This window comes from Macrotis lagotis, chromosome 1, assembly GCF_037893015.1.
Source record: "Macrotis lagotis isolate mMagLag1 chromosome 1, bilby.v1.9.chrom.fasta, whole genome shotgun sequence".
NCBI lineage: Eukaryota > Metazoa > Chordata > Mammalia > Peramelemorphia > Peramelidae > Macrotis > Macrotis lagotis.
Window position 1 is genome coordinate 643,241,481 of NC_133658.1, and position 72,089 is coordinate 643,313,569.

Consider the following 72,089-nt stretch of genomic DNA (forward strand, 5'->3'; position numbering starts at 1 on the left):
GAGTTGCTATGAATATTTTTGTACAAGTGATATTTTTTCATCATCTCTTCAGGGTAGTGGTATTGCTGGATCAAAGGGTATGAACATTTTTTGTTGCCCTTTGGGCGTAATTTCAAATTGATCTTCAGAAAGGTTGGATGAGTTCACAGCTCCACCAACAATGTAGTGTCCCAGATTTCCCACATCCCTTCCAACATTGATCATTGTCCTTTCTGGTCACATTGGCCAGTCTGAGAGGTATGAGGTGATACCTTAGAGATGATTTAATTTGTATTTCTCTAATAAGTAATATGAATTTTCTCTAATAAGTAATATGAATATTTCTTTTAACATTGATTAAGCATTATTTATGTGAATGTAATGTTCTGTGCATGGGGGAGGCAAATGCTGGATGACCAACAGGATTTCATTCCCCATGAGACTTTAGGTCTCAAGGACAGACCTCTTTGGAGTTTTTAGTATCCAAGGGCAAAATGGTCTGGGACCCAAGATCAAGGAGATTTGCTTCAAAGCAACATCAAAAGAACAAAGTTAAAGAGGCAGAGTTTTATTTTGTTACAAAGGTGGAAATCATGAGATACATAGGCATATTTCTCATGGTGAAGAAAAATGTGAATAGGATTAGAAGAAGCTGCTTGACTGCCTCATATCCATTCACATGTTGTTTTTCTCCAGATCAGCTAAGTCCTTCATATAATACATTGACTGACTAGACAACTTGGGAAAAGTTTTGTACCAGGAGAATATTGCATTTGATACCTAAGAACAAGTTATCACATCCAAAAATTGGAGTTCTTGACTTTAAAATTCTCATTACTTTTAGAAATGTTGAGAATATGTACTTGGATCTTAGATTCCAAATACGGCTGGGCAATAATCCACTGACTCATTTTAACAAATGTTGAGTTGGCTGCCACTACTAAGAGAAGGATAAGGTTGCTAACCAACTAAAAGTTTAGTGATTATTACTAGATAAAAATAGACAATTTTCATTACAAAAAGTAAAATTTTTTTCACAATCAAAAATCAACACAGCTAAAATTGGAGAAGCAAGAAATTGGGGGAAATTTTTTTCTGATAAAGGTCTTATTTCTAAGCTATATAGAGGCCTGAGTCAAATAAAAATAAAAGTCATTCCCCAATTGATAAATGGTCAAAGGATATAAACAGGCAGTTTTTGGAGAAAGAAATCTGAGCAATCTATAGGCATATGAAAAATGTTCTAAATCACTAATAGAGAAATTCAAATGTAAACATTTGAGGTTTTGCCTCATACCCAGAAGATTAGTGAAGTTGACAAAAATATATTTAAAAAAATTGGAGGGGCTGTGGGAAAATAGGTCCTTTAATGGACTGTTGATGGAGCTGTGAATTTGTTTAGTCATTCTAGAAAATAATTTGGAACTCTGCCCTGAACCATTAAACTGTGCATACCTTTGACCCAGTGATATTACTACAAGGTTTGTACCTCCAAAGAGTTCGAAGAATTGGGAAAAGGAAAATATTTAAAGCAATTATTATTGTGGTAGAAAATAATTAGAAACTGACAGGGTTCCTATCGATTGGAAAATGGCCAAACATGTTAAGTTATATGAGTGAGATGGAGCACATTTTGCTGTAAGAAACAATACAGGGGAGACTTTTAGAGAAACCTGGAAAGTGTTGCATGAACTGATGCAAATTGAAGTGAGCTGACCAGGAGAACAATTTAAAGAACAACAACAATGTTATAAAAACAAATAACTTTGAAAGATTTGAGAGCATAATGACCAACTACAATTCCAGAAGACTCATGCTAGAAAATGCTATCTACCTCCAGCTAGAGAGATAAGGGACCCAGAAGGCAGAAGGAGGTATTTGGAAGGGGGGGGGGGGAGGGTAACACTGTTGATGCAGAAACTTGTTTTGCTAGACTATACATGTTTGTGACAAATTTTTCTTGCTTTCTTAAGATGGGAAATGGAGAGGGAAACTCAGAACTGAAAATAGATTAAATTGAAAACAAACCCAGTATTGCCTGGTAAAGAAAACTAACTTGGATATATGGGGTTACATGTAGGTCTGGTGTATCAGAAACCTTAGTATTCCCCATGGAGAGCTAAAAGTGATCTCACACAAGAAAGTGAAGCCAAGACTCTGAGACATCATGGGATGTTATCAATGGACCTAATGTTATTAATGGATATAAATGTAGAAGGGGAACCATCTTTCTTGTTTCCATTCTCCATAGATAATTGATAATGAGAAAGTTAAAATATGAATATTTATGAGAAGTAAAGTTAAGAAAAAGTGATGTAGGAAAAAAAGCCAAGAAAAAGGAAAATGGTTGTGACTCTCAGGGACTTAACTTTACCTTCCCACAGACTACTTCGTTGTATAAAGTAGTACTGTTGAGATCAGGACTGGGCCTGTGTTTATGGTGGATGAGGAAACATTCTCTGCTAGTGAAGGCCACACTACCTTTTTTTTAAACCACTTTTAGTTACAAAGAGTTGCTTTGAGTATTGACTTGTGCATTGTCACACAGCTTGTAGGCATTATGAGTGGGATTTGAACTCGTGTCTTTCTGGTTCTGAGTCAGGTGCTATATCTGGTCTGCCATGTCTCCTTTTTAGGGGAGTACTGCATTCAACTAAAAATAATCCTAAACAAAAGATGAAAAAGTGATTGTTACAACTTGAGGCTCTCTGATCTAGGACTTTAAGAGTATTCCATGATGATCTTGGGCACTTTAGCCAAGAGAGAGCTCACAAAAAACAGATTCTACTGGGCAAGGATGGCAGACTATATTAAGACAATATGTATTAAAAAGTGTGAGACCTGTGCTTAATGTGTTCCTAGGAAAATTATATTAATTTAAAATGCTTATGTGGAATACACATATACTGGAACTGGTACACTTAAAACTTTTATCTCTGGAAGGAGCTGAGAAGACTAAAACGACTTTCTACAGGCTTCTGATCTTTTCATACAATTTCAAAGGTCCTGCTTCTCTTCCCCACAGGGATCATAAGGCTTCTATGAGTTTCCCTTGCAGATTTTTTTTTTTGATTAAATTAAGGAGTTTGAGAGCAAGTTACTCAAGGAGTGCTAGCCTTGGCAGGAATTGAAAAGTATAGAACTATACCATACCACAGGAAGAACCACAACCAGAGCATTTAAATTTTGCACTAAGAAGCAAAGTGGAGTTGCAAACTCTAAAACCTGAGCAACATGCTCAGTGGAGCCATCGTGTGATCATTCTGCTATATGGCTATGGAGGCACCAGGAAAGATGCATCATCTTAACTTGATATGTATCCATGCTTGGGTAAGAGGTATAGCTCTCTGTTGACTAGATGCTTTGGAATTTCAAAAAATGGAGACAACCAGAGACTCAGGGAAGAGAGCAACTGAAGGAGGACCAATCCTTATCAACTCAGAGGAGTTCAGGGAGAAGGAAGGAGTAGTGGGTTGCTCAAGTTTGATGTTAGGAATTCTTGCTAGAGATTGGTCTTGAGAGCACCGGGCTGGGAATCAGAAAGATTCATCTTGGTGACTTCAAATCTGGCCTTAGATACTTATTAGCTGTATGACCTTGGGTACATCACTTAACCCTTTTGCCTCAGTTTCTTCATTTGTAAAATGAGCTGGAAAAAGAAGTGGCAAATCACTCTAGTGTCTTTACCCATGATCCCAAATGGGGTCCTGAAGAGTCATGAAAATGACTGAACAACAACAACAAAGAAATAGTAATATCCAGGAAAATACTAGCTAGTGGCCTTCTGGCTGGTAACCCCCGTCAAGTAGCTGTGGTAAATGTCCACAATAGAAACATCATTCTTGAGAATGTTTGGGATCTGGTAAAAGTAGTTGTTATTGTTTGCACTTTGTGATGAAGAGGACTGATGATGTCATGGGGTGATATCTTGCCTGTGAATTGGATTCAAGTGAGGCAGAGCAGCACAAAGTTCTCTCTTCCAGAGCCATCTACAAGCTATGGCTTCATGGAGAGACAGGTGAGAGTGAGGTGGCTCAGGCGGAAAGCAGACCTGCAAAGGACTCACACCAAAGGAACTAGTCTTCCTTGAACACACCCCACACCTTTGTTGCTTATAAACATGCACATAGTTCATGTATCAATGATGAGAGGAATCATCTTTGCAAAAGTTTTTGTACTTTTTTGGTGTGTTTTCCCCCATTGGGTAGGATCCCTGCCTGCTGCCATGAACAAACCAGGGTTAGGTTAGGTGAAGCTGACAATTTTAGGGTACCTTTTTAAATGTCAGGTGAGCAGAGTGGTTCTTAAAAAAGATTGCTCAGGTATCTAGGGGGCTGTCAAATCCCACTGCTGCTTCAGTCTAGTGAGAAGGTGACCCTCTGACTTGGGCCTCCTTGTATGCAGGGTTATGACTACAGCTCCCAGTGTATTTGTGCCTGCTTCTTTTTCCCTTGCCTATTTCCATAGGACTTTGAGGTAAGTAAAAATGGTAAAATGATATGGGTGATGTTGTTTGACTAGTGCATAAATTGGTTTTAAGTCATTTAAGTCCAGTGGCAAGACAAAAGTCAAAATAACTGGAAATGGCCCAGGATGCAATAGATGACCTTGAAATCTTTGATGTCTAAGTACCAAGGTTTCCACAGTGCTTACTTTAGCTGCCATCATGGCCATTGGAACAAATTGTTCACAATATTCTGCTAGGGGCAGTCTTCTCATGTTTGGGGTAGACCCCTTCCTGACTCACTGATGGGTTTGAGGCTGTCAGTTAACTTCAACCTGGTTAGTCTCCTGAGATGGTTTTATTGGGGTATGGTTGATGGCTACCACTCCTTAAGAGTCTCAAGTGAGAGTTGGGTGGCAGGTGGCACCAAAGGTGGAAGGCAGCCCTGAAATCTCTCAGCAGCTGGAAGCAGAGGTACTGTTTTCCTTGGATACCCTGCACTCCCCCGACCCATAGGGGGTTTTTTAATAAATGCTTTGCTTTTTTGGGGGTGAATGAAAAAATGGAAGAAGGAAAACATTTTCCTGACTTCAACAGTGAAAAGCTAATGAAAGGATGTCAAATTGTTTATTTCTGTTCAGCTCAACAGCAATTTTTTTTCCTGTTTGAATTCCAATGCAAATGGAAAATATGTGATTTTTTTTAGCTGCCTTCCCATCTATGGTATAAGAAGAAAATCTTTAGTGCTTTGAAGTTTAGGAACTGGGATATGCTTAGGTTTGGCTAGGTTCAGTTATCATCTCAAGTGCACCTCAGAATGTTAGGTAATTAGGAAAAGTTCTTAAGAGTTCAAGGCCATGATCACTTTTTCCTATGAGGAAAAATCCCTGTTGTTTTTTCATGGGATGGGTGAGTATTGGCCCATTCTGTGCCTATCCTTTATGAATATTCCCCAAGGCTATGGTTCCTCTTTTCTGTCTCTACTTACTTTCAATGATCATCTCTACATGGATGATTATCAAACATACATATCTTGTTCACCTCTCTCTTATATTCCAGTTCCTCATTTCCAGCTGTCCCTTGGCTATCTCTAGATAATGGTAACTCAATCACCATTCCTAAACCTCTCCTCCAAACTTCCCTATTTCTTTTGAGAAGACCAACATCCTAGTAGTTGTCTGTTTTTCCAACGTTGAAGTAAACCTTTACTCTTTCCTCTTCATCACCTCTACAACCAAACCAGCTTTCAGGTCTAGCTACATGTATTTCAGCAGCCTCTCTTGTATTGCTTCCTTTCTTGACACTTCCATTACCACCACTCTAGTCCTAGCCTTCTGTTTCTCTCCTCTGACTTAGACTCCTTAACAACTAGCAAATGTCTTTCCTAAAACTCAGGTCTGACTTTTTAAACTCAAGTCCTCGATAGTCTTCAGAGGCTCTGTTAGGGACTGTTGTGTGTGGGAGCACTATAAATTATCTTCACCTGGTGTCCTTGAGCACCAGAGTTATCTTACTAAGTGCCATGGGAGTGGGAGTGGATTAGAGACTAGAAAGGTATTTAAGCACTGGTGTTTTGGTAAATAAACAGAACACTTGGAGATCTTGTATTGTCTTCCACCCCCTCCAATGTTTGCCTGGGGAAGATTGAGGGAGTCCAGAAGTGGGACTCAACAGGGCTCCTTCTTGAATTTAGGATAAACTATAACCTTTCTCAGTCTGGCATTTAAAGCTCTTCTAAAACACTTGATTTTCAAAATCACCTGAGGGAAGATGCTCTAATAATCAAATCAAATCTCTGTTTTAGAGTTGGCAAGTCCAGTCACTGTCTTGAGACTTGTATTTGAACTTATGTCTTTCTTCTAACTAAAAAAGTTAAAGACTAAAGTCCAACTACTTTTAGGTCATATGCTTCTATGTATTTTGTATCATTCCTTTAGGGACTCTGCTTGAGTCAAATAACCATACTGCTCTCTGAATCTGATTTTCCACTTTCTTCCATCTACATTTCTTCTTACAGACTTCCCCCTATATTCCTAGAACAAATTCCCCATTTCCTCTGCCTTAGAATTCTTAAATTTCTTCAAGATGTAGCCTTAGGTGCCCTTCTTATCCCTCCAGTTATTAGCATTCTTCACTTCTTCAGATGAACTCATACTCATGTTTTAATCCTCTTATCCCCAAGTAAAAAAGTTCTGTGAGAGCAAAGATATTTAGCATTTTTTTTATCTATAACATTTAGCCTTGTCCAGAGAACCTTAATAAAGAAATGGAGACAGCATAGTTGGGGTAGTGGTGGGGCAGTTTCAGGTAAGGGAATGCCATTCCCCTAAGACGACTCCTTTTTTGACTGATTGGTGTAGTATGGTACAAATGATGCCAGGGGAAGGATGGGTAACAGAGATGGAAGAAATCTTGAACCCAAATTTAATCTAAATTTGCAGTGACTTCAAGCAATGAAAGGTCTAGAGAGAGCAAATACTGGACTAAAAGGAAAAATATTCAAAATTACAGGATACAAAGATTTTTTAAAGAGGTCTTATTTTTAACAGGCAGGATATTACATAAAACTCCTGTGACTGCATGGGGTAAGATTTCTACTTTAACCAAACACAAAAATAAGTGTTTAATTATGTAATGAGGATGGTTTTACAGTCTTATGGGCATGTGATTCTTGGTTTAAATAAAATTACTGCTGTAATCAATGGGTGGTATTTAATGTAGGTTGTTTAGAAGGGGGAATGCAGCTGCTTATTAAAGAGGATTTAGTCATAGAACTTTGGATACTGAAAGAACTGAAGAACTCTAATCAAACCTCACCTCTTTTCAGGTGAGGAGATGGAGGGAGGTATCCCCACATACTGTCAAGAGAAGCAGAAGCTCCTGGGAAACGATTTCAGAGAAAGCCCTTCCCCATAATTGGAGCCAACAATAGGATGGGTGGCCTTAGGGAACCGATTCCTCCACCCTTCAAGTTTTTCAGTGGAAGCTGGATGACCAGCTGTTAGAAAGGAGGGGTTAGACTGGATTCCTCACTGTTGTTTTTGTTTGGTTGTTTCAGTCTTGTCTGAGTTTTTGTGATCTCATTTGGAGTTTTCTTGGCAAGGTTACTGGAGTGGTTTGACATTTCCTTCTCCAGCTCATTTTACAGATAAGGAAACTTGAGGCAAAGAGAAGTCACTTGCCCAGGGTCTAAGATAATGTCTAAGGCCAGATTTGAACTCATGATTGTCTTCCTGACTTTAGAGCTGGCACTCTATTCACTGTGCCATCTAGCTGCTCAATGTACATCAACAGGGACAGAATTACTGATGCTCAGAGTAGTGCTTCCTACCCCTATATGATACTGGTCACTGCCCATGGTTCAGTGGGTTAACAAGACTACTCTTGAGTATCAAATTGTAAGCAGCCCTGTCGAGACACATCCAGCCCCAACCCCAATCAACAGTTCATTCAAAGAAAGGTTGCCTTTTTTTCTCAAAGCTAAAATTTATTCTGTACAAGGTTCCACTGTACATTAGACATTCTCTTTTACTCTTGCTTACACAGTAAGCAAGTGTACACCCGCCCCTTGGCTCAGGTTTACAGGTCTCCCCTGCACAAGGGGGTCAGGCCAGCTAAACCTATGGGGTCTTCCCCTTCATGCATTAGAGTGCCTCAATCTGAGCAGCACAAGTTGATCCTGGGTCTGCTGTGGGGGAGGACCCAAAGAGTTCATTCCTTGGGGCTAATCTTCCTTTCCAGAGACCCAGCAGAGTTGTGTCCAACTACCTAAGGGCAGAACCAGGACTGCATTGGGGTGAAACACTAAGGGCTGAGGCAGCATGTCCCCAAAGTACTCATGGCTGTTAGCTGTTAAGATGTTACTAAAGATTAATGACAAAAGGAGCCAGAAGGGCAGCATGGGTGTCCCTGAGAAACTCAGTCCAAGGGGCCTATGTCTGAGAAGCTCTGAGGGAAGGAGGGAATGGCAGGGAAGGGAATAAATTAGAAGAAAAAACTGGGAATGGTGCCAGGGAAATGGTTTATACTGTCCTTTCTCAATGCCTAGGGAGTGGAACCAAAGATTGATTGGAGAAGTGGGTAGGGAGAATCAGACACCTTGTCATGAGATGTTCTCCTCCCCTACTTGCCTCTTCATCTCACTGCACTATGAAGTAAGTCAGTGGTGTAAGGACATAGCTTCTGTTCCCCCAGCAAATTTGAACAAAGCACTGAGGGAAGGGAAAACAAGGCAGAGGGCATTCCCCTAGTCCCCAAATGCTGTAAGGCACAATTCTCAGAGGCAACTAGAATCCATCCAAAAAGGTTTAAAAAAACCCAAAAAGCCCCCCAAAACTTGTTAGATGCCAGTTCTATAATGGCTGTGCCCAGGGCCCTGCTGACATACCTGCCTAGCACCACTGGGGGCTATTGTTAGAAAAAGTTGTGCTTGACAAGTTAAAAAATAAAACCAACACAACTCCCCAGCTGCAAAGAGGCATATGAGAGAACATCTCCAGTCTAAGAACTCTGCTTGTAGTTGTTTGAAAAACAAAAAGAAAAAAGAAAATTGGGCTTTTAAAAACAAAAACTGCTTGTTTCAAAAAATATCCCACAGTCAGTTCCTCTGGAGTTAGCAGCGTCAGGAGGCCTCTTGGCTCACATGTGACTTGGGTAGGCCAGCCGTGCGGGGATGGGCTCTCCTCTGTGCAGAGCCAGCAAGTCCAGGCAGCAGTCCTCCTAGTCAGGCTCCGGAGGGTGAGGTCTCCTCAGGAGGAGTTGGAGGCTGGAGACAGCAGCAAATGGATGAGGGCCTTCTCCCCACAAACTGCTGTTATTTATTACACACATGGAAAACACAAGTTTTAAAAAAAGAAAACACGAGAAGCTGAGGGAGCATCTTGCTGATTCAAGTCTCTGAGTCCTCCTGCGTCTTCCCAGCCAGGTGTGGGTGAATCTTGGAACACCTAGCTCCTCTCTCCCAGCTCCTGACCAGGCTGCATAAACTCCTGCTCCACAGCTTTATTTTAGTTTATTACTCTCTCTCTCTCTCTCTCTTTCGCTTTCATTTGCAGTTTCATTTTTTTTGTCTTTTTAAAAAACTTGGGATGTGGGGCTGCCACGGGGAGGGGGAGATGGGGGGGTGGCACCCCTGCCGCTACATACGGGAGGGTGGGCTGGCCAGTTCATAAAAGAGCAAATAGGCATCACTGCTTCGCACTTGGCTGGAGGACATGGGTGTGACGCTGTGGAAAAAGGAGGGACAATCAGTGTCATGGTCAGAGGCTGGTCAAGGGCCATCTCTGGACAACCAGCAGGATCATTAACATTTTCCTTTGCTACTACTATAACTTTTCAATAACCCTGAGCTCTTGGCTTGCTGAACATACAGAAACTCTGTTCTTCCTGCCTCAAACAGAGCTCCCCCCCCCCCCCCATTCCCAACTCCACTCACCTGGAGTCATTGAAGGTATGCCATTCTCCTGTCACTGGGCTCCGACAATAGGCAGTATAGTGGCCGCCCATGGTGGTTCCAGAGTGATTGGACACAGCATACAGGTTGTAAACAGCGTGGTCTAAATGAGGAAGTGGCGAGTCAAACTGCAGCAAGGGCTTCAAGGTTCCCTTATTCTCTCACTCCCATCCTAAAGGTGTGACACCTCCGCCTCCCCCTCCCCTTCGTCTCCGCCAAAATTCACTTAAGACACTCACTGGTGTTTTCTGAGGCAAATTCTCTCAAGTCCAGGTCTCTCAATGGGAAGTTCACAAATGTTGTGAGTTTGCTGGTTCGTATCCTGGATTCTGAGAATCGCTTTAAATCTGGAATTGGTTTGAGTTAAGAGTGGAGAGGGGAGTATTTGTTCTTCACACACATATTGTCTACTAAGTAAATGGCACCATGCTAAGTGCTGTCTAAGAACAAAGTCCAAAGAACAAATCCAAGTCCTAACTCAGCTTTCTGGTTTTTAAAATAACAGAAAATGAGGCACAAAAGCCAATAGAGTCCTTCCGACATTCCCATGGCTCTGTGCCTTCTCAGGTTCTCACTGCAGCCCTGGGAGGATAGGGTCTTATCATTCCCATTTATAGAGGAAAAAACACTAAGGCAGAAGTTAAGTGGCCAACTCCAGGCCTCTCCCTCCACTCTACCACCTCTCTGCCTCACCCAATCTTGCTTCCCAGTTCTGTCTGACCTTTACCCTCCCTCCCACAATTCAATCAGCCCCATTTCATTGCCCTTCACCTTCCCCTAAAATCAAGATGCCAAGGATACGGAGCACCAAGATCTTTGGGAACTTCTGGATGGAGAATTTCTTTATACACCTTTTTCTGGCTCGGCATCGACAGCATGTCTAAAAAACATAAGAAACACAATTGATGAGTTGTGGAGGGAATCACAGGACCTGATGGTAGTGAATCCTAGGCTTGACTTGATTAGCTGAATCTCAAGTAAACTAAAGTGTTAACAAAAAGTTATTTGCTGATCAGAAAGTATCACTTACTGGTTTCTCATCTCCATCTAGCACATCCTCTTTGGTGAAGAGCCTCATGCAGTCCATCAGGGTCACCTCAGGATAGCCCCGCTAGAAAAATACAGGGCTAAGGTAAGAGACCACAGAGAGGAAAAGCTGGGAAGGGGATTTTCAAAAAGTGGGCCTGTAGTCAGCATTACCTTTGCAATGGGGAGGGAAAGGTCCCAGAAGGGGTCAAAGACGGTAGAGCAATAACCACACTCAGTACATGTCAAAGAGCTCTTTAGCTGCCCCACAAAGAGATCTAGGGAAAAGATAGAAGTGAGACAGATAAGGAGGAGAAGGACATGCAGTAATACATTGCAGTAATTATATGATTTACTTATTTCTTTTCAGTATACTGATGGTGCTGCTACTGAGAACTAGATCCAGGAGGGACAGTGATCTTCAGATCTTATACTTGGGGATTCCTACATCTTTTCCCAATTGCTCAGGTTCAAAAGGACAATAAAACTTGATATCCACCTCATGTGATTTCCAATACTTACCCCCAATCCTACTGTCTTCTCGTTCCAGATATTTCCTCCACATTTGTCGCCCTTTCTCCTCATCACTGTGGTACCCAGAAAGAGAAAGATGAAAAAATAACTGACTTAAGGCACAAATTATGATGAAGTTACAAGTGTAACAAAAACAATGACCCAAATTGGTTCTCAGATCTAATGTAGGGATCTACTCTACTTTGGTTTCCTTGGTCATTTCCTTGGAATCCTTTGCTTTTGTGGGGAAAGGTAGAGCACCACATTTTTTTCCTTTTTCTTTTTGTTCATTCTTTTCTCCTATCACTTACGGAAGGTGATCGAGGTTCTCAGGATTAGACTTAGGCCGTACTGTGACCCGGTTCACCTCATTATGGAGTCCATCCAGTAGAAAGCGAAGGAACTCTTGAGCATCCTGCTGACTGAACAATGAGAACAGAAACCAATGAGTAGAGGAAAGGGCAAGAAGTTCATACACATCTCCCCAGAAGTTCTCAACTATCCCCTTCACCCACCCTGGGAAGAGACATCTCTCTGCAGAAGCCTTACTTATAGCCAACGAATCGGGGTGCAAATCTCTGGATCTGGGTCTTGAACTCTGATGGGCTCACCACATCATTAGGTGACGAAGTCCATATAGTCTGGATCAGTTTTGCAAATTCTATTAGAAAGAAAACATGTCTGAAAACGCCAGGGCACAGAACAGTCCATTAAGGGTCTCTGAAACTGGGACCCTAACCAAGGTAGGCATGTACCAAAACAAAGTAAAATGGCAAGAAACCATGACCAGAGACACACCAAAGGAGGCCAGAGAATAGCGGAAGCATGCATGGGTTACAAAGACAACTACCCAAAGATTCCTCACCCTCCATAAGTGCTGTATGTGCATGGCTGCTGCTATTGAGGTCACGAAGGTAGAGCCTCTGGAGACAATAATCTCTTAGCTCCCGGGTGTTGCTCAGGCACTGCAGGATTGAGTTCATGAAGCACTGAAAGAGATAACAGGAGGCATTGCTGGGCTAAGCAGAGAGATGAGCTATCTATACACCATAAGCAAGGCTTGAGAATTACATTCTCCCCCCCCCCCCAGCTTTTGTTCAAAGAATTCATGCTCAATTTATCAAGGAATAAAAATATCAATGTGCCAGGAAGAATGGAATATTTAGGCATTAAAAAACCAGATATTTATAAACAATATTCAAATGCTTCCCTTATAAGACTCCAACCCCTTCCCAGTATTGAATCCTAGGTGGCTGCCTACCTGAGCTATCCCTAGTCTCAGCTCAGTCTGGAGGAGAGATGTGTGGCCCCAATATAGAATTCTAGCTTCATATCTGGTTTACCCCAGATATGAATCCTCCCACAACCTCAAGTTCCTCTTTTCATAAGTGAAAGGGTGGCTGACCTATAGTAAATTCCCTGTGTCAGCACAGGATGACGTAAAGGGTTATTTACTGTAGGGGTGTGCAACAGGGTGTGGGCAAGATTGGGAGAAGGGGAGTAGAAAATGGAAGGAAACTCTTGAGGGGAAGGATCCAGGAAGGGGAGTACCACTGCCAGTTAAAAGGGTAGCTCCCCCTCAGCGGGGCTTTTTTTTCTGGGGAATTAAGGCAAGGAATCATCATTCTGAGAAATGCCATCCAGGAAAGGAAGGAACCAATTGGCTTAGCAGGTAGTTATCTTGCCTGTAGCTAGGTGGGTGGCTTTAGTTAGGATGGCTTTGCCAGGAACAGGAAGGGGAATCTTGAACAACTGGGTTGGGTAGAGATGTGCAGTTTAGGTTTAGTACTCACCGTGTTCCCAAGGTTTCGAAGACCAGCCAGACCCTGGGTGCTCTTAGAGGTCTGCAAAATTAAACAAATGAAAATAGAAAGAAAGAATATATGAAACATTAGGCAGAAACCTAGTCAGCTATGCAGGTAGAGCCTGTGCTGGGTCCATAGCACCGATCTGATAGAGGCCTCAGGACTTCCCTAAGCCAGGAGCACTGGGAAACAAATATTTTCACCTGGTTCTCTTTTTCTCCTAGGTCTGTGCTCCTCACGGAAAAGAGGGGTAAAGAATTCCTTTTCAACAAAGAAACAAAAGTGCTCTTCAGAATTGTGTTTTATTTTGTCAAAAACAACTACTATTTTTCACCTTTTCACTTATCTTTACTACTTTTCTCCTACAGCAGGCAAGCGCTAGCCATTAAGGCTGAGAAATAGAATTTAGAACATTTGAGTTTCCCCTCTATTTCTGACTACGGGAAGCTGTAAGACAAAAAAATTGGGATTTTCTTCATGGCTCTGACTTATAGGATCACTAAGATTTTAGATCTGGAAGGAACCTCTGAGATCATCTAGTCTAACCCCCTCTCATTTACAGATTAAGAAAATGAAGCCCAGAGAAATTAAGTAACTTGCCTAAGGTGAATAATTCCTGATTCCACTATGGTTGACCAATGTAAAAAGTGGGAGCTATAATGGCCACTTCAAAGAGGGCTTGAAATGTTTAATGAAATAAATCATAATCCATGTTTTCAGATCCTCAGCTGGGAGAAGCTCAAGTTTCTGCCAGTCCAAAATGCCATTGACAGGTGGAAAATTCCTTCCTTCTTCGCTCAACTCCCAAGGGCTGATGAATTAAGAACTAGGAGAATCTTCCTTCCCTGGCTCCATGGCTTGGGTTCTTATATCCTGAGAGGCTGCTGGCTGGGAATCCTAGTGATGTCAAATTAGGGTGATTTGATATCACTCAGGTGGCTAAGCAGAGGTAAAAGTCTATCTGAAGGGTGCTATTCTTACTCACATCCCTATAATGGGAGCTGGTGAGAAGTGATACAGGTAGAACAGGTGCTCAGACAGGAAGTCAGGATGCCCATGTCAAGGCTCCTTTACTAATCCGAGTAGGTAGAAAGTTTAAAGTGTCAAAAGGGTTGTTAAAACAGTGGTTTCAAAATGTGTCACCTCTACTTCTAGGGAGATGGTCCATGATCAAACACAGCTCCACAGCTGTACTGGCTGGGGCTTGTGTTGGGCCAGCTCAACCCTCATCAGAACAGGAGCTTGAAATAGCTCAGCTAAAATTACTCCTTATATATACTGACAGCCTACTTAGTTGTCAGAGGCGCACTACTCCAGGAGAAGTGGTCAGGGAAAGGAGAGCTGATGGATGTGGGTAAATGTTACTTTTTAAATGTTGAGCCCATTACTAAACTTTAAGATCTCCCTTAGTTACAAAGCCAAATCCCAGCATGTGAAGTAAAATTGTGCCATTGAAAAAAGAACCCTTAAATCTATAATCACAGTGAAAGATATATTGGCACCATGCAAAAGTTGTCATGCCTGAGGAGAACAGGATGCCAAGGCTGATACTATATGATACTAACTGAATAATATAAAGTGAGATTCAGGGTTAAGACAGTCTAGCTTGCAGCATCCTGATAGGGAAGAGATTGATGTGATCTTTGGGGCAGAAACCTTATTGAAAAAAACATGCAAGTGGCCCTGGAGAAGTACAGTGTGATCTAACACACACTGTTAAGACTATAATACATTTCTGTTTTGATGATTCCTAACTGAATGCTGAAAACCTTGCCCTCAGATGCCAACTAATACCTGTCTTTGGCGTAATCCTATACTTTAATCTAGTGTGCCAAATTCCTTAACTTGAACACATGAAAAAACTGAGGCCATGAGCATCCTTCCAACCATGCCAATCAGTGTCTACCAGTATTAACCTGGGGAAGAATATAGGGTCATCTTTCTATCTAGGTTTTCCCCACCCCCACCCCTCCAAGGTATTTTAAATCTGGAGCTGATAGCTTGGAAGAAGGAGGGTCAAACAAGGAATGTCATCACTATTACTATCCATTATGGCAAAACCATGTCCCTTGTATCCAAGTTTCAGCTGGTCTCTAGTGGGATTCCCTTCAGGTCTCATGAAGACCCCACATCCCCCTCCCCTGGTCTTTGGAGGTTAACTGTTTACATAAAACTTCATGAATTCATCCTTCTTGCCAAATACTAAGACCCACGTGCAGGAAGTTGAACTTAGAGTCTAGGGTAGGAATTAAAGGAGAGTAATGGTTTGCATTCAGCCAAATAGTCTGCCATTGAATAGGAAATTAGGAGCTCCAGGGAAAGTCAGCATTTTCCATTCTAGCAAGGAACAAAATGTCCCAGGAGTGACCTTTCTTACCAAAAACAATCCTACCTCTGGGCCAACAGGGAGAAGCTAAAATTGAGGAGCTAGGAGATTTCAATCTGTTTCTTGTCCCCTTTTCTAAAAACTATAGGAATGTTGAAAATTCCTGGCAATTTATAAAAATGGCCATTAGAAAATCTATGATCCTGTGACAATAACATCTAGAGAAAGTATCTTGAGGATCGAACAGCCTACACCCTTCAGAAAATAATAGGGAAGGTCAGGACAGCCGTGGGAGGGGCTGACAGAATCTGTCCCTGAATACCACCAGACCATAAAAAGAAGACTTTAGGGATCAGAGGTCACAGCAAAGTTGTTCCTTAACACGTGGGCTAATTCGGCGAGCACCTCAGCTATTGTGGCAGCCGTGGGTCCTGGCTGGAGCCCAGAGGCTGGCGTGGCTCTGGCAGGAGCAGTCCATGCTCTGGCGGGCCGAGGCGGCGGTGCCTGTTACATAAGAGCTGTCAAGCTGCGGCCCCCGCTTTCCTCTCGGAGGGCGCTGGGGAGAGGAGGTCCCTGTCTCGACCTGCCAGCACGGCTCTAAGGTGTCTCCACCATTCAGGGCCGGCCAGGTGGGGCCGGCCGGCACGCGCCCTTCTCTGTCCCCAGGCCACTCGCAGGCCGCAGGGCTCTGCCCCCGGACCCAGGGCTTCTCTGCTGGGACCCCGGCCCAGGAGGGTCAGCGCGTGCCAACCGCACCGCTGCCCTCCTCAAGGTTCCCTGGCACCGACCGTCTCGAGGCGGTCGCGGCCTGGGTCGGGGTTGGCACCGGCGCCGGGGGGGGGGGCGCGTTCTGGGCCCCCCCGGAGTGGGCTCACCTGGCAGTGGGGGGAGGGGGGCCGGGGGCCGGCAGCGCCCTCCCCCTCCCGGGGCGGGGCAGGGTCCCGAGCGGGGCCGCCGTACCTTGGCCTTGTTGAGCAGGAGCCCCACGAAGGTGGAGAGCAGCAGGGAGCGGGGCAGCGGGGCGCGGGGCCGCAGCTCCTTCCCGAAGCCTGGGAAAGGCGCCGCCGGGGGCTCCTCGGGCAAGGTCACGGTGTACGAGGTGCGCATGCTGGGGGCGGCCCTGCCGGCGGGGGGGCCTGCGCTAGGCGCCCCTCCCCTCCCCCACGGACGTTAGTAGGCGGCGCGAGACCCCCGCAGCGGGCCGGGGACCCTGCGGCCGGCGCCGGGGCGCGCTCTGCTGGCCGGTAACCGCTCCCGAGCCCCGCGCCGCCGCTCCCGGGGGCTGGCGAGCCCCCTCCCCTGCGCCCGCGCCGCCGCTCGCTCAGCCAACAGACCGGGCGACTGTCGGGCTCCCGGGCCCGGAGGCTGGGGCCGCTGACGTCAGGGGGGTGTGGCGGGGCGGGCCGGGCTGCGGCGGGCGCGGGGAGGGGGGACACGGGGGACAGGCACTCGGCCTCCCTTCTCCCAGCTCCCGGCCCCGGAGGCCGCGGGCCCACTCCTCATTTGACAGGTGGAGCGGCTGAGGTCCCGGCCCAGGGCCCCGGCCCGTGCGCGTCCGAGCCTCCGTCCGGGTGCCAGGCACGAGGCCCGGGGCGAGACGTGGCAGCCCGCAGGAGCGGCCGCGGCCCCCGCGCCACCGAGCGCCTCGGCCCGGGCAGCAGTCCGCGGGGGCCCGCGGCGCCGCGAGAAGCCGCCCCTGCTGGCCCCCTACGGCAGCGCCCCGCAGAGGGCCGGGCCGCAGAAGCCGGGGGAGACCGGGGAGGCGCTCTCGCAGAGCAGCAGCTTCCCTGGGGCCCCAAACTCGGCCTGCAGCCCGCCTCGGGGCCTCCCCGTCCTACCCCCCCCCCCAATGGGGCACCTGGACCCGCCTGGAGAGCTGTCCGGTTCCGAGCCGGAGCACAATATTTAGTAGCGTTCAGAAACGTTCTTGCGGCTCCTCTCATAAAGCCGGGCCTGCTCAGACTCGCATGTGCCCAAAGGGCCTCCACGCGACCACGGTCACACAGGGGACAGCTCCCGCACACGGGCAGGGCGTGCACGTCGATCAGCGCTCTCCTGATATCTTCAGCCTTGTGTTAAAGTCAGGGAAGCTAGAAGCCCCCCCCATCCATGTGCTGGTCATGGTGGGGAGGTAGAGTTTTGAGGAGAGGGGGGCTGGTGGGGCTCTGCCCCATGAATGGTAGAAGGGGGCACTTCCACAGCCACCGGTGCCCTGTCCAATCCTGGCCATTTCACAACTGGTCAACTGCAACTGCTGCTTGCCATGTTTTCCAACTTTAAAACTCTCACTTTTCAGATTCATTAGACACATTTTGTTCTCACACACCGTTTGGACTATGTCATTTTTTCCTTGCTAAGAAACCAGTTTTTTATTGACTTGAATTAAATCAAAACTCCTTAACCTTTCCTTTAAGACTGTCCACTAATTGCTCACTCATCCTTACTTTTCCAAGCCAACCCACACACTGTACTCTTCATGCCACCTGACTTCTCCCACTTCTGTCTTTGCACAGATTTGCTTCTTGGGGAAAGCCCTATCTCCTTCCTGGCAGTCCACCTTCCTTTTCCTCTTTCCAAACTCACCTCCTCCATGAAAATTTCACAATGTTACCTGCCCACTTAGCTTTTGACACTCCATTAACCATGTTCCCTTCAGCAATTAAGTACATAGTTTAAACACACTGTATTGATTTGTATCAGTCTAGGTTTTGCTTCATAAAGTCTTTTGTAATTGCTCTTCTGGGTACATCTTTTGTTATGGTATCTGTCAGAAGAAAACTGAAGGTCACAGCTGCCTCCTTCTTCAGGGGATGGACAATAAAATGGGGTATTAGTGTGAAGGAACTGATAGTGTGTTGGGTGACAGCTTTAGGGGTTTTGGATTAAGTGCCTGAAAATCCTGTCACTTCTTGAGTAAAGGCGGCAGGGGCATGTTCCTTTAGTTCAGCTAAGAGCTGGCTTATCTGCAAGACAGGTATTCTAACAACACAATTGTATAGGGAGTATTTTATATAATTTATCTCATTGGGTCCTCAATACTCTTAGGTATTATTATCCACATTTTGAAGACGGGAAAACTGAAGCTCAGAGTTTGAGGGACTTGCCCAAGTGATCTAGATCTAAAAGGGACATTGGAAATCAATTCCAAACCCCTTATTTCTGCAGTGAAGAAACCAAAGCCCAGAAAGTATAAGTAACAAGTCCAAGGTCACACACAGGTAATAAGTAGCAACTCCAGGATCTGAACTCAATTTTTGCATTTCAAGTCCAGTTCACTTCCTATGACATCATGGTACCTTCTATCCCGTCTCAGAAAGGGCAGCTGTGTTCCCCTTCCCCTCCTTTCTCCTTGGTCAGAGAAGGTCAGGAAAATTAACTAAGGGGAATGAAGCTTCTAAATAGAGAACCCTTTTCTGGGAGCCTCTAAAGCAGAGTATGATTAGAATGGGAAGGTACCTTGGAGGCCATCGAGTTGAACCCACTTGTCCTACTTCGGTCCTTGATTGTGTGGTCTTGGTTCTCTTATCTGTACCTTGAAAAATAGGTTATTCTAAGTTGAACCAATCTCACTGGGCTAAGATAGTCATTTCTCTGTACCTGCTTGTTCTGTCTAAGCTTCTTGTTTTCCACTTCCCTTGTAATTGGCCACAGCTTTCTGTAATGACTTTGACTACTTCTTCAAAGCTAACCAGGTAAAAATCCTTATGATTCCAGGCCATATCTCAGATGCTGCTGGCTGACTGAGGAATTCTGGGAAGAATGAACAGAGGCCTGTGAAACTCACAAAGCCTATGAGGTAGTGATTTGGCACCTGTTTGGTTTCGCTGCAGGGGGAGGAAAGGGTCTGCCATTCTGTTGTCTATGAGACTAGAAGAGGCAAGTGGGACTCTGGTTCTCCATATTCTTTAAACCCTGTCTGATGATTACTGACTCTCCACTCCTCCTCCCCCTCCCCCAAAGACTTCTAGGAAGCAGGTTATTGATAGGAGGTGGCAAGTTCTGAATTCCACTGGCCCCCGGGGGATGGGGGGGAGGAGGAGGAGGACTAGCGTCAGCAAGATTCCAGAGCCCTGCATACATTCCCTCTCCTGTTACACCTGGGTTCATCAGGAAGTCAGTTCCAAATATATAGTTCAGTGAGTGGGGGCCACTTGTCCAACCTGGGCTCTGGACATAGTGTTCACTTCCTAATCCTGATGATCAGTGGAGCGATTTCCCCAGAGGCAGGGAACATTCTCTCAGACCTTGATTAACCATTGCAGAGCTGGAACCAGGTCTGTCAATAAGTCATCCAGAATATATACCGGGAGATCATGTGTGTGTGTGTGTGTGTGTGTGTGTGTGTGTGTGTGTGTGTGAGAGAGAGAGAGAGAGAGAGAGAGAGAGAGAGAGAGAGAGAGAGAGAGAGAGAATGAATAGAAGGCAAAGAAAGTACTGGAAAACTGAAGCCTGTTATTCCCTCTAACTTTCTCTGGCTGTTTAAAGGCCAAGAACCTGCAGCTTGGAGAAGGCAAAATTGGGGCCTCTTCCCTTACCATTCCCTAGCTGCAGTCCTCATCAATCAGGTAGAACTGGATGTGTGTGAAACTCAAACTCATGTATTCAGATGCCTGACTAAGCATGAAATAGTGAAAAGAAGCCTTTTGATGCTTGGTACTGGCTTTTTCTCCTAGTTAGTGGACCCCAGCTCTTCCTGGCTTTCTCTTTTAGGAGACTTTCCAAACTCCTATGACAGTCCCTGGTGTCCTCATTTGCCCTATTTGGAGTAATCCCCGGCTCACTTCAGGTCACTGTCCAAGTCCAAAGCCCCATCCAAGAGGGTGGGAGTAAAGTCATGTGACCATGATTTATCGCCTGGATGGCTCTTGCCACTGAGTATCTGGAAACCCAGGCCTTGGGTATTGAGTCAGCAGCTCTAGGGGCAAAGAGGTCCCAGGGATTGAGGCACTGAAGTTAGGTGAGGAGGGGGGTGGGGAGGGAGGGCTGTGTTCAGGGACCCAACCTGGTTCAATTCCTGGCTTCCAGTGGGGGGTGGGGGGAGGAGGGGGCAGGTGTCCGGCCTGTTGACTTTGTCCTCTGGAGGGACCTCAGATAACAAGTATCTCCTCTCTACTTTGTTCCCTGGGGAGAGTGAGCCGAGCTGAACAGAAGAGGCTCAGTGCCAAGGGCCAGGAGAGAGAGAGAGCAGCTGGAGGGGGTGGAGCGGAGGTGGATTAGGAAGGATTGTAGGGGGGGTTAAGGCACAGCCCTGGCAGGACTCTGTAGAACAGCTTGTCCTTCATAGGCCTAGGGAACATTAGAGGTGGGGTTGATAGGATGGGATGACAGCACAGTGGAGATTGAGGCTCCCAGTTCCCTAACAAGGCCAGAAATCACCTGTACTGGCTTGAGTCCCTCTGGGTCCATCTTCCTCTTCCTTCTTATCTCCCTGCATTTCAAGAACAGCATCCACAAAAAAAAAAAAAATAAAAAAAAACAACAACCCCACCCCCCCCCGTATGCACTCCACTGGAAGGCTTTTGGAACCTCTTCTCCTTACTTCTAGTTTTTTAATTTTTAGACTATGCCCTTCACAGTTGAGGCATTAAGTTCTGGAGGAATGGGTAGAGGAGATCTGGGAATTTACAATTTCTGATTTTTTTCCTTCCTAGGCTGTTTCTTAATGTCTTTCTCTACTGTAAACAGATACTATATCATCATAACAGGGTGAAGGCCTGATGATATTACTATTGCCGAGGTGAAAAGAGCTCACTTGTTAAGATCTTCAATGTCAGAACCTGCTTTGGTAATCATTACAAAAGCAAAGTGCCTCCTGTAGACCCACCAATGCCCCTCTCTGAAGTTATCAGTAACTGAAGCATTCTAAAAGTCTGCATTCCCAATTAAGAGGACAAGCAGCAGCCTAATCTAAAAAAATCAAGAGGAAGGGAACCCGACTTTGGGTTAGGTTCCCCTAACCTTTTAAATACTCCCATTTTTGTATCTTTATTCATGATGCTCTACCTGGAGTGTTTTTCGTCCAATCTCTGCCTATGGAAAACTCAAGTCCTTCTTCAAGTTCAAGTAGGAATACCAACACCTTGGAATTTTTCTCTAATGACTCTGGTTTGGAAGCGATTTCTACCCCTCTCTGAATTCTAAAGCATTTTCTTTGCTCCTGTCATGTGGCCTATTTTATATTGTATCTTTTACAATTGGGGCAGCTAGGTGATGCAACAGACAGTGTCAGGTCTGGACTTAGGAGGACTAGTCTTCCTGAGCTCATATCTGGTCCCCTTGCCAGCTGTGTGAACCTAAACATGTCACTTAACCAAGTTTGCTTCAGTTTCCTCATCTGTAACATGAACTGGAGAGGGAAATAGGAAACCATGCTTATATCTTGGCCCAAAAAACCCCATATGGGATCAAGAAGATTGGGCATGACTGAGAAATGACTGAACATCTATGACAGTGATTTATTTCTATTAGATTTTATGCTACTGGAACTGACTCATCCACCCTTGTATCTCTCAAAACACCTGCTACAGTAGCTGATTGAATAAAGTAAAAGATGTGATTCCAAAGTATCAGTTTGTCAACAGACTCATTCCTTTTCAAGGAAGAGGTCAAGTTCCTATTCTAAACTGCAAATAAGAAAGCTCAATCTTGTATCAACATGAGGAACTAGTGGTCAAGTTCCTATTCTAAACTGCAAATAAGAAAGCTCAATCTTGTATCAACATGAGGAACTAGTTATGTAATGGGAAGGAGGGAAAAGAAGAGGAGAGGAAGAAGGAAGGAAAGGAAACAGATACAATAAAGTTTTTACATATAACAGTCATGGCACTGGCCCATCAGGTTTCTGTCTCTGCTGAAATTTTCTCCAATAGGTAGGTGAAATGTCAGATTTCCATTCTTATCTATTTCCTTGGCTTCAATGATGACTTCTAGGCAGATGAGTCCCAAATCTACCTCTCCAGTTCATCAAGGTTGCTTGGTCTAATGGAAAGAGACCAGATTTGGGGATAGAAGAGTCGGATTCAAATCCTGACTTAGAACCTTCATGGCCTTAGACAATTCACTAAACCTCTCTAGGCCTCAGTTTCTTTATTTGAAAAAATAAGGGATTTGGATAAAATGATGTAGTCTAAGGTCCCTTCCAGCTTGAAAGCTATGATCTTCTGATCTCCACTAGTATTCCTTTCAGCTTCTCAAACTCAGCATGTTCCAAATGGAAATAATTTCCTTTTTCCCCTAAACTCATTTCTTTTCCAAACTTCCCATATTTTTGAGGGCATGAATATCTGATACTGAGTCTTCTCTCTAACATTTTCCATATTCAATCAGCTGCTAAGTTGTTGATTGCATATCCAATACCTCTGTCAACTTTTCTTCACTTACATTGTCACTGCCCCTCTTCCATCTATCCCACTCTCCCCAACTACCAGGTTCTCATTAGTTTTTCATAATTGATTCCCCTGCTTCAGCTATTTCCCCCTTACCCTCCTCCTCCAGTTACCAAGATAAATCTTCCTCAGTCACAGGTATGACTATATAATTCTCTTCCTCAAGACTTGCCAATGATTTATTGTCTCTAGAATAAAATAGATTTTTCAGCCTGACTCTGACCCACCTTATTGATGATCTTTCATATCTCCTAACTTCATGTAGTCCACATTCCAGTCAAACTGGACTACAAGTTATTCCTTGAACTTTGAATTCTATTTCCCATCTTGTGCCTTTGTACAGGACTGTTCCCTAATATGTTCTAAAGTCTAGCATTCCAATGCCAAACAGAAGCTTTAGTATTTTGCCCTTAAGCAATGGGACCCACTTATTCCTTCAAAAATAATTATCTCTCTTCAGAAATAACTTAGTATGCATTAGCTGTATGAATATATACTTTTCTCCTTAATCGAAAGTATGTAAATTTCTTGAGGGCAGGGGCTGTTTTACTTTTGGTTTTTGTATTCCCAGTCATGCTAGAACAGGCATTTAATATCTGCTGATTTGAATTTCTCTTCAATCTTGACTTGTCTAATTTTGGATTTTAACTTCTTTCTAGATATCTAACCATCAGGATGATGATGGTAATGTCATTGTCATTATATTATAATGGTAACTGCCAGGACTTTAAATAATACATTATTTGCTGAATTGACCCAGTCAGGACCCCAGATTCACTGTGTTTCCAAAACCTGAGTTTCCTAATCTATACAACTGGAGCATTGGGGGCTGGGGAAGGTTGAACTAGATGGCCTCCTTATCTTTCTTCCAGTCTATCAGTCCAGTCCCCACCTTCAATCTTGCCCTTCAAACTTGATTTCTTTGAATGGTCCTTCCACCCTCCTTTTAAATTACCCAGGACTTGCACCAGAAAGTTTGCTTTGACTTTTTACCCTCTCCCTTGGTGTCCAGACAAAGCTATAGAGCAGCATCTATCATTTCCTTTCCATTCTCCCACAAAATTCATTAATTTATTCCCTATATTTAATCATTCATTCAACAAATGGTGCTTTATTAAGCACCAAGCTCCTATTAAGCTTTGGGCTAGGTCTGTGGCTATAAAGACAAAACCAAGACAATGCTTATCTTCAATTGAGGGAAAACACCAACAAAGAGAAGAAAATAGAAGATATGTATAATAGAATTTCTTGGTGGTGGTGGTGGTGGTGGAGTAGTTCTAGTAACTGAGGGAAATCAGGAGAGTTCTTATATCCCAGGTAGCACTTGAACTGAACTTCGAAGAAAATGAGGAATTTTCTGAGGTTGAGTGAGGAGGGAGTGTGCTTCAGATATGGAAATAGGAGATTGGAATATCATATTCTGGAAAACTTTCCCACTGAGGGTGGGAAGGGGAGTAATCTGACTGGAGAGAGGTAGGCTGAAGCTACACTGGGCATGTCAAACATAGGGATTCTGATTTTTCTCTTCAGGTAAAAGGGACTTTGTTCTTGAACAAGGGACCAACATGGTCAGATCCATGCTTTAGAAATATTAATTTGGCAATTGTGTAGAGGTTAGATTGGAAAGTGAAACCCATTTTAGGAGACTAGGCCAGAGGTAATGTAGGCCTGAAAAACACTCAAAAAGCCCCAAACTACTGTGAAATAGGCAGGCAGCTTGGTTTAGTAGATAAAGTCCTGAATTTGGAGTCAAAGGTTGTGGGTTCAAATGTTGATTCAGAAAGCTGTGACCCCAGGTTAAATCACTTAATCTGAGTCTCAGTTTCTTCATCTATAAAATGGGGATAAACAATACTTGAAGTTTCTACATTACAAGTTTATGAGACTCGGTAAGCTAATAATGTATGTAGAATATTTTGTAAGCTTTAATTTACTACAGAGGACAGTTCTACTACTTGAGAGTTTTGTGGTTATTCCCAGCAATGAGGGCAGCATTTACAGGTGTTGGAACCTCACCAGCAGAACTTAGCACTCCACTATGTCCTCCTCAGGTGCAAAGCTGAAGCTGGACTAGAGGGCCAGGCCTGAAAGGATGGTGCCACTTTTGGAGGCAATCCAGACAATCAGAACTCAGTCCATAGGATAAGTTATGATATATATCCACTAAATTGACAATTATATATGTACCCACATAAATATATGTGTATATATATAATTTTACTATGTATGTATATACACATAGTTTCTAGTCATTAAATACTTCCTTCTATGCTATGATATACTTTATCTCCCAATATCCCCTTAGATGAACAACCTACTCTAACCCACATTGATTTAAGGACCTCTACCCCACTGGACCCAATTCCACCTTTCCACATTTTCCTTGCCTAGGATATCCTTATGCCATTTCTCTCCAGTATTTAAGTTTTTTTTAATTGGCAGATAAGTGGGGTGGTGAATGGAGTGCTAAGTCTGAAGTCAGAAAGACAAGTTTAAAATTGGCCTCTGGAAAAGTCACTTAACCTCTCTCTTGTCTCAGTTTCTTCAATTGTAAAATAGGAATGAATATCTACTTTCCCATGGTTGTTTTGAGGATTAAGTGAGACCATTTCTAATTATATTAGTAATTGAGATAATTTCTTAGCTTAATAAATAGGTGATTTAAAAGTCCTTTTTTTCTTTCCTTCTTTCCTTTCTCCTTTTCCATCACTTAGTAAAGGCCAGATGAATTCAAACCTTTTCTGTCCATCCTACCCATGATATTTTCTTCTTCTGAATTCCTAAAGCATTGCTCTCCATATCATTCAATTTGAATATTATATATCAATACTGTCATGTGTTTTAGTGACTGTTACTTGACTACGACCTATCTTCCAAAATAGATAAGCTCCTTGACAACAGGAAGTGAATTTCATATCTGTCTATCTTACACAATAGGACACTGGCCAATAAATATTTGTCAATGATGACATCAGGATGACCTATTAGGATTCCACTGTCGTGACATATCTGTATCTATTTTGGTGTCATAAAAATCTGTCATGATAATCCTAGACCACATAACAAAGTACTAAGAGAGTTCAGAGGATGGAGATGTGACATCAACTCTTGTGAGTCCTTTTCTATGATCCCTTATTCACTCTGGTCCAAGGCAAGTCATGAGCATGATCCAAAGCCTCACATTAAGTTTCTCTGCCATTTTTTAGGTGTATGAAATAGAAAGTCACTTAAGAAACCCAGTTGTTCAAATATATGACTTTGAAAGCCATTTTGTTATCTCTCTGACTACCCCAATTGATAATCTAGGGTCATAAGACAGCTAAGAATGGAAACAAAACCTCAAGTGAAGATGGGGAAGCAGAAGAAAGAAGCAGCAGCCCAAAGGAGATTGGCTTCTCTTTTTGCCTATAAGCTCTGCTTCTGACTTCTTTCCCACCCAACAAGGAGTTGGGGAGTTCCAGATGTGATGGATGATTTGATGTGGAGAGAGCTACTGTTGGTCCTGGTCCAGAAAGGGTCTGGAGGCCTTAATATATAGGAAAAGGAGAAGCAGCAGAGCTTTCTAGAGACCCTGGGGTCTGGCAGACTCCATGGAAAAGGAGAGTATAAGAATAGCAGTAGTTCTGGAGGCTCTGCATTCCTGAGCAAGTCATCCAGCTCCTCCCCCTTCCCCCTCTCCCCCCTTCCCCAAACCCTATAACACAGCTTACCGAAGCCAGGGTTCAGCCAGGGACAAGAGTGGGCTAGGTCTCCTCACTCTCTCATCAAGCACTGACCAATAGGGAGCCTGGTCATATTGTGACACCCTCCCCCTATTCCTACTCCCTCCCCTCCACAGGGACTTAGGAGTGATAGCAATGGAGGTTAGATTTCTAAAGTTTTCCATCACTACCACCCATCTCAGTCAATTTATCAGTCAACTGGACGGTATAAAAGCTCAGTTCATAAGGTTTTTTGGTGACCCTCTCCACACCCTGGGGGATTACCTTCCCAGCCTCAGTGCCCATGGGGTTAACTCACCATAATATCTCGCCCTGGGGAAGTGGAAGGACTGGAGCCCTTGCCCTTTTCCCACAGACTATAGCGGCCACTTGGACGGTAAGTGGGACTGAGGGTTTCCAGGGCCCTTGGGCCTGGGGATGACCCCTGGCTGGCACTGCCTTTGCGCCCATAGTTCTCCAAGTATTCCGATAGGTACTCTGATCTACTGGCTGCTTGGTATAGTCCCTGAAGGGCACACAACTCCTTTCGGGTCCGGGCAAGCATTGGGCTCCTCCCTGGCCCAGGATCCATTCTATAGCTGTCTGTGGTCCGAAGGCCTGAGAAATCTCGGGCCAGGTCTAAGTGACTGTTAGACTTCTTCTGGGTCAGGGGCACTACCTGGTCCCGGGCATTCACAGGCAGGTAGTTGAGAGTGTTACAGGGCATTCCATAAGGCAGGTTGCTGCCTCCGCTGAGTCCACTGCCAGAAGACCGATCACTGATCCTACTTTGGCTCTCTCCTCTTTTGCTACCTCCAACCTCAGACCTCAGCATGGGACGTCCTCGGTCATAGTCCAGGATGGAGGCAGAGCCATATGTTGTACGGGGACGGGTGTTGAGAAATCCAGAGGGATGTGCTGGCTTGAAGCTGAGTTTCTCCTTTTCCAGGAAGGATGCAGCCAAGTTCGCTCCATAGGAAGAAGGGGTGTAGGTCCCATAGCTGGTCTTTGAATAAGGGGTGTCTGCGTAGCGTGATGAATCTGTATAGCGCTTCAGGGTAGAGGAGAGCTGGGACATCCTTCAGGGCGAAGCTCAGTGGGGGCTGGGAGCGGCATGGGCTGTAAGATAAGGGAAGCAGCTATCAAAGACAGCCCTCTAGGACTAGCTCCCCCACCATTACCATTACCATTACCCTTAATTTCCCCATCCTCAGAAACACAGACTGCCTCCCAGATTTTTAACACTGAGACAACTAATGCAGTAAACCCACACAAATCATACAATTCAGACACATGTGACATGACTCTAAAGTAATTACTATCCAAGTAAGTGATCATGGGCAAGTCACATCAATTTTTTTGAGTCTCCCTTTTCTCAAGGTTGGATGTGAAGATCTCTAAGGTCCATCCCAGCTCTGACAGTCTCAGAGTGACTGCTATATTATGTTTAGAGACCATACAAAGCCAATCTGATGAGTTTACAGGAATATATATATATATATACACACACACACACACAGGCAAGCCAGCACGCAGCCACACCCTATGTGGTCCCCCAGACCCCTCCCTGCCACAGACTGTTCCATTCCCTAGCCCAGCTCTCAGATTAGCTTCCTGGAGTAGTTGATGGAGTTGAAGAGGATTGGTGAAGCTCTCCTTACTTCATACTGAGGACTCCAAGAAGCAAGACTCATGAACCAGCAGACACATTGGGTGATGTCCCTTTGAGGGTAGAAGAAGCATCATTCTGGTGTAAGCCACAGACCCAACACTGACATGACAGGTGAGCTTAACCATCTTAGAATCACAGAATGTTATAGGTAGAGAACAATCTTAGCAGTCCAACTGCTTTATTTTAGATAGAGAAACTACTCAGGAAGGCAGTCACAAACTTATCAAAGGCAAGGCCGGAAACTAGCATCCCCAGGTCTCCTTACTTGGAAGCTCAATGCCTGTGTGACTTCAGGGCAGGTCTCTTGGCCTTTCTGGTCCTCATTTTCCTCGTTTGTAAAAAATGGTGGGGGTTGGTCTAGATGGTCTCTAAGATTCCTTCCAGCTCTAGATTTATGATCCTCTGAGCTCTAGGTCAATATTCTTTCTACTAGTCTTTGCACTGCTCTGGAAAGGATCCAGACCATACCTGGTTTTGACCCAACCTAACCTCTGCTAACCCTCAAGCTGACCCTGAAACAGCCTTCTACAGTAGACAGCTGGAAGGGTCCTAGCAAACATCTCTAGGAACCTCAAAGGAATCCCACAAATTCTCCAAGATCTATCAAAGGGTTTAGCTTATGCAAAGGGGGCCCCTAGAGGCAAAAATCCGGTACTGCAGCCAACACTGCCCTCTTCCACTGGACCCTAGTGGTTGGTTTGGAGTAGATAGTTCTTAGAGATCATAGGATTTACAGAGTCAGAACTGGACAGAGACTTAGAAGCCATCTAGTCCAATCCCCGCTCTCATGCATTTGATGAAAGGGAAACCCAGAGAAAGGAAGAGACATGCGGGGAAATGAAACCATGTTCTCTGACCCCAAATCCAACATTCTTTCTAAGTCAACTCCTACATATGTATGAGACCAGAAAAGGTGAAGACCTGTCCAGGTCATACATCAGGGTATGATGGCAGAGCCACGGCCTCAGCTCACATTTCCTGATTCCAAGCCCAAGGCTCTTTCATGGTAACTTGCTTCCTCTGAACTCTACTTGTTCTTCTGCTGAAATGTTAGATATTAGAGTGTTGAATGCATCTCCCTCATTTTACAAGTGAGGAAAATGAGGCACAGAGAGGTGGTATAATTTTACAAAGGCCAAACATCTCAACAGCATTTATTAAACACAGCTGGGTAGGAACAGGACTAGGGGCTAGAGACCAGGATTCTGGACTTCTTCAGGTCAATTCTGCTGCTACCCAGTCCTCCACCCTTACCCATAAAGCTGGAAGGCTTCCGATTTTAGCCTGTACTGAGGACAGCCTCCCTATAGGACCAGTCCCTTTTTTTTTGCAAGGCAATGGGGTTAAGTAACTTGTCCAAGGTCGCACAGGTAATTATTAAGTGTCTGAGTACAGATTTGAACTCAGGTACTCCTGACTCCAAGGCTACTGCACCACCACTTAGCTGCCCCAGGACCAGTCATTCTTGCCAAAGGAACTAGGGAGGAAGAAGTGCTGACAGGATAGGATATCAAAGGACCTGAGTGTGTTAATGGGTGCTCACACCTCCTTTTCCTTGAAGGCTAACTGGGGACTCTTATGAGGAATAATAGTTAGGAAATCACAGTCTGGACTCCAGGTTTCTTTCTTTTGGCCATATCAATTCTCTTCTGTTACCCTTCCTCTAGTAATAATAAATGGTCTACCTACTCCTCTCTCCAGAGCTGTCCTAATTCTGCTTTTCTATTATCTTGCCCAGTGGGTTCCCAGTCTTGCCTCCTGATGAGATCAACAGGGAAGTACTAGGGTAGTGGTGGTGGAAGGCACTGGAGAGATATAGTAGGCATTGATTCTGTCTAGCCTCCCTCCTCCCTTCCCCGGGGCATTCAAAGGGCCCAGAGCCCAGCCCTCTTTGGAGTTAGTGCCAAGCCTCAAATACTTCGGGCTTGGCTGAGATCTCTAGGAAACCAGTCTTGAGGTAGGAGATATATATTCTGGCAGCAACTGCAAAAGGAATCTAAATAGGAGCTTAAAGGGATAGTCCTCCTTGCCCTTATCCCAAGGTAGGCCAAGACACTAAGACATGTATCCAAGCCCTAAGCAGTGGCCTTCTAACCTGGGTGATTAAAAAGTGTAGTTGGGGAAGGGCTAGAAGAGACATTGGGGACTCTCTTTTCCAGGACCTAGGGGAGAAGAAGCAGACAGAAGGGAGATGGTGGGGGAAGGGGAAGTTGGTCCAGTCCTGCTCTATTTCACTGTTAGAGAACTCCATCAATAATTCACCATCAGACAAACTCCAAGCATCAGGAGCCCAGCTCCCTTAAAGTAGGCAGCCATTCAGACATGGCGACATCCTGCCCTTCTTCAGGCTGAGCTCACACATCTCCTCCTGGAGCCACACCAGCACCACCACCACCACCAGTACCAGTACGAGTTTTGGCAGCTGATGACCTGTCTTTTGACACTGGACTCTTGGGAAGATGCTTACAAGATTATTTGGGAGTAGTGGGATATGGCTGGGACAGATGTCTCTTCCTTCCCTCCAATTCTGTAACTCTCCAAAGTAAAAACAGTCTTTTCCCTTACAGTAATAGTTCCTAACTTGGGTTTCCACAGATTTCAGAAGCTCCATGAACTTGGATGGAAAAAAATCTATTTCTATATAACTGATTTCCTTAGCAATCCTGTGTAATTTATTTGATCCATTTAAAATTACAGTTCTGAGAAGAGCTGACTGCCTGCTAAAGGGTCCATGGCAAAAACAAAGAAAAGAACCCCAGCATAAATGGAATCTCAGTGAGTTTAAACATTCTTATTTTCATACTAGTTCTGACTAGACTAGACTAGACTGTCTTCCTCGTCATTTTGGACAGCTGATGTAGTAAGTTAAGCATCACCCCAATGTTCAATCACACAATCCCTTCTTGGAAACCTGACAGCATGATGTCTTAGGGGGTACTGGTTTGGGCTGGGGTCCCAGGGCATGCTCAAGCCCTAGTCCACCTAACTCTAGTTCAGAGGAAAAGAATAATTCATGATGGCTCTCTTGGGAATTACCTGGCTCAGGGGTATCCCTGGAGGCTGGCACAGTGTGGCAGGGAGAGGGGCTTGGGTCCAGCCTTCTCATACAGGGTAGAGGAGCTCACGTGGCTACGAGTCTCCTCGTTGCCACAGGAACCACCCCTACTGAATGGCCCTTTCATGGGGCAGAAAGAAAAGATCCTATTGGCTGGGCTCCCTCTCACTCCCTGGGCCTCTTATGCCCCCCCCCCCCATCCATCTCCTCTCCTCCTGTTTATTCTGGGTTGGCAAGTACTGACATGCAGCTCCTGGCAGGCGGGTACCTCCCCTGGTGCCAGTCACTTTGGACACACTGGGCAGCTAAGTTGCCTAGCTCTGGGTACTTTTCCCCTGCTCTGTCTCTTAAGATTGTAGAGTTCTCTTTCTGATTCTGCCAGAACACTCTGGCTAAGCTTATACCCTCTTTGTAGTAGATCACTCCCATGGTAACTCAGAAGAGATAAGGTACTTGAGAGGCATCCAGGCAAGGACATTCCCTAAGGAAGCTCACTTCCCTGGGCTCTGTGCCCCAAGTCCCTCACCTCCCCTAGGTCTCAGACAATGGAAGGGGTCTAGCCTTCCCTGAGGTTGGGGGTTTACAAGGGAGTTGCCAAAGTCTCAGGAAGAAGGCTATCAGTATGCCTTCAAGATATCCTCCTAGTCCATACAGTCCAAGCAGTCAAGTGGAGGGCAGGAGGCCCCTGTAGGAGACAGCCCTTCAGATTTTCCATTGGTAGGCAGGTGAAAGTGAAGCCGGGAGCAACCTGAGCCCGGGAACAATACTGAGCAGTCAAGATATCATCCAGGAAGACTCCATTTCACCCATGGTGCCAATCTCCCTCATAGTGCCCATGCCATAAGCATCCTGGACACAAGTTAGGAGTTCTTTATCTACAGCCATGGACCTCCCCCTCCAACTCTGACTCCAGATTTAACTTGGCCCAAAGTGCCAACAAGCTAGATGACTCAGGGGGTTACAAATTAACCCTGTCACCACCAGGACAGTCAGCTCCCTTGCATCAGCCACTGTTATTTCCTGTCCCTAATTTGAAGGGTTCCCCAACCTGTCCAGCCAGGGGAATGACTTGCTCAATGGGAATCCTGGATACTCCCAGTCCCAAGGGTAGGTGAGGGCGGGCAGCATCCCATGTCCTGGCTGCTGCCTCCACCGACCTTTGATCTGTTCTACCTATAAACATCTCCTGGTGATTTCCAGGGTGAATGAATCCCATGTTGTGTTGCTCTGACTCTTGGTCTGGGATGGAGAGTTCAAGGTGAGGCTCATGGGAAACTTCATCTAGGGATCAAGTCTTTGCTCAGGGGTACAGGTGCTCAATTAGGATGAGTTCTACCTCTGACCTCCCCCCCCCCCATATCAGGTGCTTTGGGGCCTCCTCAGCAATGACCTCATGGCTTCCTAAAGCTACTGGCTAACGGGATTGGAATGTGGTCAGGCTAACTAATGTGCCTTTTGTGGAGGTCCTGTGGGGTTGGGGGCAAGAAAGGGGTCAAACCACTGTGCTCATCTTGTTGAGGGAAACAGTAAGGAGACTGGTACCACTGAGGCATGGTGCTGATCCAAGACAGATTAGAATTGGAGGGCACTGGAAGAAAAAGGGCAGAGGTGGAGAGGAGAGGGGGCCTGGTAGGTTTATCTTCTCACTAGTCAAGGGCTCTGTTTATTCTCATGCCTCCTTCCCTAACCCAATCTTGTTCTCACCTTCTTTTGGTAAACTGTGTCTATCTGGGACTAGCTTGCTTTGCTCTGTATGATTAACAAACTCTGACCCCTTTTGGGGCAGTGGGAAGGAGAAATCAGTCAGGAAAATGCAACCCCCTTAATGTTTCCAAGTTTCTTAGGGGCCTTGTGGGAAAGGTAGAGTAAGTAGGGCTCAGAGATCAGATTAAGTCTTTAACACTGAATAATTAAAAAAGAAGGTATGGTTGTATGGGCACCCAGGACAATTTCTTAGTTGGGAAGTGTATCTTCGTATTTTCCAGAGAAAGCAAATATGGTGCTAGTGTCTCACTGTTCCTAAAGTTGTTTCATTACTTCCACTGAACATACAGTGGGCTCCTAGCATTTTAGACAATATAGAAAACCCATGAGGATAGGTCTCCTAAGTATACTGCCTGTTCCTTGGCCAGATCTTGTCTTGCCTCTGCTATCCAGCTCCTAAGGCCTTGGCCTGGCTCACAGCACCAGCTATGGGTAGATCTTTTGCCATCTATTACCCCTCCCCCCATTCCCCCCAGGCCAACTAGCAGGGTAGGTACCTATATATGTTCAGAGTCATGGGGGTAGTCACTGACCTGTTGTCCCCGGGGGAAAAGGGTTGATCAGGACTCTGGGGGCCTCTTCTTCCCCAGAGGGGCACAGGATGGTGTGGAGAGTGAGGAGTGAAGCCTGACTCCAGGCTGGGTAATCCGGAGCTCAGGTTACTGGCTCTGATATATATATAGTATCTTATCTGACCTCACAGGGATGGCTACAGCTATTCACTCACATTCCAGGATCCAGAGAGACTTAAAGGGGCAGCACCATGCCCACCTAAAGATGGGTGGGGTGATACTGTCCCTAATGAGCAAGCAGTAGGCAAAGGGAAGAACTCAGGGAAGGGTACAGTGAGAAAGGACACAACAAGGGGTTCAATATTACAAAAGGGGTAAGAGAAAAGATGGTGGAGTGAAAGGAAACATAGGACCGAAATTACCAGGAGGTTGCAGGTTTAGAGGAAGAAAAGAGTCTTGCCTGTCAACCCTTTGTGCCACACTTGTTCAAAGTTAAAAAGCAACTCCAAAACTTTCTTTTTTGCATCTACTTACAAATCCCTCCATTCTCCTAACCAGGGCAGGATTGGTCACACTATCATAGCAGAGTACAAAGTAGGTTGAACAAACTCTCAGTATACCTAGTCTTGGCTCAAAACACTGCTTGCTTCTGTCAGGCTTAAAAAAAAAAGTGAGAAAGGTACAAGGTCGCTGACAGGTGATCAAAGGAATCCCATTCTTGCTAAAAAATATCCCCAAATTCCTAGGGCTGTGCCTTACCACTGGATAGAGGAAAATACTGGTATTTCTCACCTTTCTAGGCATTTTAAAAATCTCGTTCCCCAAGATTTCCACAGTCCTCCGTGTAGCCCACCTTCCCATAGGTGACTCAAGGCACCTGTCTCCACCCTGTCCCAATTCATGTCACTGACTCAGCGCCGGCCCTCATTCCAGTCCTCATTCCCTGACCCCAAGCAGGTGGCACTCTACAGCATCAGAGGGGGCTGAATGTCTGCCGCTGCACCGCCCCACCCCTCTCCATGCTTTCCCCGTCTCCAACAACGCTAGGCGCCTCAGGACGATCTAGGCAATGGGAGTTTCTTCCTTTGTCACCCCCTTCCCTGCAGCTCTCCCCTCCTCTCTCGAAGACATCTCTTGGCTCTCTAAAGAGCTGGGCCAGGTGGCCATGGCCACGGGCATGTTCAGCCCTAAAGAGAGGGCAAGGGTTCTGTGAACCTCAAAGCCCTAGGTAGACGTGATGGGAAGTTTCAGTTGTTTAGGTGATGGGGGGGCGGGTAGTTCTAGAGCTACCTCGTCCAGTTTGGAGTCGGCAGCAGCTCTCCTCCCCTGTCTGACCGCCGCCTGGCCGGCCGACCGTGGAACCACACTCTCTTGTCTCTGTCTCCTCTCTCCCCTCTGGCCTCCTCTCCCCCTCCCCAGAAATCCCTCCGGAGGGGGCATTGAGCGGCACGCCGCCTTCTTGTCACAATGGGCGCCGCACAACTCCCATCCCGCTTCTCCGAAACATACCCGGGCTGCCTCGACCCGGGCACGGCTGATGCCCAGAGCCGGAGCCGGTCCTGGCCCGGGGGCACCCCCCGCCCGGCTCGCGCCCCCGGAGGCACGGCTCCCCGCCCCCACGGCCCTGCTCCCCTCTGGGGCTTGGGGGGGGCTTCCTTGCGTTCTGCGGGGCAACAGCCGGCGGCCCCCCCGAGCATCCCTCTGCCAGAGGCCGCTCCCCCCCCAGCAGGTGGCACTTACCCGGTTCTCTAGGGGTGGATGGGCCGGACTGAAAGCGGGCATGGAGCTGCGGGCACGTCCCGCCTGACACTGGCGCGGCGCAGTGAGCGGCAGCTGACGCAGAGGGCTCCTTGGCCCGGCTCCTGCCCGCCTCTCCCCACCTCCGCCGGGGGCCCCGATGAGGTCCTCCCCGGGGGAACCGCGCCGCCCAGCGGCCAGTCGCCGCACGGCGTTCCTGGCCGGTCTGGACACGCCCCGTGCGTCCTTGCGTCACTGAGACGCGGAGCTCCCATTGGCCCTTTATTATTACGACCTGGTGGAGCTCCTCCCAGCCTGGGTTTCTGAGGCAACTGATGTAAACAGAGACACGTGGAAGAGAAGCACGAGGGGCTAGAGGCGAGGTATGGAAGACAGCGCTGCAAAGGAAGAAGATCCACAAGGAGCCAGAAATGAATTTATGAACCTCTAGTTCAACTCTCTCGTTTTGCAATTTCTTTTCTTTTTTTTGCAAATTAGTTGGGGGGGGGAAGCAGCGGGCACAGATGGCTACCGCAACCAGCTTCCCGCTCAGTGGTCCAATCGGCTTCTACCGGATTAGCTCCGAGCTTCCTGGGATGGATTCAGGTCATCCGTCTCATTAGCAGTAAAGACATCATCTTTCCAAGCTTCGCCTGTATTTTCCACTCAGTAGGATCTCTAATCCCTCCTCAATTATGCCCTCCCCGTTTTCCCTCTGGAAGACTCCAAACTGCCCCCCATCTATCTGGTTGCTCAGAAAAAATGAGGCAGGGAGTCAGGCAGAGGCCTCCCTTAACTGCCTTTATCTAAGGATAGCTTGGGGCAGAAGCCAGGACTCTGGATGTTCATATTTTCATTTATTCAGAGTGATATAACATCATTAAGCAACAACAAAATAGTTTATTAAGGACTCTCTTCGTATTAAGCGCTGTGAAATAAAATGCCAAGCAAGGCAGTTTCTGGCCTCTCCGGAGGAGGGGTGCTAATGGGCCGGGAAGGGCTTCTTAGGATGAAGAACCTGGGAAGAGCCGGCCGGCTCCTCTTGCTCACGCGGACACACCTTTCCATGCAGCATCCCGCGGAAAGCCGCCTGTCCCCATTCCATCGGGAACAAAGGTAATCCCGAAGGAATGAGGGGATGGGAGCGCTGTGCGGACTGCGTGACGCCAGCGGCGGGGGCAGCGGCCGGGCCGCCGAGGACCAGCTCCTCCTGACCTCATTCGGGTTTCCTGGGCGAAGATCGCGGATTCCCGGCCGCGGGCCCTCCGCTGCGCCACCTGCCGCCGAGTCAGTGAGGCCTGAATCCGCTTTGCCTCGGTTCCCTCATCTGTAAAGCGAGCTGCAGAAACGGCAGTCAAGGACAGCGCCAACAGCAGATAGCCCCAAAAGGAGCTTGCCTTCTGAAGATCAGGCATTCCTTCCTTCAGAGCAGGAACTGATTACAGTAGTGTCAATCGTTTGACAGCAGGGTAATTCAAATTTTTCTGATTGATTGTACATTCTAAAAAAATACATTTTTGCATGCATTCATAAGCCGTTCCCTTCACCACCCCTCAAATGGAACCACCATCATCACAATACCGCTGGACCCCTCCCACCCCCAATAAAATCATTATAAAATGCGTAATATAGCACTACAACTTCTCATCGGCCAGTCCAAATAATAAGCATGGATTTTAAGTCTCTGGCAGGAAAGGAAGAGCCCTCTGGACTCATGGTTCCATTAATCAGAGTTCTGAAGTTTTTCTAAGTTGTTTTTCTCGATAATTGTTCTTGTCATTGTATAAATTGTTCTATTTCTACTGTTTTTGCTCTGCATCACCATTGAGGTTTTCAGTTTCCTCTGAAACTCTTCATTTTATTCTTTCTTTCTTTCTTTCTTCATTTATTTATTTAAGGTTTTTGCAAGGCAAATGGGGTTAAGTGGCTTGCTCAAGGTCACACAGCTAGGTAATTATTAAGTGTCTGAGACCGGATTTGAACCCAGGTACTCCTGATTCCAGGGTTGGTGCTCTATCCACTGTGCCACCTGGCCACCCCCATTTTATCATTTCTTATGACCAATAATATCCCACCCCATACAAAAACCATGATTTAGTCACTCCCCAACAGGACAGCCCTTAGCCTTTCAATTTTTGACGACTACAAAAAGAACTGCTATAAATGTTTTGGTACCTAGAGGTACTTTTCCTTTTTTTATCTCCTTGATGGACTAGACCTTGAATGGTGGTGCTGTTGGGTCAAAAGGTAGGTTCAGTTTAGTAACTTTTGGGATAGTTCCAAGGAGCTTAAATTCTAAAAGGTGAGAGCACATAGATAGCAGAGTGATGGAAGCTATAAACATCTTGAATAGGGCCATATACTCTTTTTTTTTTGGTAAGACATCGGGGGTTAGGTGACTTGCCCACAGTCTCACAAATAGGTAATTATTAAATGTCTCAGGCAAGATTTGAAGTCAGGTTCTCCTGACTTCAGGGCTGGTGCTTTATCCATTGCAGCACCCAGTTACCCCAAATATAGTTTTTAAAAATTTTTGCAAGCAATGGAGTTAAATGACTTCCCCAAGGTCACACAACTAGGTAATTAAGTATCTGAGAGACCATATGCTCTTATAGGAACAAATGATAGCATTGATTCAATCATGATTTGTGGTGGAGATGGTGAGAAAGACTATGAAGCAACTAGGCAATTGGGGGAAGCCCAAGAGAAAGATGTCTAGAAAGTAAGGAAAGAGATTGGGATTTTCCCAAAAATGATAGGGGAGAGGCAGTCATTAATTAGGATCTTAGACATCCTTACCCCACCCACCAGGATAGAAGTTGTATCTCAAGATAGTTGGGGGTCTATGGGATGAATGATGAGTATTAGTTTGATTATTGATCTCAAAACAAGAAGTGGGAGTACAAGTCTGTATGCAGTGGTGTTGTAGGATGCATGGCAAGAATGGGGTGGATGGGATGTGAAGAGTGGTTTGGGTTATAAGTCTCAGCAAATAAAGTGGACCATGTGCTTCCTCACTGATGCATCTAATTCGTCTGACAGCATGACCCACCCCATTGAGGAGTGGAGTGGATTAAATTACAAGTCACCCAGAGCAGGTAAAATCCTAGAATTCTTAACCTGACATGCTTAATAAATACTTGATTGATTGATTGACTAAAACCTTAGAATTAAGAGGTCATTGACATTGCACAGTGTATCCTAACTCAAATCCAATTCACTTGCATATCATGGTATTACCTTCCTGATATCATGGTCTTCTTCAAGAACAAAGTATAAACATGAGATTAACCATAGGAATCCTCAATAAGACCCATGGGAGAGGTGATTGATGTCTCTGACTTTTCTTGAATACTTCAAATTTTTGAGTCATCTTATCTATATTTGCTCTGCTCTATTTGTTAGATGATCCTTCCTAGTAGTAGCTTCATAATAGAGGTTGAAGTCTAGAAGTGCTATTCCCCCCCCTCCACTCATTTCTTTTCACTATTTCCCTTGATATACTAAATCTTTTGGCTTTTTTTCAAATGCATCTTATTATTTTATCAAGTGCTATAAAGTATCCCTTTGGTACTTTGGAATAGCATTATAAGTGTGAATTAATTTTAATATTATTGTCATTTTTATCTTGTCACTGCCTAGTTATGAGCACTGAATATTCCTCCAGTTATTTAAATTTTTTTCAATTTCTTTAAGGAGAACATTATAATTAAATCTATATAAATCTTATGCATACTTTGGTAGGTTGATTTCCAGATATTTTATGCATTTTGTATAATAGATTTCCCTTCTATTATTGTTTATTGTGTTTTGTTATTATATATAGAAATGCTATTGATTTTTGAAGATTTATTTTGTAGCCTGCAATTTTGCTGAAGCAATTAGTATTTTTTCTGATTCCCCAGGATTTGCCAAGTTAACCATCATATCACTGGTAAACAGGGATAGTTTTATCTCTTCTTTACCTATCTTCATTCCTTTATTTCCTTTATCTTGTCTTATTGCTAACATTTCTAGAATTATACCAAATAAAAATGACAAGAGTGTGAATCTTTGCTTACTCTTTATTTGTTCTTTTTACTTTAAAAAAATGTTTTTCTAGGCCTATATTTTGTAGGGTTTTCAGAAGAAAAGAATGTTGTACTTTGCCAAAGGCATCTATTGAAATATATAGTTTTAGATGTTTTGGTTTCTAATATGATTGTTGTTGTTCAGTAATATCCAATTCTTCTTGACCTTACTTGGAGTTTTCTTGCAGAGATAGCTGAAGGAATTTTCTATTTTCTTTTCCAGTTCATTTTTCACATGAGGGAATTGAGGTAAAGAGGGTTTAGAAATTTGCTCAGGGTTGGTCATATTTGAATTCAGGTCTTATTGACTCCTGGACAGAGTACTCTATCCACTGCACCAGTGTATCTGATTAATTATGGTGTTTGTTTTTCAAATGTAGAAACATCTTTGTATCCCTAGTATAAAACCCACTTGCTTATAATAAATGATTTCTTGTGTAAATTGTATAAATAATTGTATACAATAGACTTGTTTAAAATCTTTGAGTCATTTGATCATGATTCTCTCAGAAAAATCTGGCAGACTTACATGACCTCATGCAAAGTGAAGTGAGCAGAACCAGGACAGTGCACATGGTAACAACATTATTGTATAATGATTAGTTGTGAACAACTTAATTATTCTCAGCAATCCAGAACAATTCCTGAGGATTTTTTTGTGAAAAAATGTTATCCGTTTCTAGAGAAGAAACTGATGGAGTCTGAATGCAGATTTAAACATACCTTTTTTTTTAAACTTTCTTTTTCTTTTTCTTTTTTTCCTTTTGGTCTGCCCCCCACAACATGCCTAATATGGAAATAGGTTTTGTATGATTGCACATGTCAAATTGCTAGTCTTCTCAATGAGGGGGGAGGGTTGAAAGAGAGGGAGAGAATTTAGAACTCTAAGTTTTAAGTATTGAATGTTAAAATTGTTTTTGCATGTAATTGGGGAAAATAATATATAAAATGAAAAAATTTTTAAAAATGAGTCATTTTAATTATTTTCTAATTTTGAAGAATGCATATTTAGTACTATAATTTTCTTTTTCTATTTTGTTTCATTCTCTTTTTAGAAAAAAAATATTTATTTAAGGCAATGGGGTTAAGAGAGACCTGCCCCAGGTCAAGCAGTTGGGCAATTATTAAAGTGTCTGAGGTTAGATTTGAATTTAGGTCCTTCTGACTCAGAGGCCAGTGCTCTATCCACTGTACCATCTAGCTGACCCCTCTATTTTGTTAATGTATGATTTTAAAGATATGCTTTTCTTCCCTGAAGACTGCTTTATCTACATCCCAGAAAATTTAGTAGGTTACTTCATCATTATCATTTTCTTTTACATTGTTATTGTTTTTATGATTTGTTTTGTTTTTTAAAATATGTATTTTTCCAATTTTATATAAAGATAATTTTCAACACTCATTTTTGTAATGCTTTCTCCCTCTCATCCTCCCCCCCCACCCTAGTACAGCAAGTAATATGATACAGGTTATACATGTATAATCATGTTACACATATTTCTATTGTAGTCATGCTGTGAAAGAAAAATCAAAACAAAAAACTCATTAGATTGAAAAAACAAAAAAATTAATGAAAATAGCATACTTTGATCTGCATTCAGATGCCATAATACTTTTTTTGGATGTTCTTTGACCAACTCATTATTTAAGTTTTCATTTTAAATTCTTCATTGAGTTATAAGTTTTATTTGTGGTCCCTGAACTGATCTCTATTCTTATTGCATTATAGTCTATAAAGGATATATTGACTATTTCATCCTTTTTACATTTATTTGCAATGTGCTCTAATATATGGCCATAATTGGGGTGCTTAGGTGGTGCAGTAGATGGAACACTGGCCCTGGAGTCAGGAGGATCTAGTTCAAATCTGGCCTCAGACCTGAAAAAAAAAAGAAAGAATATATGGTCATATTTTGAAAAAGTTCCAAGTGGTATGGAAAAATATGTATTTTCTTTTCTATTCCACTTAGATATGTCTTTTAATTCCAGCTTCTCCAAAAATTTGTTTAGTTCTGTATTTTCCCTTTTAGACTTATCCAAAAAAAATTTGATTTCTAAATTCTATTCCTCCTTTCAATCTCATTTGGTAACTGCTGAGAGAGCAAGTAGTATGATAATCAATTATACATGTGAAATCACACAAAATATTTCCATATTAGTCATATTGTGAAAATAAAAATAAGAAAAATAAAGAGAAATAATTATACTGCAATTTGCACTCAGAGTTCACAATTTCTTTCTCTAGAGGCATATAATATTTTTCATCATTAGTCCTTTGGAAATGTCTTGGATCATTGTATTGATCAATAAAACTAAATCTTCACAGTTGATAGTTGTTACAATATTACAATTAAAAATGTTTCTGAGTACAATAGTCTCCTGGTTCTTCTCACTTAATTCTGCATCAGTTCTGAGGATTTTCTGAAACTATCCTGCTTGTCATTTTTTTTAGGTTTTTTCAAGGCAAACAGGGTTAAGTGGCTTGCCCAAGGCCACACAGTTAGATAATTATTAAGTGTCTGAGACCGGATTTGAACCCAGGTACTCCTGACTCCAGGGCTGGTGTTTTATCCACTGTATCATCTAGCCGCACCTTGTCATTTTTTTATAGCATAAAAGTATCCCATCAAAATCTTAAATAAAATTCTTTACTCATTCCTCAATTGATAGAAATCCCCTCGATTGCCAATTCTTTGTCACAACCAAAATAGTTGCTATAAATATTTTCCTTTTTTTATTTTTTTGGGGGGGATACAGAATTAGTAGTGGTATTTCTGGGTGTTTCAGTGGAAAAAAAAGAAACTGAGTAATTACATCCAGACAATGATTTATTTAGCAATACACGTGGATGCAGAAACAAATAGGGTCCAAGGTTCTCTGTCAATCAAGGACCCTGATTTGTGTTTTCTATAGTTATTATAGGTTGAAGAAAGTAAAACAAGCAGAATGTAGATAGATATTAAACACCTCATTTATTATGGGTGGAGTAGATTGGGATTTTTCCAAAATCAGATGATGGATGGCTTAGGGAGTAGTTCTATGATTTTCCTCAAATGTTAACTCACAAGAAGTTAAAACTTAACTTCACAAAATGTTCAGAAAAAGTGCTAAATGGAGTCATTTTCTTATTTTAATTTTTCTTATTGTTTTTTAATGTAACATAAGTCATAGGTTATGTATGGTTTTCTCTTCGGGCATAGTTCCAGATTGTGAGTCAACAACATCACCAATATGGCATTAGTATCTCTATTTTACCACATTCCCTCCAGCATTTATCATTTTCCTTTTTTTTTTGTCTCTAGATAATCTGATAGGTGTAAGGTGGTATTTCAGAGGTGTTTTAATTTGCATTTCTCCAAACAATGGTGATTTAGAGTATTTTTTCATATAATTCTATATAGCTTTAATTTCTTTTGAAAGAATAATGTCATCAGTCAGCTTGACTTTTGTCCTGCCACAAGTCTTCAATGATAACTATGTGCAACTCTGCCTCACTTAAATTCAAATCGCATGCAAGTCAAGACATCATCCTGTAATGTCACTGGTTCTCCTTGAAAATGAAGACTGAACAACAACAGTTCATTTTGACCATTTATCAATTGGGGAATGGTTCTTTTATAAATTTGTCTCGATTTCCTTCATATTTGAGAAATGAGGCCTTTATCAGAGGAACTTGCTGTAAATTTCCCCCTGGTTTCCAACTGTCCTTAGGGTTTTAAGTTCATTGATTTTGTTTGTGTCTTTAGGAATTTGAATGCTTTGTCTTTTGGTGCATATATGTTCATCACTTCATTGTCTATTGTATCTTTAGCAAATGTGGTTTCCCCTATTTTCTTTTGAAATTAAGTATATTTTTTATTTTTCCTTGCCTGAGATTGTGATTGCAACCTTTGTTTTTTTTATTTTTTTATTTATTTTTTTTTAACCTCAATTAAAGCATAATAGATTGTTCTCCAACCCCTTATTTTAACTATGTGGATGACTGTCTGTTTCATATGTGTTTCTTTTAAACAACATATTGCTAGGTTCTAATCTGTTCTGCTATATGCCTTCTGTTTTATGGGCAAGTTCATTCCATTCACATGCAAAGTTATGATTATTAACTGTGAATTTTCTTTCATCCTATTTTCTTCTGTTTATCTATCTCTCTCCAATTACCTTATCCTTTCTCCAAAAATCCATTTTGCTTCTGATCTCACTTAATCTGCCCTTCCTTTTATTTCCCCTTTCCCTTTTCTAGTTTTCCCTTTAGGGCAAGATAGATTTCTATTTCCAATTGAGTGTATATATATATATATATATTCTTCCCTCTTAGAACAATTTTTAATGAAAGTATTATCTGTCAGTCCCTTGTTTCTTTCTCCACTGTAAAAGTTCTTCTTTGAGCACTTCTCTTATGAGAAAATCTCCCCAGTTCTTCTTACTTCCCCCTTCTCTTAGTGCATTCTTCTTTCCCTCTTATTCATTTTTTTGATATCATTTCAATTTAACCAACTCATACCCATGGCATTTGTTTATGTAGACTCCTAATTGCTCTAATAATGATAAAGTTGTTAGGAGTTATATATTTCATCTTTCCATAAAATAATGTAAACAGTTTAACCTTATCGAGTCCCTTATGAGTGAATTCTCTTTCGTGGTTTTTATTTTTCTTGAGTCTTGTGTTTGAATGTCAGATTTTTTATTCAGCTCTGGTCTTTTTATCAGGAATGCTTGAAAATATTCTATTTCAGTATTACTGTTTAGCTATTCTTGATTGTAATCCTAGCTCCTTTGGCTACTGATATGTTTTATGCCTCATATTCCTACCTCTCAGTTCCTTTAATGTGGCTGCAAAATTTTGTGTGATTCTGTCTGTGGCTCCATGATTTTTAAGTGTTTTTTGTCTTCTTATTAATATTTTCCTCTTTATCCCAAGAGCTCTAGAATTTGATTTTAATATTCTATTTGAAGTCCCTTTCAGAAACTTATTAGTAGATTCTTTTAATTTCTTATTTTTCCTTATGGTTCTTAGATATCTATTTTCGCCTATGGTTCTAATATATCAGGGCAGTTTTTATAATTTGAAATTTGATGTCTAGGCTCTTATTTTTTTGACCATGGCTAATACTTAAATGATTTCTTCTCAATCTATTTTCTGGTTCAGTTTTTTATTTTATATTTTCATGTGTTTTATTCTTTTGAATTCTTTATTTGTTTGTTGATGTCTCACAATGTCATTCCCTTCTAATCCCCCAATTCCAATTTTTAAGGAGTTATTTTCTTCAGTGAGCTTTTGAACCTTTTTTTCCCATTTGATCAGTTTTGATTTTTTTTTGTAATGGGGTTAAGGGACTTGTCCAAGATCACACAGCTAGGGAATTATTAATAATTAATATTAACACTTAATATTAACACTTAATAATTAAGAATTAACACTTAATAATTCAAGTGGCTGAGGTCGAATTTGAACTCAGGTCCTCCTGACTCTAGGGCTAGTGCTCTATCTACTGCACCACCCAGTTGCCCTCCAATTTTGATTTTTTCATGTTCTCTTTGTTTTTGGGTTTTTTTTGGTGCTTCTTTTTACCAGGCTGTTAATTTTTTTTAATATTTATATGTCATTCTTATTCCCCACCCCCATTTTTCCTCTTCCATTCTTATCTCTTTCTTTAGCTTTTCTAAGAATTCTTGTTGGTCTTGTGTACAATTTGTATTTTTTCTTTGAGACTTTGCTTGCATATATTTTCTTCTTCTTGTCTTTTTTTGAGTTTTGAACTGTTTTTTTAATAGTCATTTTTTTGAGTGTGGTTTGCTCATTTTTTCTAGACTTCCAATCCTTCCTTTCAACTTTACATTAAAGTTGGGCTCTGCTTACCTGGGGTTGGGGATAAGCTCTATCCCAAGTTTTAGGCTTTTTGGTGCTGCTATTTTCAGTAGTTTTGGGTTCACTAAGTTTTTGGTGCTTCTGATGTGCTGTGATCTGGGGAGAGGTATGATCACTGCCCTCCTGGGATATGCTCTGGTCTTTGCTCAGGAAGGGCTCCTGCTTCCCTACAGCTGCAAGTGCTAGATCTTTGATCACCAAAGGGATCTTTGATTACATCCCCTGACTTTCTGTAGCCACAAGTGTTCCTTTGCCCTGGAACATCTCTGACCTGTGAGTTTTAGAAAGTGCTGCTGCTATTATCACAGGTACTTCCCAGATCCACAAATAGTGTTATTGTCCATGAGCTCTGAACTGGCCCCCTACTCTGGGATCACAGACCTTTCCTTTCAACCACCTAAGTTGTATTGGGCTGGAAAAAAATTTGTACCCTGACCTTATCCTTACCTCCATAATTTGATTTGATACATTATCTTAAAAATTTTTAAAGGGGAATGTTAGGGGAGTTCATCCAGATTGCTGTCTTTACTGTCACATCTTGGCCCCCTCTAGCCATTGCAATTTGCCTAGGCTCATCTTTGGGGAAACCTAACTGTTTAGTAGACTTAGTCTTCCCCATTCTTGTATTTATTGACTTATCACTTCGACTTCAGATGTGAATAGATTTATTCCCATACATAAAAGGTAATGTTAAGCATAAAAGATGAATAAAATGCATTAAAAATAATTAGAACAGAATTTAGCTTGCTTATAATTTTCCTTGTAATCTGCTGGAAGTCTGTTAAGAAAAAATTCATTGGAGCATAAAACATTCAGCATTTCTGCTAATCAGCCAATTCACATATTACCTCCACACTGGTCATATTGGGACAAACTGCCAGTCTTGTTCTTTTTCTTCTGGCTCTCTCTTTCTGGCAGTGGTTGATCTAATGAAGGCACTTCCTCCTTGCACAGTTCTTCTAGAAGTGGTATCATCCTCGTGAAGATTCCATCTGCTCCCTAGAGTCCTTCATGTGAAGACACCATTTGAGACACTTTTTGCATGTGTCAGATTGCTATTATACTGGGATAGAGAAAGGCATGTTTCTCCACTCCTTAATGGAATTTAATTTAGTCACCTGGAGAATTGCATCCAGCTGGAAGCCATTGACACTATATGTGATATTCCATAACTATTATCTCTTTCAATCCCCAAGACCAGAATGTAACTATTTAAGTTCAAGGTATAGATGTAGGGTAAGGGCATTGCAGTGTTTTAGAATAAAAACAAATTTCTAAAATCTTATGGAGGAAGATGAGGACAGTGATGAGCAGTATCACCTCATGAAATAGCAAGCATCAAGGGAAGGAAAAACAAGTAATAAATAAAAAAAGTTAGATGGAAGACCCAAATAAGCCAGATTAAATTCATAAAAAAGGAAGCAAACATTAAAAATGGAAAAGTTCAACAGAGGTTTCTTTAACAGATTAATTTAATCAAAGATAGTGCAGCTGTCACATTTGGACTCTGATATCATAGTTCCCAATATGTTAAATGATTTTCCTAAAGCCCAGTTCCACCTGTGGAACAAATACCACTTAAATAAATTTTGGAGATCTTTCAAGGTATGAAGAGAAAGTTTCATTCATTTCTGGAGGAATGAGCCCCAATCAATTACAGAGACCAAGGCAAAGGGAAAAGACCTCAAGGGTCACATTTATCCTAATGCAATCCCCCCATCTCCCATGACCTATCCTCATTAATGAGGAATGTGGTCTTCACAATCTAAATGCATGAATTAATCTAAGGAAAAAAGCATATAATTCAAACTAAAACAGGATTATCCCTTCAGCCCCAGGAATTGAATGGACATCCATCCAGACTTCAACAGATAAAATGGAATCAGTTGATTCTTCACCAATATCCCAGTAGTTGCTTGTCAGGGGAGGAGGGGCACATAGTTCAACTATTTTCTGATCTGTAATATTCTACTGAAGAAATCTCAGATTTTATCACACTCAATACTTCCTCTTTATTTTGATGATATTTCTTCAAATTTCTGTAATATAAACTCACATTTGCTGGTCCATCTGATCATCATCCTCATGATTTATGTTGTTAAGAGGATTCCATCCTTGTCGCTTTAGGATCAACATTTTTGTCTGATTAGAAGTGATTGTCACCATTTTATTAAAACTATCCTGAGCCACCTGGGTTATCAATTGAGTTAGATAGGGTAGACAGATTGGCAGTAGGATAATTCCACTGAGTGCAATCAAAGCAAATAAAAGAATGTGCAATTTCTCACTGTACTCCTCCCTCCTCAGCTAAATAGTCTAGTACCAATGTGTGTTGTAAGACTACCTCTCTGGTTTGGGTGGCTTGATCGATCAAAAGATCTAGGGCCCTAGCTGTTTGATTAGTAATAATTTCACAACTGCCTGGAGCCTAATTAGTCTGTTCAAATATAGATAGGGGTTCTATATCCCCAGCTTACATCCTGTGCCCAGGTAGTAGGCCCTTAAGTCTAGATAGCAACTCTCTAACCAACTCTTTGGACAACTGTGTGTAGGCAGTAGACCTACAAATCTAATAATGTCCCTCTAGTGCTAATTGGTCTTCTAGGAATATAGTTTATAATATTGTTCCCCTTTATTTCCAAGGGACCCTCTTAAATAGGCCACATAATCATCATGATAATAGGTATTTTCCAAATTTTCTATACCTCCTTCCACTGGCAAGTTTTTATACCAATGCCTTTATTTAGGTCTTCCTGGCTCCAAAATTGATCAAAATAAATCCCTGATTTTGTGCCATTGGACATCCCCAAGAATAGCTAATATACCTGTTGATATTCCTTAAATTATTTTTCTTGCAAATGGCCATTTAAGCACTTTCCTTGCAAGTACATACAAACTCATAATAACAATTTCCCTTAACCAGTTTGCGCATCTTTACAAGGGATCCATAGTCACCTTGAACTGACTCAGGCATATGCCTCTGGTGTTTCTCTCCTCTGGATTAGAATCCTGTGCCACAGTGCACCTCTGACCAGGAACTGAGAATCTAGGCCAGACCCATGGATACTGTCATCCAAGGCCAATTCTCAAATTGCTGTTAACTACCAAAAGTCCAACAGTTAGCTAAAAAGACTGGGCATTGAATTCCTCTCAACCTTTACTAATACCCCATTGTCTAAATCAGAGATCGGACTCTCCCTAGATAAGATATACAGATTCATATGATATAATCATGCTACTCAATAGTTTCCCCTCTTTTTCTCTCAATGGAGAACATCTTCACTCTGCCTTCCCTCCTTCTTTCAATGAGAAGGGCATAAGTAGAGGTGTCACACTTACAAAGTCAAGGGGAAGTTACAGAGAAATAATGTATACATAGGTGAGAGATGGTGGAGACAGACTGGTCCAGTCTCTTCTCTTCTCTTCTCTTCTCTTCTCTTCTCTTCTCTTCTCTTCTCTTCTCTTCTCTTCTCTTCTCTTCTCTTCTCTTCTCTTCTCTTCTCTTCTCTTCTCTTCTCTTCTCTTCTCTTCTCTTCTCTTCTCTTCTCTTCTCTTCTCTCTTCCTCTGTCCCAAAAAGTCCTCTCCAGCTCTAGTGACTAGTTGAGACCTCGTCTTCTGGTAAAGAAACTGCTTAACATCTTATTCAGATCAAAACACGTTTTCATCACAAAACAATGAGATTCTGGAGCTTATTACAATTTACATTTTGCCTTATTGCTATAAAGATTGAGAATATTAAAGGAAAATTCCTTTATAGATATAAGTATTGAATGTCAGTGTCCAGGCAGAATTCACATGGCTAAGTCAAATGTCTTAGACCAGATTTATTCTTCCAGGTGAGGCATTATCCAAATGTCATTGTGGGGAAATCAAGTCAAAGGGGTTCAACCTCAGCCATACTGAGAAGACTCCCCTTTGGCTTCACATTTCTGTCACCTGACATCTTTAGCCTATTGGCATACTGGGCTCCAAGAACATTTACCCAGTGTGGCTAGGTGATGCAGTGGATAGAGCACTGGCCCTATAGTCAGGAGTACCTGAGTTCAAATCTGGCCTCAGACAATTAATAATTACCTAGATGTGTGGCCTTGGGCAAGCCACTTAACCCTATTGCCTTGCAAAAAAGCAACAAAAAAGTCCCATGATCTAAAATAGTTGTTTTACCTAATTAGATCTTCCAGTGAATACAATTTACTAAATTCCAATTATAATCTTAATTTTCCCAATTAATGAAACCCTACTTAAAACTCGGAATATCCTTCCTGGGTATTTGCCCCAAACTAGGTATTCTAACTATGACTGGCCCTACAGGTCTCATCTCCTACCTCTTACTAGAGACATCCCTTTGTCTGAAATCATATCTACTCTATCTCTGTATAAAGATGGAATATCAGATTCCTCTTGGTTAGAGAAACCTCCTTCTAGCCTGTTGTATTTTACAATAAATGCTTCCTTTGATAAGGAGATTGCACAGAAAAATCTCAAATTATCTTGGGTTTATCTTTCTTTGCTTTCTTTTGCTTTTTTTTCTTTCTTTTCTGTGCTTTTACTTCAAAGTAAACAGCCAACTTTGGAACATATATATGCACACACACACATACACACACACACATATATATAATCTCCAAAATATTCCCAATTTACTTATATAGCTAGAAACTTCTATATGTGAACATGTTTAGCTACTAGCCATCCTCAACATATAAATGGTTGTTTTTGTTTTCGCAAGGCAATTGGAGTTAAGTGACCTGCCCAAGGTATCACAGTCAGACAATTACTAAGTGTCTGAGTTTGGATTTGAACTCAGATCCTCCTGATTACAGGGTTGGTGCTCCATCCAGTTTGCCACCTAGCTGCCCCCTCAACATACAAATTACTTTTCAGAATTCTTTAAAACCATTAGAACATTTTAGGTAGCTTTAAATTTCCAACATGTGTTCTTAATTTCATTATAACAGAACAGCAATAAGAGTAACACACAAATGAGTAGATTGTACAAAGCAATCCTTCCAAAGCAGTCCTTCCATTATTACATTATTTATGAACCCACACATCTATCCCAGAAAGGGTCATACTTTGATATTTCCCTTATTGGCCTTCAAAGCAATCACACATTAATCCCATGCTTTAATAATACAGTAATTAAATAACATAAGAGATAACTAAATATTGCAAATAAAATCTCTGCAGTTTCAAAAGAATATCACATAACTGATAAATATATCTTATTCATCAATAAGTTAGCTTGCAATGGGGCCCACACAATTGCTATTTGTTCAGAGCCCCCCCCATCATTTGTCTGCAGTTACCAAGGGAGAAGTCCACATTTTTGACTTCTTTAAAAGTAAACATACATGGTTAATATAAATTAATCATAAGATTCTTATTTAAATATCTCATTTCCCTTAGAACAAGAGCAAAATGAATATCCCACGATCTTTATACTTTTGTCTCTTTACCCAGATTCTCAGAGTCCAATCTCATAAATATGGTATATTTAAAACCCCAATGCAATTACAACTAAACTTTCCAACAGTTCATTTTGATTAAAAAAACTTTAGAGTTCCTTATACAGAGAATCCAGCACTTATATTCCAAAAGCTCTATCCAAAATAAAATACAATTGTTAGCATTATTAGGCTTAACATTAAAACGAATCAGAGTTTTTTTTTCTCCAAAAAGAACTCAGGAAACATCCCTGGTAACATAATTATTTCTCTTCTTAGTAACTTAATATCACTTTTCTTTAACTCAAAGATGTTACAATAAAGCTTAAAATTTCAAGCCACTTAACTTCTTGCAAAAGTTACAATAGTGTTAAAATAGTTTATAATCCCAACTAATTTAACAATTCCTCCCATTCTGTACAAATTTTGTTAGAATGTTACAACACTAATATCCCTTTTAAAACCCTCAGTGAGAGTCATCACTCAGGCCACATGGCCAGAGAAGATATTCATTAAATGTGATTTTTCTTTCAATAAAGTCATCTCTTAACCCCTGGATTTTATATTTTCTTACTTTCTAAATCACATATCCCACCCAGGGTCTCTTTCCCTTTAAGACTTAAGTACTTAAGTCTCCTGTCTTCTCCCCTCCCTCCACAGGTGGGTGGGGCTCTCAGTCTAGGGTTCAAGTCTTAACAAGATGATGGATGGGATCAAGACCACCATGAGTCTAAACCCCCACCCCCTTCCCCCAACCCAGGGAGAAAGCATGGGATCTTTCCCAGATACTCATAAAGATAAGAAGTCTTCCCTTGTTTAGTAATTCTAAAGTTTAATTAAGAGCACATAACTCACAAGTCTGTCCTGACAATAGTTTTGTCAGACTCCCATGACTGGAGGGGCCGTAGAACATCAGAATCAAAACTCAAACATTTTTCATTTTTTTACAAACCCCTTAATTCAATTTACATGTATCTTTAGATTAGAACATTATAGAATCAATAATAATATAATAAAATTAACATTTGCTTTTATATCAACCTTTACACTTTAAGGGGTTTATTACTTTTCCAATCAATTCATTGCAAAATGTTGCAAAAAGTGGCAGTTTAATGCAATTTTTTTTATCACCCCAACCTCATATAAACACATATTTCCCTATAAGCTTATAGTTCTATACTTCCTTTCTTCTTAGAATGATTTGGAAACCACTTTACATTTCCCATCACAAGTCTTTTAGAATTGTCTTTAATTATTGTACTGCTGAAATGAACAAGTCCATCATTGTTGATCATGTTGATCATAACAACCCTATGTTGTTGTTAGTAGGTATGATGTTCTTCTGGTTCTGGTCATCTCATTCTGTATCAATTCATGCAAGTTTTTCTAGTCTTTTCTGAAATCCCATCCCTCATGATTTCTTATAGAACAATAGTGGTCCATCATATACATATGCCACAATTTGCTCAGCCATTCCCCAATTGATAGACATCCCCTCAATTTTCAATTTTTTGCTACTACAAAAAGAACTGCTATGAATATTTTTGTACTTGCAGAATTTTAACCCTTTTTCATGATCAAGGAGGCACAATTTTAAAAAGTTAGAGACTACTATAGACTGTATGGAGTGAACTTTGAAGGAGGAAATGGTTGCTGAATGATGGTGGCAAAGGAAGGGACTAGCAGTAGCAGTTACAAATAAAGAGTATGCCAATTTCTCTTTATATTGGGAAGAAGCAATGAATTTTGGAGAGAGTGCCAAGAGATTTGATGCCTACAGGAGAGGTTAAAGTGAGCAAAAGAAGATGGAAGGAAAGTGAGAAAAAAATTCTAAAGTCATACTTGTCAGGATCTCCATGCCAAACTCACTCCTCTCTTTTTAGTATTAGGAGACATCCTGTTTTCCAGAGTTAAGGCCCAGCAAGCAAGCCCAGGTCAGTGCCTTGAGTTTGGCATAATAACAATCCTTTGTGCTCACCCTCTGAATGAATGCAATCACAGCAAAATTCCAGAATTGTTTTGTACCAACCTCAGATGGTCCCTGAGCTAGGACAAATACCTGCAGGAACCATCTTCTGGTCATGAAGTCCTGTTTACAATTAAATTTATCTCATTAGTGCTGTTATCCCTTAGGGTCAGGGTTATAGCTCACTGTGAAGTCACTATTATATGTATTAAGATTTGATGATACTAAAATGATTATCCTTCTAGGAGAGGTTCCAGCACATTTGTCTAGTTTTCCTCCTTCAGTTGAATAAGGAAAACTTTTTGCTTTACCACTGTTAATCTGATCCACCCATTCTGGAGAGCAAAATGGAACTATGCCCAAAAAGCAATAAAACTGATCATACCTTTTGATCCAGCAATTCCAATTATAGTCCTGTATCCAGAAGAAATAATAAAAAATAGAAAAAGTCTCACATGTTCCAAAATATTCATTGCAGCACTTTTTGTAGTGACAAAGAACTGTAAATTGAAATTGTGTCCATTAATTGGGGAATGGCTGAACAAGTTACGGTATATGAATGTTATGGAACACTATTGTTCTATAAGAAACCATGAATGGTCAGACTCTAGAGAAGTATGGAATGACTTATGGGATCTGATGCTGAGTGAAGGGAGCAGAACCAAGAGAACACTGTATACATTAACAACAACATTGTGAGTTGATCAGTTATGATGGTTGCAACCCCTCTCAGCCATTCAGAGATCTAGGACAACCCTGGGACACCTGTTATGGACAATGCTATCCCTATTCCGAGGAAGAAAAACCAAACCAAACCACACCAAGAAAAACAAAGAATCTGAATGAACACTTCATTCTCTTTAAAAAAGTTTCTCTTACATTTTTCTTTCCTATCTAGGGTTTTCTTTATTTTCCCTTAATCCTAATTCCTCATACTGAAAACGACTAACTTGTAAACATGTTAAACACAAATTTACAAGTATAATGTTCACCAAACTGTTTGCCACTGAGGGAAGGGGGGGGGCAGGAAGGGAGCATGGAAGTAAATTATGTAACTTATAAATATACACATGCATGTGGATGAATGTTGAAAATCTTTTATAACATGTAATTGGAAAAATAAAATAAAATATCAATTGTGGAAAAATAGCCACTGTTTTTTGTTTTCATTTTATTTTATTTTATTTTATTCCCTATAGTTAACTGTAGTTGTGATAACTTTTGTGAGCTCCTTGGTAATTTCAGAGTTAACAGTTAATATAATCTCTGTGATTCTTTGGATGTTTTCTGACTTGAAATATGTTTAGAATGTGAAGGGAGCTAAGAAGTTATTTTACAGGTGAGGAAACTGAGGTCTATAGAGAGTAAATGATGGAATAGAAAATATGAAAGGAAGGCAGAGGATTTGAAGCCAGGTCTTCTGATTCCAAATTAAGCCTATTCATTATCAAATGTTTCTTCAGTAAAGTCTATATTGTAAAGGGATTTAGCCAAAATTAAATGTAGGGATAATGACTAGGAAAGCATTTTATTTTATTATGGAGGATGGGAGAAGTGACAGCGGAGATGGCTACCTGTCACCATTGCAGCTACCAGCCAATCAATGAAATAATCTATCTGAGAGAATTAATTATTAATATCCAATTATTTGAAGAGATCTGAGTTCCTCCATTTTTCTAAAATCTTGATTTAAACAAGTTCAGTCTCTTGAAGGACATTGCTATAACAAGATTGAATTAACTTTTGTGTTCGGTCTACACAAGTGGAGTAGTCATTGAGTTCTGCTCAGACCTAGATGGGATATAATAGATTGCTCAAGGTTCGAGGGGAGGACTTGGAAATGAATGACATAACCAAAATTCAGGTCCAGTCCTTTATCGTAATATTAATTCTATCCCACTCTGGGGAATATCTACCCTTTGAAGGATATATAAACTGTGAGTCTGCCATCAAGATTGTCTTTTCATCTAAGAGAGATGACAAAATAATATCCTATTAAACATACTAGTCTTATTAATAAAATGATTAAATTATCCAGAAATTATGTCTCTCCAACCCTTTTAATCACCACAAATCAATTAGCACTTAGTAAATATTGATATGTGGCAGCCATTATGTTTATATTGAAGATACAAAGATGAAATAAGGCATTCTACCAGCGGAGACAACCAAAATACTATGAAATCATCAATACTGACAATCAGGTTGGGGGAAAGCACTAGCAGCTTAAGGAATCAGGAAAGATTTTGTGTAAGAGGTAGGAACTGAACTGAACTTTGAAGGACATTAGGAATTCTGAGAGGCAGAAATCTTTTCAGAACTCCTTCTCCTTCTTGCTCACTAGCTTATTTGGCATAAATCCACTGGCAAAAGGATCCCAAGCTAAGGAGCAATTAAACAACGAGAGTCTGGGAACAATCCATACCTAAAATGAAAGCACTGGAGTGGGGTTGCATTGTCCTGAGTGGTGGGAGTCTGAACCCAGTTGTTCAGAAGATGTATTAATGTGGTAGCTAGTGCTAATGGTGGGTAGGGAATTTGGTTGATTCTAGAGTGGAGGAAAGGAGATAATGCATGTAAAGCTCTTTATAAGACTTTAAATCCTATATACATTTAACTATTATTATTATTACTTGCTTACCTCCCCCATATCAGCCTGGGAAATAATTCTAGTGATGGGCTACCATCCTTAACCATATAGAGAGAGCATGTCCATTATCCAGCAAGTTTAACTAACTTGACAAAATACCTGAAGCAACCACCAGGTGGCACTCTCCTTGAATCACCAACCCAGGCCCTTCAGTCACTCTGGGGTGAAATATCTCCACTAGTCAGTGGAGGAAACTTAGACCTGAAAAAGTCTAAGCTGTTCCTCTAGCCAACTGAAGGGATTTTGCGGGGGTAATCTCTCACTGGGAAGGTTCAGTCTAGTCTTGGGGGGGATGGGAATCAAAATATTAAAATAAAAAATCATTTCTCTCAGATCTACTTTGAAAGGATGTTTTTCTCTTTCAGGTCACTTCCCACTTAATTTATAGATACAGATATGTAAACATTTTGTGATCTTATAGTTATGATATAGAATTAGTGCAGAGAAATAAAGGAATATCAAATTCCATGATGCATCCTAACAGGACATTAATATTAAAAATCATGCCATAAAAATTAGAATAAAAGTAAATATATATCTTTCACAATTTTGGGTAAGATGTATTCATTTTTTTTGCAAGGCAATGAGGTTAGGTGGCTTTCCCAAGGCCACACAGCTAGGTAATTATTAAGTGTCTGAGGCCTGACTTGAACTCAGGTACTCTTGACTCCAGAGCTGGTACTCTATTTACTGCGCCACCTAACCACCCTGGTAAGATGTATTCTTAACTAAATAAGGATTTGAATTAGTTGAAAAAGATAAAATTGGTAACTTCATTGATACATGAAACTGAGAAGCTTCTGCACAAATAAAATTAATGAAGCAGATTGAGAAAGGAAGTGGTTGAATAGGAGAAAAATCTTTGAATCAAATTTCTTTGAGAAAGGCATTGTCCAGTGGATAAATGGAAGTGGATACCAGGGTGGCAATTGCTACACAGAGAAACCCATTTATGCAAGTTGATAACAAAATAGAAATCAGAGAAAGTATATATCAAACATATCAACAAATAATTCATAAAAGAATTTCAAACGATTGACAACCATGTGGAAGAATTCTTGAAATCACTAATATTAATGAAATTCAAAGCAAAACAATCTTTACATTTCATCTCATATCCTGCAAATTGGCAAAGCAAAAGAAAAGAATAGTCCATTTTGGAAAGTTTGTGAGAAGATAAGTAATTAGCATACTAGTGTATAGTTAGAGGAGCTGTAAATCAGTATATCCACTTTGGAAATCAATTTAGAATTATGCAAATAAAGAGACTGATAAGTCTGGAGATCTCACTACTATACCTTAAGGAGGCCATTGATGAGAAGAAGGTCACTACATGCACCAAATTTTATATATAGTACTACTTTTTGTGATAGTAAAGAATTGAAAAAAGTAGATGCCCATTAATTTAAAAATAGTAATATAAATTAAGGCATATGACTGTAATGGAAAATTACAGAACCAGCTAATTGGCACAGTGGATAGAGTGCTGAATCTAGAGTCAAAAAAGAATTGAGTTCAAATCCATCTTTAAATACTTGCTAGCTATTTCTCTGGGTGAGTCAGTCAACCTATCTCAGGCTCAATTTCCTCATCTGTAAAATGCAAATAATATTAATAATAGCACATATCTCACAGGGTTGTTAAGATTACATGAGATAATATTTCTGAAAGAGAGTGTGTTATTTTGTTTGACTCATATAGATTATAGATGTCCACTTGGGCCTGTCTAGGTGTGCCTTGAAGAGAGGTAAGAAGAGACATTGTTAACAACTCTTACCCTGATCTTTTTATTAGGAAGCCTTTGATATCTACCAGATGGAAAAGTCATAGCTTGGGGTCAGAGGTTGGTTACTCTGCTCTTGAGAGATAGGGTACCAGGGAGGAATTATATTTATTTATTCCTTTAAATATTGTCAGTCTGTAGGGGAGATAAATTTATGTTCAAGTTAAACTCCCAATCACTTCTTCTTAATGGGGAAGGAATTCTCCAAGTTTTATACAAAAGGCATGACCTCCTTCCCAACAGGTGACAGTTCCATAATGAACAACCATAGCAAATAGCAAAGGTAAGAGAGCTTTATGAGCCAGATTTCCTAATGTGGATAGACTTTTTGTCCTGTTTTTTACTATCCCATAGGCGGAAGTACTTTCCTTGATTGATAATTTATCTGGAACAACAATATCTTTAAAACTGGCCAGACTGAAATGTCTCTCTCCTTCTTACATGCTTTTCCAGGCTACTTGCCCCACAGGGCAACCCAACTCTGAGAAATGGCTCTAGGGTCTCACTTTTATGTTTGTCCTTGTTGATTTCACTGCTTAATGGTCATTCCTCTTTGGACCTGGGAGTTCAAATCATGGTGGGGTGGTATAGCCAACTAGCCTAGGAGAGGAGCCAAGAGAAGTCAGGGCACCTGGACTCAAGCCCAAGTGGGTTTGGACCGTGCTTTGTAGGAACATAGCTAAACTGTGAACCTAATCTTCCCCTTCTCAAAGACAGGTGGAACAATAGGGGAGGATGATTAAAGCCCATGTGTTGAAGAATGAATTTATATATTTGTGATTATACCTTTGAAGTAAATATTTCCTTGTAAAAGTTAATGCAACTATTAGGAGATAAATGGGACTAGGGTACAGGACTCCTAGAATTTCTAGAACATCATCAGTGGTGTGTTGAAGTAAATGGTAGAGGCTTGATAGCCAAAACTCCCATGAGATTTTGGGGTGAGATGTAACACAACTGACCTTCTGGAAGTAGATACCAGGGTGGCAATTGTTACACAAATAAACCCATTTATGCAAGTTGATAACAAAATAGAAATCAGAGAAAGTATGCACTTGAGAGTATATACCAAACATATCAAACAATTCAGAAAAGCAAGAGAGAGAGTCCTAGATCTACCCAAAGGGGACATTGCCCAAAGTCTCTAGTTTATCAGCCTGGGAAAAAGGACATAATTGAAGTTCTATATATCAATCTTTCTTTGCCTTCAGTGACCTGAAGAGAGGTCTTCCTCTTCTCTCTTAACACTGGAAACCAAAAAAGTCAGGATCCTTTTTCTTTGCTACTGTCCCTGACTCTGAACACCTCTCACACAGGGGCAGGGCATTGACAAATCAATCTCTGCAAATGAGGATAATGTCCCATACAACTGACCCTTTGTGCCAAGGTTTACATATATAAATTTCTATGCAAATTATTGCTATTATTATTATTATTACTGTACTATAATAATGATTAATGGAATAAAGAGAATTTGTGAATATCTATATAAATTGATGCAGAGTAAAGTAAGCTGAACCAAGAAAATTTATACAATGACTATAACAATGTTAATGGAAAGAACCATTGAGCATGTGCTCATGCACACATACACATACACATAAAATCAAAAAATGAATTTTGGAAAGTTATAAAGAATAAGCATAACTCCAAAGAGAAGATGAACACACCTTTGCAGAAGTGAGGTTCATTAGTATGTTACATTGCATTTATTTTAAAATCTTTTTGATGTATTGATCACTTTTGCTGATTCTTTTCTCTTCTTTTTTTGTTAAAATGTTATTTTTTTGGGGGAAGGATACTGTGGTAAACTTTGGTGACTGAAAAAAGATATCAATAACAGCTAGCATTTATATATATTGCCTATTTTTTCAAACACGGTGTCAAGTGCTTTACAAATATTATTTCTTTTAATCCTCACAGAACCCTAGCAGGTAGTTCTGTTATTATCCTCATTTAACAGTTGAGAAAATTTGAGGCTAGGACTCACAACTAGTAAATATCTAAGTTAGAGTTGAAGTTGGGTTTCCTGACTTCAGACCAGCCCTCTAGTCACCCTACCACCTAACTGCCTCACATATAAACTACCTTGCATCACTTATTTAAACAACAATCTTCAGTGATTCTTGCAAAAGATGGTCCACAGTGTAGCCTCAGTTCCTGGATCAGAAATATTTCCATGATGTACCAACATCTTTCCTTTCCCACTGGGTCCCTACATCTATTCATAGCTCATGCCTCATTGGCTTCTGTCTCTGATCCTGGCCCTGTCATCTCAGAGAAAGTTCCAATCACAAAATCAAGAGATGAAGAGAATGGCACAGACAGCATCCTTTAATCCTGTTGCTTGGCAAAATAACTGTATCACAGAGATCCAGATGTAGGAGGAAGGGCAGTCAGTTTCTTGTCCTAGGATCATCTGAAATTCTTTCTGTGAAGCATCCTGGCATCTTTATAGAGATAAAATGATGGCCTGAAGTCATCAATCAACAATTGATTTAATAACCAACCAGGACTCTGAAAAAGAAATCTGCATTTATATTTTCTTCATCAATTTTTTTAAGTCTAGACAACCAACAAAACAATAAACAAAATCCTGATTTGTAGTGTTGCTTTTGGAGGTGTAAATGCTCACAATAAAAATTTAGCCTTTGGCTTTCAGGAGCCACTATGATCTGGCTCTAGTAAGTTTCTGGATTCATTTTTTTGGCCTGGACTCATTTTACTGAATTCCTGACATATATGTAAATGTGAGTTTTTAAACCAATTAGACCCAGCAGAGCAAAGCAATACCCATGTGTGCACCTCTGAAAAGTCCAAGGCATAGACAGGAGAAGAGAGAAAAAGAAAAAAATAACAAGAAAGGCATTGGGTACAGTGAAAGAAATTTAGATCCTGGGTCTTAAAAGTAAATGTTTTTAAAAATCCTTCTTCTTGGGAAATCCTCTCCTTTTTACTGTGAAAAAGTAGACTGCAAGATTCCTATGAATAAACAGTGTGATATGTTTCAAAGCTTCAATGTGTTTGTTATCTCATCATCACCCTTGCTATCTTTCATTCACATTTTTTCCCGATTCTGCCTGGACCTGGACATTTTGAAGAACAAAAATAAGACTTAGAGGAATTAACAAATAAAAATGATGGGAATGTCTTGAATTACCCACTTGAGCAAAGATCTTTAAATATATATATATTGGACTGTTTGAAGGGGTCAGATCACACAAGTCACTCTGTGAAGGAAAATCCATTCTCTGGAGGTCATCCTTCCTAGTAGAGGATTCCCTATCTTTTTCTTGATCATGTGATGGCCAGTGGCCAAAATTGTCAAGATGCTTGAAAGGAAACATGGAAATTTGACAGAGTTCAACCAGGAAAGAAAAATGAAATGATACTGTAAGGTCTTGAGGGGAAGATATTAGGGAAAAGATTGAAATGACCATGAACTCCAACTCCTTTGAAGAAATGCATAAGGAATAAAAAGGGGTGGGATGAGACAGTATACTTTACCATTCTTTGAGTGAAATTGGAGAAAATTCCTCTGCTCTTGGGAGGTTCTTTTTCTTAGGAAGAGGAAATGGATGATGTGAATCTACACATCAACATTATAGAAGATACATTGGATTTCCTCTGGCTCTGTTTAGATTAATGGATTTTTGTAAAAATGAGAAATGACAGATTTTGTGATTATGATTAGTATTTATATATGATTTTAAAGATGTAGAAGAGTCTGTGATATTTATATAATAATAAAGAATCTATAATAGTGGTGTTTTTATAACATCACCATTTATATATAAATATATATCAGTATTTAACAGTGATGTTTTTACAAAGGAATGTTTACTTCAAAAGGTATACTTTAAAACATAAAAAAACTCTTTCCAATATGTTCAGGAGGCATAATCATCTTTCCATCTTATACCACCCTAATCTCTGGGGAAGGGGAGGGGATTAGTTTCAAAGTGTAGCTTAGAGAATATCTGAGTTCCAAGTTCCAAGTTCTCCTTGGACTCAAGTCCCAAGTACCCTGACTTCTCAGGACATCCATGTTGAGTTGATTTGCTCCACCATCCTACCTGAAATCCTGGCTCCAAGATTACATGACTTGAGTTCCTCAGTCTCCTATGGAACATTCCTGACATCTGAAATGGAAGACAGACAACATAAACAGGAACAAACACTACCAGTCCAATTTCTCAGACTTGGGGGTCAAAGACAGGTAAGCAGAAGAAGGCAAGGCCTTTGGTTTATGGCATCCATGCTGGATGCAGATATAAATCAAGGAGATGACTCCCACTCATGTAGTAGGTGATGGTGTAGGTTCCTAGTGAGTCAAATTGGATGTGCTCAAAAGACCAGTTTGGATTACATTGGACTTAATCAGAAGAATCTGTGATCTACCAATTTGAAAGTTCCCTTCAAATGAGATAGCTCATAGAGCATTCATAGCTTAATCATCCATCCTGGGTAATTTTTATGCACATCCTTCTAGAAGTCTGCCTTGGGGATCTAGCTAAAAAGACAGAAGTCTTCCTTAATTTCTCCTAATATCATAAGGGCAACAGTGGAGCATGAAGTTGCCATCACTTGCTTTTATCACATGACCAGTTCATTTCCTCTTCCTATCATGCAATTCTTTGATGATGTCTAATGCTCTTGTTCTTCTTCAACTGTTGGTGATACATGGTAGCCTGCTTATACCTACCATGTGCCTCTCCATTGCCTTCTGAATGATACTTATTTTTAGTTTTTTAGATGAAGTTGTATTTTACTACATATTGCAACACCAGCACAATATTAGTTTTGATAAGATGAACTTTTGTTTTCATAAGAAATTTGGGACCAGTAAAGTTTTGTAATTTCCCTCTTCCTCCAAAGAAATCTAACTCTCCTTATCATGTTCAAATCTGGACCCAAATAATCATCCATGTCTACTGTCTGTCCTTGATATTGATACTTCTGATTTTCTATTCTGTTGGGAAAAAAGCAACACTGATGGGGAAACTGAAGCAAAAACAGCCATGCCCAGAACCACATTGCCAGTAAGTATCTGCAGCCAAAGGGTACAGTGGATATAGTGCCAGTTTTGAAACAGGAGGACCTGAGTTCAAATCCAGTCTTGAATATACACTAGCTATGTGATGTTGGGCAAGGCACTTAGGTCAGAGGACCTCATAGTCAGGATTATCTCCAGTCTTTATAATTCATATCTAGCCACTGGAAGAGAAATTGAGGCTGGTAACTTAGCACAGAACTCCCTCACTCAAATCTAGTTCACTTCTCTGTCCATGGCATCACTTTCCTGATGGTCTTCTTCAAGAATGAAGGACAAACATGATCATCATCATCATTATTATCATCATCATCATCACACTGTTGAAAACCTGCTGAAATTTGGACAATTAGATAGTCTTAGTTTACTTAATGTTTCCTGTGTATATGGATTGGCCAAATTCTTTAAAGAATTCTTGGTTACTCCAAGGAAGACCTGTAATACGACAGTCCTTGATGTAATTATCATAAAGTCATTCACAAATGCACATATGAAAGACCTCAACACTTACAAGGAATTCATGGAATCCATTTTCTAACTGTACTGCACATTGAATCTCTTCCATCACAAATACCAAAAGCAACTACTTTTGGAGAATATACATTTCCATGTTTTGTGCCTCACCTGATGTTTAATATCAAAGGGTCATTGAATATTTTATTTTTGATTAGAAAAAAGAGATATTCTTTGCTTGATTTTTTTACCTAACTTTAATCACTGAACAGGTATTGTTTCAGACAAACTGAGATCTGAGAAAGACCTTAGCTTAAAAAAAACCAAGGTCTCCCATTGCTAATGTGGCCATCTCTAGCCATTTTGATCTATATCTTGCCATTGGACCTAGATGGCTCCAGAGGACAGAATGAGGCTTGTGACTTTTCACATACTTACTTCACTTAAATCCAATTTACTTGCAAGTCATAAACATCACTTTGCTGATGTTATGGTCCTCTTAGAGCATGAAGATCAAACAACAAACTTTGAACAGGGTTATTTCTGTTATAGGAGCCTGAATTGTCTTGATGTATGGAAGGAAAATACCTTTAACATTTTGTCCTACTGATCCAAACACCTTTTCTTAATCAGCATACAATAAGAATAGTAAAATCTTATACTATTCTGTTAATTGTGAAAAGGTAAGGATGTGGAACTCACCAGCTAGGTGGTGCATTTGTCTTGTCAGGAAGACTCATCTTCCTGAGTTAAAATCTGATCTCAGACATTTATTAGTGTGTGATCTGGGCAAGTCACTTAATCCTGTTTGCCTTGATTTCCCCATCTGTATAATGAGTTGGAGAAGGAAATGGCAAACAACTCCTATAAGGGACTGTTGTGTGTGGAAGTACTGTAACATTTCATCATCTGGTGTCCTCGAGCACCAGAGCCTTGTTTTACTAGATGATTGTAGAATGCCATGGGAGTGGGAGTGGACCAGGGACTGGAGAGGATATTTAAGCACCTGTATTTGGTTTAATTAACTGAGATCTAGGAGATCTTGATGGAGATCTTGGAGTACTTGGAGAACTTTCATCCTTGTCTCCCACCCCTTCAATGTTCATCTGGGTAAGGATAAGCTAGCCAACATGAACCTAATACATCCTGAGCATCTAGTCTAACAGGTACATAACAAATGGTGCCCAAAGAGGGACACAAAGGCAAAGCCATCTCAGTGGAGTCTGGGATAAGGACCAGCAGATACAAGCAAGGGAAACCAGGTGACATCCTGGAGAGGTAACAGGATGATTTTTACCAGGGGCTGATTTTGAGTTGGAACAAGGAAGTATGAAGGAAAGTGAAATTAAGAAAAAACAAATAAGTATTAAGTATTAAGGAACCAGCAAAAGTAAAAAGAAACAAATAAGTATTTAGCATTAAGGAACCAGCAAAAGTGAGAAGAAACAAATAAGTATTCAGCATTGAGGAGTCAGTGGGAAGTGGAGTCTCTGAGGCAGTGACTCAGGGGATGGAGCTTCTTCCTCAGCAGCAGTTCACTGGAGCACCAGCACCATGAATGAGATGCAGAGGACCTGCTGGCTGCTCCTTTTGGCCTCTGCTGCTGCCTGCCTGACTGCACTATACATAAGCATGACTCAACTTTAGAGACTTCTTGTCAGTGCTGCAGACCCTGACACCTACTAGGAATTTCACTCTAGAAGCCACAACGAATTTCACTCTTCAGACAATCAAGCATGCCATAGCTCTTGCTTTGGCACCAGAAAGCCATAAAGCACACACTAACTTCACTTCCTCTGTTGAGAGCAAAAATGTCACATGCTATTGTATAGTTTGTAATGGTACTGGCTACCTGTTCAAAAAATGCAACAATTCCAAATTGTACTGTTGCTAACAACTCAAGTAATTTCAAATGCTCTCTCTCTCTCTCTCATTCTCTGCTGCCCTCACCTTCTGCAAAGGGAGGGGGGAGGGAGAAGGGACATCTTCCCTTTTAGAACTTCAAAACTCAAGGCTTTGTCTCAGATGGAATGCAGGCTTTGCTACAGAAAGGGCAAGGCTCCCCCCAAAAAACTTATTTTAGGAATCAAGGGACCCCCATGTCTTCTTCCTGGTTCGGGGAGTAGGGGGGTTGGGGCAATAGGTTATTGATTGGGAAACTTTGCAGTCAATTAGTTAAGAAAAAAGGGGAGGAAGAGTTTTTTCTGGTACTGGGGAATTCAGATTTCATCTGTTAATGAAGCCTGTGCTTAGCTTATGGCTAATATTTTGGTGTTATATATATATATATATATATATATATATATATATATATATATATATATATGTATATGTAAATATCTATAGGACATTTTACATCTCTCCATGGGCCTGGAGAGGTAGGAAAATGTTGCTATATTCTGAGATCTAGTACTGGTCAGGGTATCAATATCAGCTTGGTAAATATGTGTCAAGAAATTTGTTTCTGTTGTTTGTGTTAGTGTCTAAACTACTGTGTGTGTGTGTGTGTGTGTGTGTGTGTGTGTGTGTGTGTATGTGTGGGATAATTCAGATCTGAAATAGTTACAGTTACCTCTGAGTTAAATGTTACCCCTTTTAGTTTTGAATTTGATTGCTTTGAAAGATCTTTTTGTTGGCAAAAGGAAAGTTTGTAATCTTTGTTTCATCTATATTATCTGGTTATGGTAAGGGAAATATCACAAATATTGGCCTCCTTCTGGGATGAATCTGTGGATTTGTGCATAATATAATGATAGAAATATTATTTTGTAACTCATGTTAATTGATTTGGATGCTTAGTTGTTTTTACTATTATTTAATTGATATTTGTTTATACTAATTTTGAACTTTTGTTTACAACTTATGTAGTATTCATTATGTAATTGAATTAAAGAATTTTGCTTCAAAAAAAAGACAAAAAGAGGGATATGTAAGGGACGGTTGTGTGGTGGAGTACTGTAAACTTTCATCACTTGGTGTCCTTGAGCACCAGAGTCTTATTTTACTGGTTGATTGTAGAGTGCCAGGGGAGTGGGAGTGGACCAGGGACTGGGGAGGATATTTAAGCACTTGTATTTGGTTTAATACATGGAAATCTAGAAGAGCTTGAGGGAGATCTTGGAGTACTTGGAGAGCTTTTCATCCTTATCTCCCACCCCTTCAACATTCACCTGGGTAAGGATAAGCTAGCCAACAGGAACCTAACACATCCTAAGCAGCTAGTCTAATAGGAACATAACAAACTCCACCAAGAAAAGCCCCAAACAGGTGTCACAAAGAGTTGGAAACAACTGAAATGACTAAACAGCAATCAAAAAAAGATGTGGTACATTGTCAAATACTGCATGTGAAAGTGTTTGTGACCCACTAAAACCATCACTGAGAATAATTTCAATTCATTTACTGTTTATTCTCATAAAGATTTTGCATAGATTGTTGCCTGTGGACCCTTGGAGATCCTCTAGACACTATCAGGTGGTTAATGAATTTAAAAATATTTTTATAATAATATATTTTCATTTCTAATGAAACATTTATTGATATAACCCACAGAAACAAATCTCTTTAGGGAGTTTTCAATAATTTTACAAAGTATAAAGGAGTCCTGAGGTGGAAGAGTTTGAGAATGATTGATCTGAATGATAGGCAATCTTCATACAGCTAGTTTTACATATGTTTAGAACTGGAAGAGACCTTAGAGGCCATCTAATCCAATCTACTCACTTTGCAAATGGGGAAACTGAGGCAGGGAGAGATTTTTTTTTAAAGACTTGCTCAGGGTTATACAGCTAGTTTGTATGTGAAACAGTCTTCAGATAGGGGTCTTTCTGATTCCCAAGTTCAGTGCCCCATACATTGTGCCATACTTTTTGTTGTTTTTTTCAGTGGTTTTTCAGCTGTGTCCTATTCTGCATGACCATATTTGGGATTTTATTGGCAAAGATACTGGAGTGGTTTGCCATTTCCTTCTCCAGTTCATTTGAGGAAAATCATCTAAGAAAAACAGGGTTAAAGGATCACACAGTTATTAAGTGTCTAAGGCCAGATTTGAACTAAAGAAGATGAGATTTCCTGGGGCCAGGACCTGTTCCACTTTACTAACTAAGCAACCCCATACTTCCTTATACACATTTTGAATGGAGAATTAGGTCCTACTCTTTGGAGTAGAGGTGGGTTCCATTTCTGAGACTTTGCAGTGTTCTAGGGTTTTATCCAATTAGCACAACATGATCCACTACCCTACAGAAACATCTGGAGGAGCCCCTATTTCTAAGGAATCCCTGTTCTATTTGAACTCTGTCCTGGTCATCTTCCTTGACAGTGGGAAACACCTTTGATGATCAAGCATGTCTCCCTCTTTTATGCCTCACTCACTAGTTATAATCAGAACTCTGGTAAATGAACAGTTATTTATGTTGCAATTTCCAAGTCATCTTGTATGATTTTGATATGGGCATAATTTGGGAGATTCCTTGTTGAAGAAGAGCTCTTAAGATTGCCTTTCCTTTTTCTGGAAATGGATTCTTTTTTATGACAAACAAAATAGTTAGCATGATGAAATTATATATTTTCTGTACCTTTCATTCAATTTTGTGATAATAAAGGTGTGGTATGCAGCATAATATGGTTTGTAGTCTTCATCCCTTCTTGTGTGTTCATCAAAGAACTTTGATGTGTGTGGCAACTATTCTTTTTTTAAATAAAATTTATTGATGTCTCTTTTTTATAGCATTATTGTTATCCCTCACTATGTCTTCTCCTCCCTCTCCCTGAGACCCATCCAATTATAACAAATAGCATTTTTAGAAAGCAAAAAACAACAGTACAAGTGATCAATTTATTGAAAAAGTTCAAAAACATGTGCAATGCCAATCACTTGTGAATCCTTCATTTCCACAAAGGAGTGGGTTGAGCTTGTCTTCTCATATTTTTTCATTTGAGTCATGTTTGATCTTTATAATTTTGTTACACTCACTTTTGATTTTTTTCCTGTGTGGTTGTTTTTCTCATATACACTGTTGTATGTTATTTTCTTGGCTGTGTTTCCTTTACTTTGTATCAGTTTGTGTAGATATTTCCATGATTTTCTGTAGTTATCACACATATTGGTTAAGTGACTTGCCCAAGATCACACAGCTAGGTAATTATTAAGTGTGAGGCTGGCTTTCAACTCAGGTACTCCTGACTCCAGGGCCAGTGCTCTATCCTTTGCTGCCACCTAGCCACCTCATATCACACATATTTCTTTTTTTATTATATTTCTTTTTATTTTTGTACAAATGATGTTTTTTAATACATTAGTAAAATATTCTTGTTTAAGAGTAAATATAATACCCCCAAATATAGACCATCATGAGCAATAAAGAGGAAAAATTAAAATAAAAATTAAAATACAATAATAATAGGGGCAGGCAGATGGCACAATGGACAGAGCACTGGCCCTGGAATCAGGAGTACCCGAGCCCAAATCTGGTCCCAGACACCCAACAATCACCCAGGTGTGTGACTTGGGGCAAGCCACCCCAACACCATTGCCCTGCAAAAACCAAATAATAACAACAATAATAATAATAATAATAAAAAAACAACAACGATGATGATGATGATGATGATAATAATAATAATAATAATAATAATAATAATAAATGTGCTTCAGTCTGTGTTCCAACACCCCCAGCTCTGTTGTGGGTGTATCACATTTTTTTCATGATAAGTCTATCACAAAAACTACTTCCATATTTTTCCACTGTTGCCATTGCTGATCACAACTCCCTCCATTTGTACTTCCCCACTACCATACACTATATTTTCTCTCTCCTTTCACTCTGTCCCTCTTCTTAAATGTGCTGTAGGGTAGCTGAGTGGCACAGCAGACTGATCACCAGCCCTGGGGCCAAGAGGGCCCCAAGCCCACATACCACCCCCAAGGCCCAGCAACCATGGCCCTAAGGTCTTGGACAGGCCATCCAATCCCAGCCTCAGAAAATGTGATTTATCTGACCACTCTCTCCCATGGTCCACACTGTCCTCCATTACTCACATCCCCCCCTCCCCCTGTCCTCCTCTCCTTCTTACTCTAGATGTCTATACCCAATTGAGTATATATGATGTTTCCTCTCTGAGCCACCTCTGAAGAGAGCGAAGGTTCCTTCATTCCTCCTTGCCTTCCCCCTTCCATACCATTGCAATAGCTCATGGTAATAAAGAAAAATCTTATTATATGAAATAGCTTATTCCACCTGTCCTTTCTCTTACTCCCATTACATTTCCCTTTTAGCCATTGACTCCATTTTTACAATATATCATATCTTCAAATTCAGCTCTCTCCTGTACTTCATCTATAAAAGTTCCTTCTACCTGCTCTATTAAATGAGAAGTTTCTTATGAGTATTATCAGTATCATTTTTCTATGTGGGAATATATGCAGTTCATCATCATTAAGTCCCTCATATTTTAACCTTCTCCACTCTCTATGCTTCACCTGAATTCTATATTTGAAGATCAAACTTTCTGTTCAGCTCTGGCCATTTTAACAAGAACATTTGAAATTCCCCTGGTTCATTGAAAGTCCATCCTTTTCCCCTGGAAGAGGACATTCAGTTTTGCTGGGTAGTTGATTCTAAGTTGCATTCTGAGCTCTTTTGTCTTCTGGAATATTATATTCCAAGCCCTATGAGCCCTTAATGTAGTTGCTGCTAAGTCCTGTGTTATCCTGACTGCTGCTCCATGATATTTGAATTGTGTCCTTCTGGCTGCTTGTAATATTTTCTTTTGGACTTGGGAGTTCTGGAACTTGGCTATAATATTCCTGGGGGTTGTTTTTTTTGGATCTCTTTCTGGATGAGATTGGTGGATTCTCTCAATTTCCATTTGCCCTCTGCTTCTAGGATATCTGGGCAATTTTCCTGTAGGAATTCTTTAAAAATGATGTCAAGGCTCTTTTCCCGATCATGACTTTCAGGTATACCAATAATTTTTTAAATTATCTTTCCTGAATCTGTTTTCCAGATCAGTTGTTTTTTCAATGATATGTTTCATTTTCTTCTAATTTTTCATTCTTTTGGTGTTGAAGTATTGTGTCTTGACTTCTTGTAAAGTCAGCAGCTTCCTTTAGTGCCATTCTAGATCTGAAGGATCTGTTTTCCTCAGAAAATTTCTTATCTCTTTTTCCATCTGGCCAATTCTGCTTTTTAAAGTATTCTTCTCCTCAATAACTTTTTTTTAAGGTTTTTGCAAGACAAATGGGGTTAAGTGGCTTGCCCAAGGCCACACAGCTAGGTAATTAAGTGCCTGAGGTCGGATTTGAACCCAGGTACTCCTGACTCCAAGGCCAGTGCTTTATCCACTATGCTACTTAGATGCCCCTCCTCAACAACTTTTTGAACAGTTTTATCCATTTGCCCTATGCTGGTTTTTAACATGTTATTTTCTTCAGCATTTTTTGGATCTCCTTGACTAAGCTGATGACTTTTTTTCATGTTTTTCTTGCATCTCTCTAATTTCTTTTCCCAATTTTTCTTCTATCTCCCTTACTTGATTTTCAAAATCTTTTTTTGAGCTCTGTCATAGACTGAGTCCAATTTCCATTTTTCTTACAGTCTTTAGATGCAGGAGCTTGTACTTCCTCATCTTCAGACTTAGTATTTTGTTCCTTCTTGGGATCATAGACAATGTATTTCTCAATGATGTTCCTCTTTTTTCTCTGTTTACTCATTTCTCCAGTCTGTGACTGGTTTTGGGGTGCTTCCTGAGCTTTTGAGTATTATTAGGATACCCCCCCCCACAAAGACCTCAGTGTGTGAGGCTCTGTCTTCCTCCTGGTCTGTGAATGACCACAGGCACACCCCTCTGCCATGTGACTGAGGTGGGGTGGGGCCTGATGTTCTATGGAGGACCTAGACTTTGATCAGGATCTGAATGTGGTCAGAACCCCAGAGTCCTGTTCCAGGTACAGAGGACAAATCTCGGAAGTCTCTCTCCACTCCCTTACCTTTGGTAGGCTGAGCAATCAAGGCTCTGTTGTCTGGGGGCTCCTGCTTACTATCTACCTGCTTTTGTTTCCTGCATCTGGGCTGCCCTACCACTCTGCTTGCTGAGTGCCCTGAGGGCTGGGCCTCACTGCTCGCTCTGGCAGAGGTCCCCTTGATCTTCCAAGTTGTGCCCAATGCTACCCTGGTTGTAGGTCAGGAAATTGCTCCCACTGCTATGAGCCATGACTGGGGCTGCCTCCAGGAGACTGAAATTCCTTCACTCCAGCAAGCTGCTCCTCTAACCCCATGGAGTGGAGCTTTTCCACTATTTTCCAGGTTACCTTGTTCTGGAGAACTGCCTCACTGGAACTTTCTGTACGTTCTGTCTCTCGTAAATTTAGTTAGAGTCATTTTTTATAAGTTTTGAAATATTATAGAGAGAGAGCACCTAAGAGAGGCTCTTCTCCTGTTGCCATCTTGGCTCCACCCCCCATATTTCTTTTAGCACAGTAATAGTCCATTATATTCAGGTACCATAATTTGTTTAGCCGTTATCCAGTTAATGGCATCTATTTTGTTTCCAATTCTTTGCTAATGCAAGAAGTGCTACTATAAATATTTTTGAGTATATGGGGACTTTTTTCTTATTACTATCTTCCTTGGGGTATATATCCAATAATGGAGCTGGTTCAAAGGGTATGAACATTTTAGTGACATTATTTGCATAGTTTCAAATGGCATTCTTAACTGTTCATACCATTTTATAACTCCACCAGGAATATATTAGTATGACTATCCTTCTACAACCTCTCTTGGACTGTTGGCATTTTTTGATCAACTTTACCTATTTTCAGGGTATGAGGTAAAACCACAGAACTGCTTTGATTTGCCTTTCTCTTATTATTAGTGATGTGGAGCATTTTTCATGTGGTGGTAAACATTTTGTCATTATTTTGAGAACTCTTTGTTCATATCCTTTGGCCACCTTTAGGGAATGGGTTGGGTACATATATGTATATATATACATATATGTAAATTGTTTAATAGGTCTTGGATACAAAACTTTTGTCAGAAAATTTGATTTAATCACCAATTATTTTTATTATTTTTGGTAGAGATGAAAAAGTAAACATGTGGATGTCACGGTAATTGCTGAAGTTCTCTTTATCTTTGTTTTTTGGGGCAATAATGATAGCTATGCTTCTTTCTAATCATTTAGTAACACTGTGACAGAAGTAGCATGTGTCTAGAGGATGGTAGATAATTAGGATGGTATAGGCACTAGAAACTGTGCCTTATGAAGCTCATTTAAGGAAATATGGATGTTTACTGTAAAGAAGAGAAGACAGGCTAACATGGTGACTGTTTTCAAGTAAGTTATAGCTATTTACAAATATTTGAAGGATTTGCTCTTGAAAGAGGAATTAAACTGCTTGGTCCCAAAGATCAGAACTAGGGG

At 41.2% G+C, this 72,089-nt stretch overlaps 1 protein-coding gene and 1 long non-coding RNA gene across 7 annotated transcripts; one reads left to right on the plus strand and one right to left on the minus strand.

The window, feature by feature from the left end:
- Positions 1 to 6,328: 6,328 nt before the first annotated feature.
- On the minus strand, positions 6,329 to 35,602 carry USP2 (ubiquitin specific peptidase 2). Of its 5 annotated transcripts, none has more exons than XM_074215265.1 (13): positions 34,925 to 35,030; positions 26,951 to 27,750; positions 13,208 to 13,258; positions 12,280 to 12,403; positions 11,964 to 12,075; positions 11,726 to 11,836; positions 11,424 to 11,488; positions 11,076 to 11,179; positions 10,906 to 10,986; positions 10,677 to 10,755; positions 10,115 to 10,222; positions 9,858 to 9,978; positions 6,330 to 9,648 (listed from the first exon to the last, which is right to left on the minus strand). In XM_074215265.1, the coding sequence occupies exons 2-13, from the start codon at positions 27,707 to 27,709 to the stop codon at positions 9,561 to 9,563; spliced, it is 1,803 nt and encodes a 600-aa protein (XP_074071366.1). In that variant the 5' UTR covers positions 27,710 to 27,750; positions 34,925 to 35,030; the 3' UTR covers positions 6,330 to 9,560. The 5 variants fall into 5 exon arrangements, with proteins under 5 accessions (XP_074071368.1, XP_074071366.1, XP_074071367.1 ...); XM_074215266.1 differs by lacking the exon at positions 34,925 to 35,030 and adding an exon at positions 33,656 to 33,755; XM_074215264.1 differs by lacking the exon at positions 34,925 to 35,030 and adding an exon at positions 35,375 to 35,602 and having other exon boundaries at positions 6,331 to 9,648.
- On the plus strand, positions 16,029 to 22,412 carry LOC141507531 (uncharacterized). Of its 2 annotated transcripts, none has more exons than XR_012474177.1 (3): positions 16,029 to 16,174; positions 19,260 to 19,341; positions 21,251 to 22,412. It is a non-coding gene; the product is annotated as an uncharacterized LOC141507531 (long non-coding RNA). The 2 variants fall into 2 exon arrangements; XR_012474178.1 differs by lacking the exon at positions 16,029 to 16,174 and adding an exon at positions 16,540 to 16,644.
- Positions 35,603 to 72,089: the final 36,487 nt, after the last annotated feature.

What these genes read in the sequence shown, in the direction of transcription:
- USP2 (XM_074215265.1), bottom strand. Translation starts at nt 27,709, where the DNA reads ATGTCCCAGCTCTCCTCTACCCTGAAGCGCTATACAGATTCATCACGC. An exon ending in CCCCGATTCGTTGGCTATAA is followed by an intron (nt 11,837 to 11,963) that starts GTAAGGCTTCTG and finishes CTCATTGTTCAG; the next exon opens with TCAGCAGGATGCTCAAGAGT. An exon ending in CATACCTTCAATGACTCCAG is followed by an intron (nt 9,649 to 9,857) that starts GTGAGTGGAGTT and finishes CTTTTTCCACAG; the next exon opens with CGTCACACCCATGTCCTCCA.